The following is a 72,089-nucleotide window of genomic DNA, read 5'->3' on the forward strand; positions in this document are numbered from 1 at the left end:
GTTAGTAGCGTTTATAAAACTGGTAGGAAAGCTAACCAATTTCAAAGTGGCAGCATGTATGTCTTTCTGGCATCGCAGCGAGATAGAGAAGGTCACATGATGTCACATGAAGGTCATGAAAGTAAATAGTCAGTATTGGTACGTTATTATGTGCATATGAGTTAGCTTGATCCAACCGATGTGTCTACTTCTGTTAGAGCCCTGTTTGGTGAACTTTATGAGTTCAAGCACTCTGTCTATGGCAAGGCTATGACAATGAGATGGGAAAGTGGCTAGATGTTAGCCGCCAGAGTTGTGTTTTTTGTTGTATGTACGTGCCATATAACGAACATTCCACATTCGACTTCCACGTTATAATGAGAGAGGCCCATATATATCACACACCCGTTCGTGCTGATTACACAACATAGTAATGAAGTTTCCATGTGTGTTCAGTCCCCTTCCCAATGTTGTTAATGAACAAGTGGTAGAAACAAAACGGCTGGAGGCAGTGACTACATTGGATGAAACTTGTGTCCATACAATGTTCTTCATCGGATTTGCTGCATCTTGACAGCGGAGGTTTCTTTCTTGAGAAGCCAAAACACATATCCTTGACTGACGTGAACGTGAAGTCCGCAGTAGATCGATGTATCCTGGTTTCATGAACGTGTACTGCAAGAGAGGATGGGATATTTCGTACTGCAGCTGGTTCCTAGTCACTGCCAATCTCGTCGTGTCCACAACTTCGGAGAACCTATGATTCCTGATATATTCATGGGCTTTCGCACCATGTATTTTATCTGCAGTATGACCTGTACATTTCAAGGTTGAATTAAACCCATTGTTCCAGCTGGAATGGATTAGGTCTCCAAATCAGGCCATTTGTCGTACATTGAAGAGCGCTTCATGTTTGATGCCTCTTCTTTTATCACCAGTAAAGCTGTTTCCGTTTCGGCCACCAACGCTTCAAAGTACTTTTCAAAGAGAGAGCAGTAATCTTACCGCAAGAGTTACCCCGCAGGATGAGTTCTGGACACGCGGGTAATTTCGCAGGTACTTGAGGTCCGAATCCTTGTGGTGTATTGACTGCCTGGTTTGGAGAGGCTTTTGTTGTATGTTTGGCTGGTGTTTCATTAAACACAATCATAGCTGGTCCAACTAATCTGCCTGCAGTACTTACTGCCTGTTGGAATGTGACCGAGTGTTTGGTCTTACCTTCAGGTAATAAATGTCTTACCGTCTGGCAGTAAACATCTTTCATTCCTCGTGAAGTCAAATTTCCTGGCGTAATCATTTCATAATTAAATCCACTCTGATCAAGGTTGATAATTTGCTCCAGTGGATACTTCTTATCGTGAGTGGTTCAACGTATATCTCGAATGAAACTATCCGTTTCCATCGACCGATCAACCTGCTTCGCACGAGTAGCCATTATTACAAATTTGGTGATTTTCCATGACCGCAGGTTTAATTTCTTCTTGATTCGGAAAAGCCATTTCCGAGAAGCCATAAATCCAGCAATCCCAAGATCGCTTGCTAGATTCAGTGCATATATCCGAAGTTCCTCTTCAGTAGTCCAATGATAGAACCCAAGAATTTACAGATTCGCGAAGAGTGCTCAACTTGAGGTTCTTCGAATCCAGGTTCAATTGCCGTCTCATGCGCTGAATATCCTTGGCAATGACTGTAGTTCTTATGAGAGAATGAATGTCTTCTTATCGACATCTGCGTCTGACTCACCATCAAGAGAAAGCGGTTTATATGACAAGGTATCCATCTGTTCTTCGTTGTAGTCGACGAGTAAACAGTCTTCTATCCGGATGGTAACCTCTTCAAGATTACGGTTCGCAATCAATATTTTCATGATGGTATGTATCCTCTGCGCAATTGTTTTCTCCATTCGTGTGGGTGTAACTGTCGCATCAGGGACAGGTTGGAGCTCAGGGAGGGCTTTCATGACACCTATTGACGGTGCTATGACGAAAGTCCAATTTACGTTGGAAAACCACTTTGTCAGAATTAGCACAAGAATTCTTGAAAATCACGTAGAAAGCAACACGAGCTTTTCCCTGTTCAACTACCTATGAAACGAAAATATAAGACACAGTGCGCTTAGATAAGTTTACGTTTGATGGAAGTTTGTAATGCGCATAGTCAGGTACACCTCCAACTGTGAAAACACTAGGATTCAAAAGTATTCGTCTATAGTGCAGTCAAAATAAAGTTTGAGGTAGACATTTATAATAAAAAGATGGGACCTTCTGGAATTTGTTCGTGATCTCTTCCTCATTAGCTTCCAAAAAATAAAAAAAATCCAGTTGCGGGTTTTCTGCCATTTTGAATAAATAGTCTGCCATCTTGGATTTTTCACATGCACTTAGTTTATGTCTCATAACTTCTAAACTGATTTACGTAGAAGAATCATTCTTCCTTTATTATACTTCTAATATTATAGGCAATGTAACAAGTTATTATCACTTTTCTCCGAGTAACCATTTGTGCATAACTTTAGGATAAAGTGAAAAATTGGGATCTATATTAGGGGACATAATCTTTTCATTGCCTCCTACAACTTAACAGAGTAGAAATATGAAAAAAGAATGCTTGAATAAAAGTTGTTGGAAATTTCATAAGCTTTAATACGATTTATAGGCTATATTGCCACTATATGGAATGTCAGAGATGCGCAATGAAATTTCAAAAGACATCGAATTGCGCACAATTTCTGTTGAAACATATGAATGAATCATTTAACATAAAGGAAAAGAGAGACTATTCAGTGATTTGAGACGGCTTCTCATTGCAATTTCCGGTAAGTATCAACAGGTTTGAAAGTCCGGCTAGTTTAATAAATAGTTCGTAAACAGTGGCGTCGGCAGGAGGGTGCGCAAGAAGTCTGAAAGTAGACATTCGCACTATCTTTCTGTATGTAAGCCTATGTGTCCATTGAAATTAGTGTTTTAGACAATCGTTTCAAAAAGATGAAATCTATTGAAATATATTTTACTGATGTTGTTATCCTGCAAAAAAATCCAGTTGCTGGTTTTCACCTTTTTGAATAAATAACCCTAGTCCAGTGCAATTACGATAAAAATCGATCAATCTTAAATATATTTTTTAAAAGATTAAACCTGTTAGAATATGTTATATGTATTGATATTATACTAAAACAGTTCCAAAACTCTAGTTGCTGGTTTCATGCCATTTTAAATAAGCAGTACGCCATCTTGAAAATTTTCCCAGCACTTAGTTTTTGCCTTATGGGTTCTATGCCAATAAACGTAAATGTATCATTCTTTCTTTATTATACTTCTAATATTATAGGTTATATAATAAGTGATCACTTTTTCCGCGTTGGCGTTACCAAAAGTTCAGCGTACCTGAAAGTTTTATCTACTAATGCTTGAAAATATAAATTTAGGAAAAAACAAAAATTGTGATTGAAACAAGGGATTAATTATTAAAAATGAAGGAAAATATACTTACCGGAATTATTTGAGGTGCGTTTTGTATCCTATTTACAGCAAATACCACTATATCCTGTTTCATGATTTTCCCTATTTCACTAAGTAGCCGCCCATACGTACTAGCTTTTATAATTGTGCTTAGATTCTTCTGCGCATCTATTAAACTGCTGAACTTAAAAATCTTGTAGTTATAAAAAGGAAGACAATATACACTGATCACCAGTTGAATTATAGACACCCACCTAATAGCATGTAACACCACTTTCGCTTTGATAACGGAGGCTACCCGCCGCGGCATGGACTCCAGGAGGCGCCAGAAGTGTTGTTGTGGAATCTCAATCAATATCTGCTGCAAAGTCCCCCCACACGGCTTGCAGGTTAGTTGGAAGAGAGTCCACAGCCGAAGGCATCGTTCCATGGCGTCCCAGATGTGTTAGATCGGATTGAGGTCCGATGACCGTGTTGCCAGATCAGAGGAGTGCTCATAAAACCAGTTTGCTGCAATCCTAGAGCGGTGGGCCGGCTCATTGTCCTGCTACAAGATAAGGTCACCACCTGGATGTTGCAGCCGAGCAAATGACATGACATGGTCGTCCAGAATATCGCGGTAGTGTTTATCTGTGAAGGACTGTGTTACACGTGTTAGGGAAAACATTTCCCTCAACGTAAACATGCCCCAGATAAGAATACCACCACCACCGGCCTGCACAGTTCCCTGCTGTCACGATGGATCCATTTCCTCTTGCGGTTGGCGACACATCTTTATCGGCTCATAGGCATGTACCAATGTGAAACTGTCCAGGAAATCTTTTCCCACATTTCCACGGTCCAGAGGCAGTGTTTCTTTGCCCATGCTAGACATTGTTTCCTGTGTTGTGCTGTTAGAAAGGATACTCGCGTGGGTCGATGGCTTCTGTATCCCATGGCGGGCAGGTGGTTGTTAATTGCGTGGCTGCTGGCACAACGTTGTTGTCTTGCATTGAACCTTTCCGCGACTTGACGCACTGTGGCCCGTCTATCGGCGTTACGATGCGGGCCACTCAGCGTCTAACCCTTTGTCGACAGGTCAATGACCGCGGCAGTTTGCCCCTGTGGGTGCAGTTTTACCGAAAGCCAGGTACTCACGATACACCCTTGACACAGTTGTCTTTGAATATCCGAGTGTTACAGCCACTTCCGAAATCGAGCCACTCAGTCGTCTGACCCCTACTATTTGACCACGGTCAATTGCACTCAGGTCCTTCGGCTTGCCAATCACACACTGCACTGACACGGATACGAGAGAGGAAGTACACGGCAGCAGTACCTTCGCGATGCATTTCATACACATGCATGGTGGAGCATCTGCACGATGGTTTCTGCAAATTTCCTGCTGTCTCTAATTCAACTGCTGATCAGTGTATATGGCAAAGTAAAAAGCTTTGCGATGATAAATGAACTTAAACAAAAGTTCTAAATATACCAGTGTACTTTGAGATTTACTTTTCTCGATGGCGTTTTGCAGTTGAATGTCCACAGTTTTCGTTAACTTCCTTCTCAAAGAAGTTGGGTTTAGTGACAGCTTCATCATCTCTCCCTTCATCTGCATCTTCAGTTAAAGTGGCATCCGTGTCCTCTATTCTGTCCACAAAATGATGTACAATCTAGCTCTCTTCTTTTTCACTCACAATTGTCTCCGCAGTTCACCTGGCAGTTGCATGACATAAACTTTAACAAATATTCTGGAACAGTTTGTTTAAATGTTGTTACAGAAAGAAGGCAATCACCCCAAATTCTCCCGCCGCATTCTATTGGAATCATCTCTTGATTTTTCCACTGCTGAACTTGATAGAACACATTGAGATTATGGTGTTTTGTAGCAGCTGTTGTTGGAGATAGTACTGATAAGTTGAAAGTGCCACTAATGCGTTGTTTGGATACAATCTTTCTGTATATGCAGAATCTTGTACATTCCAGATTTTCTTTCTCTGCACATCTATATAACTCTAAGAACATTTCCCTCCAACAACTGAAATCACCAGCAGATGATGTTGGGTTGTTGAAAACATCCATTTTTTGACGCAGTTCCTAATTTTTTCCCAATATTTTGTACGTAACTGTCTTCCCTTTGCTGTGTGGAGCAGAAGTTGTATCACAACAGTGAAGGCATGCAGAAATAAAATGCAGTTCACCATATCGCCCAATGCTCTCCGAAGATTGGTACTGCTGTATATCTTATGTTGTGGCTTTGAGCTAGGAATAAACATATAAGTCCCAGCTGTTGTGAGTGCTACCATCAGAACCAATATCTGAATCTTCTCCCACTATTGCTAAAGAGCCAGACTTTGTAAGATTTGTTGCGATTAACACTGCTAATGTGTGTGCAGCTCCAGGTAATTGATGTACAGTACAACCAGATTTCTCGAGATATTTCGTCAGAAGTGATATCAATTCGGATTTGTTATTTGAGTTACAACGAAATTCCTGTTGAGATAAACGTACAACGTGGATGTTATCCTCAAGGATTACGCGTATTCATGATTTCTTTGTTCATGTCCACTGTTTTATATCCTTTACGCTAGATCGACCACCATAACCATCAAATACAATAATTTATATATCAAAGTATTTTGTAATAAACCTCACATATTGTTCATATAATTGGCTGGAAAAAATATGGAAAACCAACAACTAGACTTTTGGGACTCTTTTAGTATAATATCAACACATATAACATATTCTAACAGGTTTAATCTTTTTTAAAACAAAATCTTTAAGTTTGATTGATTGATGTAAGTGCACTGGACTAGGGCTATTTATTCAAAAAGGCGGAAAACCTGCAACTGGATTATTTTCTGCAGGATAACAACATTAGCAAAACATATTTCAATATATATTTCATCTTCTTTTTGAAACGTTTATCTCAAATACTGATTTCAAAGGACATATAGCTTGATACTTACCATAAATTGCAACGAAAAGTCGTCTCAAATCACTAAATAGTCTTTCTTTTTCTTCATGTTAAATGATTCATTCATATGTTTCAACAGAAATTGTGCGCATTTCGATGACGTTTGAAGCTTCATTACGCATCTCTGACATTCTATATAGTGACAATATAGCTATAAATTGTCTTGAAGCTTATGAAATTTCCAACAGCTTTTATTCAAGCATTTTTCTCATATTTCTAGTCTGTTAAGTTGCATGAGGCAATGAAAAGATTACGTTCCCTAATACAGATCCCAATTTTTCACTTTATCTTAAAGTTATGCAAAAATGGTTACTCGGAGAAAAGTGATAATAACTTGTTACATTGCCTATAATATTAGAAGAGTATTAAAGAAAGAATGATCCTTCTATGTTAGTTTAGAAGTTATGTGGCATAAACTAAGTGCATGTGAAAAATCTAAGATGGCAGACTTTATTCAAAATTGCGGAAACCCACAACTGGATTTTTTGGATTTTCTGGAGGCTAATGAGGGAGAGATCACAAACAAATTCCAGAAGGTCCCAACATTTTATGCTAAATGTCTAGGTTTGGCCCGTTTTTGATGTAATTTGACTGGACTACTGCTGCATGAACGCACCTGGGGAGAATCATTTTCGTAACTGTTTTCTTCTTACTATCTATTGACCCACCTTGCTGATTACCTACACTCACAATGTTCTGCTGATTGTATGGTGGAATGTGTTGTCAACATTATTGGACCCTGAATGCGTATGGCCCAAACTTAGCATGTTGATTATCACATAATTTGGTATGATGAACAAACTGTAAAGACAAATTGTGGTCTTTCTCCATAATTGATTTCTTTATGTCACAAAGTCCCTATGACCAGATACATGCATGACTCATCTAACCTTTTCTTTCTATACGAGCTCTTAATCTGTCCCGTTCGTTGTTACGTGGTGAACAGTCATGTCCCATGATGTATATGTTCAGCCGCATGTTCATATCATTATACAAATAAAAATACCACCAAGCTAGTATACTGCTATTTGAAGAACTTCCTTCTCCTATTTGGAGAACTTTATGTTCATATCTCATATACCCTAGGTGTTGACATTTTTATAATACTTCGTGGTTATATGATTATTGTATGTACTTTTACCTCTGTCATTTAGAGACACAGGGTTCGAATCCTAGTGGAAGCTTTCTAGTTCTGACCCTTCATTAATCTAAAAATCCATATCTCCTATAGTTTTGGTGTTGAAAGGCACATAAAACTTTAAATCAAACATTAGTTAAAAAATAATAGTATCCCTCAAATAAAACGTTTAAAGAGAACTTACACTTTGATAGAAGTCGGTAATAACATTTTGGTCTTATATATGTTTAAGCATGTTAATCGATATAAGGTGATATCGGTTCATAATTATGTGATTGTTGGAGATATAGAACATCTTAATTGAGGGATAGCTGTACAAAGTAGTCACGAAGAAAACTATTTAAAGAAAATAAAACTATTCTGTACACGAATGAAGAATGGCCAACCAAAAATTTCAGCTTTTAAAACACAAAATCTGCAACTTTAACTGATTTGTAGTTTAGCGTCCCTTTCAGCAGACCTAGAAAGACGTGGACCTACTGATTAACGTGGAATCCGAAACACATGAGCTCCCGCCGGGAATCGAACCCGTGCTTCCCACGCCAAAGGCGCGTACGCTAACCGCTTAGCCACGGAGGAGCTCACAACTTTAACTGATATCCACGAGAAATTTGGCCACCTAGCGTAAGTCACGATGCTAGTCTCTGTTCACATGTTGTTGCTTGGCTGTTTCTTAACATTCGCTCACCTCACAGAAAAATCAACTGAAACCCTGTCTTTATGTACAATGTAATCACGTTTTTACTGTGACTGAATAAACTTGTTTAACACGTATCTCTGTGCGACGGGAGAGCAGGAAATAAGGTGGAGCTTCGAAAGTTTTGCACTGATTAGCATTGTATGTATTCAGCCACACGCATACACAAATTATCATGAAGAAAAATAAAATACTTTCTCAATGGATTTAACAATTTCCGAGTTTAATAACTCGTTATGTATCTGTCTTTACCTTCTCTCTCTCTCTCTCTCTCTCTTTTTTTTCTGCCGCTTGGAGAAAAAATTAAACTTCAAAACTACATTTTTAATTGATTTACTTTTAAAATGTTACTGTGAAAGTCAACATACGAAGCTACAGACAAATATTCAAGTGTTATACTCGTAATCTATATATATAAAAGAGAACGCACAAAATCCTTTGTCCGCTCATCACGCTAATACGGCTGAACCGATTTCTTTCATTTTTGGGGGGTTGTTAGGATTTGGACCCTAGATGGTTTTTATCATATCACTTTAATTTTCAATTACCAGTGTCTTGAGATAATTGACCAATCAGGTGTCCATACGTACAAAAAATCCTTTGTCCGCTCATCACGCTAATACGGCTGAACCGATTTCTTTCATTTTTGGGGGGTTGTTAGGATGTGGACCCTAGATGGTTTTTATCATATCACTTTAATTTTCAATTACCAGTGTCTTGAGATAATTGACCATTCAGGTGTCCATACGTACAAATCCTTTGTTATTAGTTCATCATAGGTATAAAAATAAACGTATTTATATGCAACCCGCATGACCCTGTGACTCGGCGGGTTAACATAACTGACAGGCGCTATAAATCACTTGAAAGCGAAAAAGTAAAAATTATCTAAGTAACAAAGTTTATTGCGTTCCGGGATGACCGCAGCGAAGCGGGGTGAACGCTGCTAGTTTAAATAAATAATTATAAAATTCAAATAAGTAGTGAATTTTAAATCATGTAGGGTAAGTTTATGGCGGGAAACACTCGTGGATTTTCATTAAATTTGGTCAGCGGTAGACTTAACGCAACTTCATGCATACTTTGGAGCTTCCTTGTAGATGTATGAGTAACAAATGCGTATTCAGTTTTCAGCATGGGATACCAGGCTTCGACTCCCGGTAGGGGCACTTGTTATTTAGTTTCTACAATGAAAAGTTGTTCAAGTAGTGCTCATATTGATTGTTCATTTGCTTTATCGTTGATTTGTACTGAAATCTACAAGTATATATATATATTGGGAGTTCAGAGATAAGGAATTCAAGTCACATTTCCTAAAGTTTTGAAAAAAAAGATACATAGTTTGTACAGTACGCTTAAGTGCATGGAAAACTGAACACGTTTTTTTCTCTAAATTATAAAAGATATTTATAATATCTAAACTCTGAGAGGAGCTTCAGATCGAGATCTTAAACGTGAAATATAGGGTATATCAAAAGGTACTTTACAACTTTCAAAATTCATATTGAATTATTTATTTGGCTTACAGACGTGGTTTTGATGTCATTTTGTAGAAAATACTTTTTTTATTATTTTTTCACGTTACATAAAGTAGTTTAATATATCTTCCATTGGTGATGCGGCACACGTCCATCTGAAATCGATTTCTTGCCATTCTATTTGTGACTTGTTCAATTGCAAACGTCCATCTGAAGTCGATTTCTTACCATGCCATTTGTGACTTGTTCAATTGCGAACGTCCATCTGAAGTCGATTTCTTGCCATGCCATTTGTGACTTGTTCAATTGCGAACGTCCATCTGAAGTCGATTTCTTACCATGCCATTTGTGACTTGTTCAATTGCGAACGTCCATCTGAAGTCGATTTCTTACCATGCCATTTGTGACTTGTTCAATTACGAAATCCATCTGAAGTCGATTTCTTGCCATGCCATTTGTGACTTGTTCAATTGCGAACGTCCATCTGAAGTCGATTTCTTATTATGCCATTTGTGACTTGCTTAATTGCGAACGTCCATCTGAAGTCGATTTCTTACCACGTCAGGTGTGACTTGTTCAGTTGCGAGGTAGAAAAAAAATGAAATGAAATCTTTAAGTTTTACGTCCCACGGTTATGCCGGTTAGGCTAAAGGAGACAGTGATGATGAGAGATGAGTGAAATGGTGGAATGAAGAAAGTGGGAGGAAACGGGAGAACCCCGAGAAAACCCACGAGCATGGTGTTTGTCCACCACAAAGTTCACTTGGCGGGGGCTGGGATCGAACCCGGGACCCCAAGCACCAGAGGTGAACGCTCTACCACTGAGCCACCGCGCCCCCCAGTTGCGAGGTAGAGAAGCCGGTGAGGGTGGAACAAACACGGTAGGTATCCTTGATGAACCCCTAAAAGAAGAAATCAAGAGGTGCCAAGTCTAGTGAACGTGGGAGCCATGCAATTGGCCTACCTCGGCCGATCCATTTACCTGTACCAGTAAAGGAGCCATTTTTGCGCCAACTGCCGCTAGCGCTTGCGGTGACTTGTTTCTGAACTAGTATACTACGTGAGTCAAAACTTGATGTATTTTGCTACAAAATGACATCAAAATCATGTCTGTAAGATAAATGAATAAATCAAGTCCTTTCTGATACACCCTGTATGTCTAAATTGAACCAAGCAGTAGACTTGACTCCTTTGTGTGCTGAACGCACTATATATATATATATATATATATATATATATATATATATATATATATATATATATATATATATATATATATATATATATATATCAGTAAACATGTTTGAGGTGAATGAAGGAAGAGAGAGAGAGAATTGAAGTAGGGCTATTTGAAGTCGTCCATGCAACGAGACGAGACAGAATTCTTTCAATTGAAACAGATACGTTTTTCCCGAGACGAGATGAGATAACTTCAACTCTGGTTTCGTAGGTAGGCATCCATAGAAATACTGATTAAATTAGCTTTTAGAGACAGAAAGAATCCGGCCGGGATTTATGTGTTTGGATGTAATAATGTTGAGAACTCCTACTCACTGAAAGTAACACGACTCTATGAGAGCACATTAATAAAAATTCGGTAAGATATGTATATCCAAAGGGTAAGTTTCATAAAATAATAATAATTTAGAAGTTTTTCAGCATTCAATACACATACACGAATTCATATATGAAGGAATTGTATAATTCTAGACAGGGGCGGATCCAGGACCGACTTCTGGGGGGGGGGGCGGTGGGTTGTCATATTGCTACTTTTAAGGGCTCCAAACTTTGGGATGGGTTTTATTTGTATATATAAAATAAGAAAGTTTCTTCATGGAACAAAAGAATGAGCATCGAAACAATCATGTATTTTTTAAAAAATTATGTTCTGTTGTCACCACACTAAATTTTGTCGCTCTCACTTCATCAATTGGATCATATTATGTTGTAGTTACCACGGAAACGTTCATTTACCAAATATGAACATACAGTAATTATAATAAGCGCTTTCGAAAAAATCTATGGACGAAAACACCAACAACAGCCAACTGCTCCTTGTGGACAGTATTCGTAGTTTGAGGTACATTTTCCTAATCTAGGGAAATTCATAGGTAAATTTAGCAACAAGTAAAAAAGGGAATTTTTCGATCAAAGGTGAAAATCTAGGGAAATTCTCGCAATGACTGATTGACCAATATAAATGCTTTACATTTTTCTTTGTTGTTCAGAAATAAACTAATACAATAATTTGCACCCATTATTGGCTCTGCACATTTTTCTATAGTTTTTTTTTTGTTTCAAAAGGTGCAGGAAAAGTAAAAGAAAAAAAAAGAAGAAGAAGTAGAAAGCAAATGAATAAAACAAGTGTGGTTGGCACTTCCTTTAATGTACTGTAACTAAATTAATCTTATCACATAACTTCTCTCATAGAAATTGGACACTCGATAAAGTAGGGAATATTTCATAAGAAAAGGGAAAATTTTGCCAGTCGAGGGAAATTTTTAAAGGAATCTACACTGCTCGTGGATTCTTTCATGAGAACGTACAAGTAGTAAGTACGTCATTGTGAGGACAAATCAAAAACAATAGATACAATCTACTATTGAACGGTTAATGTATTCTTATACAGTGCATAGAGTAATAATGAAAAAGAAAACTTTTCCAGCAGGATAAAAACTATCACATGAATCAGACTAACAACGAATGAGCGTGCATTTTAACGCCACAAAAATCCTTTAACACGAATTTATTTTTGTGTGAAAAACTACAAAAATAATTCACCTTCAAACATGTCAGTTAAAGTTTAAAAGTAGATCATAATTTTGTGCTATATCTCATAACCCATATTATATAGGTAAATTCAGTAGAGATATACTTCTTGGGTAAGACGAACCAGGGCCATAATTCGTAAACTATCTACCAGGGTGCAGCGTGAGGATTGGTGCAGTATCATGAAGGATGTATGTTAGACACTGTGTGTTTTCCTGAAGCAGAAGTCCACGTACAGAACAGTAGTCTTTCTGCTGTAGACGAGATTTTTGATTTTAGGTAGGTCAGAACGTTTTGGAACACAGTTCATTGGAAGCAATATCCAACGTTTCTGATGCAGATTTCTTCGGTTCTGTTTTTTAGTAGTGCATTTTATGATAAAAGCATGTGTTAATGAAAACAATGAAGTTTCCCGCGTTCAAAAACAACAGCAAGTAAACTACCTTTCTTACCTCTTCTTCTTGGGATAGATAACCACTGATATTGTGGGAGAGAGGACCACATAGGAACACATCAGCTTACAGAGAAACTGGAAGAGGAATGTTAAGGCACCAAATAGAACACAGAAAAAAAAAAACGAAATAAGAAGAAGATAATTCCGATCATATCTTCATCTTCATCCAGTGCTATGATCAATCGATGATGTATGCTGACACAGATGATATGGAGGAGTATGATGAAAACGAATGTGTTGGATACAGCGAAAATTATAATGAAACAAAAAGACGACTGAATACAGTGTATTCTGTGTGAACACTGGTTACATGATCGCTGTTTGAAGTATGAGAATGTTTGTGATTTGTGGCAAAGTTTTCAAATACACAAAGAAGATGCTATGTACGGTACAATGTAATTACTGGCACTCATTTTCCTTCTTAAAAACATGAAACTCGTGTTTTCTTGCCATTTGCAAATGATTTTTTTCTACATTCCATGTTAAAAAGTAAGTCCATTTTTAGATTTTCTATATTTCTATTTCAGTTTAATCAATATTAAATTATATGATATCAATATTAGATTTAAGTAAACTTGGTAGCTATAACATCTACTTTATTAATATAGCTTATTTAAAGACGAAACTATTCCAATTTATTTATTTATTTATTTATTTATTTATTTATTATTTAGTTTCGGTATATGGTCCATCAGTCTTACAGTGCACGGTCCATCTAACTCATAACATGGGATGGATGGACCAGTCAGCCATTTTTTTTTCAAGTTTAAATTTCGAGTAGAAATATATCTTTTTTGATCACGAAAACCTTTAGTTATGGTTACAGAAAGTCCTTTATTAGATTTCGTGCAGAGAACATACTCTATGTGCACAATTATTCGAGTTATTGGAGGCAAACAAAAAAGTGGTCCACCTGTACTGGATTTACTATACTGTTGACTTGCTATTGTCAAGATGAAAAGTTTGATTACTGTATACTCTAGCATCATTTTCAGCTTATCGTAGAATTCACCGTTCAGCTCGAGAACTCCTTCGTGGCTAAGCTGTTAGAGTACGCACCTACGGCGTGGGAGACCCGGGTTCGGTTCCCGGCGGGAGCTCATGTGGATCGGGTTCCACGTTAATCAGTAGGTCCACGTCTCATATAGCCTTGCTGCTGAACGGGACGTTAATACTCAACAACAACAACAACCGTTCAGGTCGATGAAATCTATCGATTGTTATAGTTTCATCTTTGGACATTTACTCCCGATAATATAATAATACTGTAGGATATCCAGTATTTGATTGTTTCATAAACATGGAATTTTCCTCTACTTTTAAACACACCAAACACTTAAGAGCCTTAGGCAGTGGCGGATTTTAGGCATCTTGCACCCCTAGGTCATTTATGTGCGGAGGCCCCTACGCCACCCTGTAGTCATCTTTTCACTAATGAAATTCTTCCAAGTGTTTTTTTTTTCTTTTGCAGTCCCTCTGAGTTGTGCAGCCCTAGGCAGTTAGCTTTGTTTGCCCAGTCGGAAATCCAACGCTGATATTAAGCTGCGATTTATTTTCCAGAAAATACGTTGGCATCTTCGATCACTTTCATCATGAACTTACCTCGTGAATCAGTGTCTAAAAACAAAATCATATTCCTGCAGTTAAACTCAGAAATTATAATAATTTGAGAAAAACACAATGTAAAACATCTAATTTCTTATACCTCTTAAAATCTACAACACAAGGAGTGGCTATTAGTTGCTTTCGTCTGGTAACCTTCTACAGCCAAAAGTATTGTTTGGTCTATTTATTCTTAATCGTTATTGTATATACAAGGAGGTGAAATCTATGGAACTTCGGAGCAAACTGGGGTATTACGATGGCAGTAGAGAATAAGAATAGGAAGGTGGCCACCGAGGGAAGTGAAGTCTTAGGAGGATGGAAAAATATATATCGAAGATATATCAGAGCAGGGATAGACCGCATGGCCTAGACATTGAAGTAGAAAATTGACAGGAAAGAGAGGGTGGGGGCAAATTAGGCATACAATTAATGGACGGTATCAAAATAGAGAAATTGTATGTGAAGAAAAGGAGGTTAATTGAAGACTGTGGAGCATGAAAACTTCTCAGTTGTGGCAAGTGGTCTGCCAATAATGGCAGAATACCTATGCTGATGACGATTCTTTTAGGCTCTCTATGATGATCAGGAGGATATTGTTGCCTCCACATCAGGAATGTAGTTGCCTGAAAATCATATACTTTGTCCAATACTCCTAAAGAGAAGACAGCACATCTTTTGGCAGTTCAAAGGGTTGATGAATTGTAATTTAAATGCGTCAAACATTAGTATGAGCCTGAGGAAGTAGACTACAAAATTAAAAATATTCCTCAAAGTTACGACACATCATACATCGATACTCCTACCTAGTAAATCTGGAACATATAACCTACCACAAAAAGAAAACATCCTGGATGATTTACTAGCTAGCTCGTGTGTCTTCGGTGCACGGGTACCGGGGTTTGATTCTCGGTGAGATAACACAAAAAATTAAATTTTACAACCATTCACTTTCATTAATTATCTGCCTGTTTTAGCTTAAAGTGAATACCTGTGGGACGTTAAACTAAGTGTTTTTTATACGCTGAGGATAAAATTGTGTTTTAATCTAGTGTTGCCTGATTTCTCGCTTGATTAAACAGAAGAGTGAAACATACTTCAGTAGATGAAATTTAGATTAGCTGTAGCTGAAACACTGTGCAATGCATGTATTATGAACACAATTGATGAATCAAGTTCTGAAGAAGACGACGACAATATTTCGTGCAGTCGGAATATTGTGACACTCATTCCAGGCATGGATAAAGGAACAACGAAATGAAAGGAAATCTTTCCGTTATGCCTGTTAGGCTAAAGGAGACAGTGATGATGAGAAATGAATGAAATGGTGGAATGAAGAGTGGGATGAGAAAACCCATGAATACGGTGTTTGTCCACCACAAGGTCCACACGGCGCGAGCTGGCATCGAACCAGGGACCTCAAGCACCGCAGGTGAAGGCTCTACCACTGAGTCTCTACCAAGTCAGTACATATTTCAACTGCGCAATGAAACGTTACATACTTTAAATATTGTGCTATAAGATAAAGTTATGTTTCAGCTACAATACAAGACACTGATTCATTTGGTTCTGTCTTCTGATATCGAAAAAGGTAACAAATAAAAAAAATATTTGATTCGTTTTACAATGAGCACACAAGATGGCACTTGCTGTTAGATCTTACTAGAAGTACTCAATTTTATGAAATGTTTATTTGCATGTATAAAGTACTTTAAAATAACGATCTTATTACAAAATATATATATATTTGACCATTTTTCGTGTTACGTTTCACATTTTATTTAAATATTAATTTACATTTAAGGAAATAGATTTTGAGAAGAAACTTGCGCAGAATGCCATAATGCGTTGTTGCCAAATTTGTACGTTTAATTCCTGGATTCTAGTGTTGCAGTTCGGGAAGCGGAACTTAGCTGTGATTTCTGGTAAGGGTCAAAAACTAATTTCTCCAGTAAGAATCTAAGCAGAATCCCATGATTACTTCCAGTGCGGCGTTGCCAGGTAGTGTCGAGTGTTTACTGGTGCCAGTAATTTACTGGCACCAGTAAACACTCGACACTACCTGGCAACGCCGCACTATTCAAGAAGTTTTTGTCATAGCACCGAGGACATCTAGTGATCCACAGTTTCTCTCCAGGCGAGTGCTTTCTCCCCAACTTCCCTTGTAAGCTGGTAGTTCAGTCATACGACTCCATGCTTCATTCCCTGCGATTTAAAGCGTACATGTAAAACTAAAACTTAGGGAGCATGTTAAGATGGAAGAACTGAGAGTTAGGTAAATAGGATGAAAATCATACCAATTTTCTATAGCATAATTTAATTTATTATTATATAAAATTTACAAAATTTGTTGTAGATTGGGATTCGGTCGTTGTAATGAGTGATGGAACAAAATATGGTGTATTTCTTTTTCCTATTAAAAATTATTCGTCTTTTTTTGGCTCCAACCAGATCTGAAAAATGTAGAAAAATATGACTTATTTAATTTTGAACTATCCACAATTTTACAAGTAAATATAACATGTAGAAAATTAGAGATAGAAAATTTTCTTTATTTGGAATCCTGCATTTTGATCGTTGATTTCATAAATTTAAATTCAGAAAATTTATTCATATAAATTTCTTTCCTAATTATTGTGTATTAAGATAGCACTACAGTTCACTGGGAATTGAAGATCGGACCAAGTGTTGGTGAATCAATTCTCTAAGAATATGTTTTTGTATTTATGAACAGCAACTTACAAAACTGGTAAAATAAAGTACATTGGAAACAGTACCTAACCAGTGTCATTTCTACTGATACTGTTTCATAACTGAGTATGTAAAAATACAGCCTAAAACTCCCGAAAGGTTTTATGCAGACCAAGTGACAATCTAAAATTCGGATAGGTGTGTAATCACGAGTGCCATTGCTTGATTGATTGACTTTCGGTTTAATTTTCCTTCCAGCACTGAAGAGTACCGGTACCATTACATGATTGACTGACTTACAGTTTAACGTTCCTTCTAGCACCCGAGGAGAACCATTGGTAGATTGATTGACTTGGAGTTTAACGTTCCCTCTGGTATCGAGAAGTACCATTCCTTGATTGATTGATTTGAAGTTTAACGTTCCTTCCAGCATCGAGAAGTACCATTCTTTGATTGATTGACTTGAAGTTTAACGTTCCTTCCAGCACCGAAGAATACCATTGCTTGATTGTATTGACTTGGAGTTTAATTTTCTTTCCAGCACCGAGGAGTACCATTACTTGATTGATTGACTTGGAGTTTAACGTTCCTTCTAGCACCGAAAAGCACCATTGGTTGAGTGATTGACTTGGAGTTTAACGTTCCTTCTAGCATCGAGAAGTACCTTTCCTTGATTAATTGATTTGAACTTTAACGTTCCTTCCAGCATCGAGAAGTATCATTCCTTGATTGATTGACTTCAAGTTTAACTTTCCTTCTAGCACCGAAGAATACCATTGATTGATTGTATTGACTTGGAGTTTAATGTTCCTTACAGCACAAAGACTATGTAAGACGTAGCCCTACAGCTTAAAGCTAGGATAAGCTCCTGCTGGGAATTGAATCCGAGTTTCTGACGCCAAAAGTCCATACAGTAACTATAGAGCCATGAGAAAGCTCCCTCGAATTATTGCTGTTGTTGCTTTTCTTGCCTTCAAACCCGAAACCTCTTAATTTTAGATAATTGTACAAGTGTTCTCATGGCTCTTATGACAATAATTAATGTTTTTTCTCTCAACAATAGAGGGACAGATCGTTGGATTTCGATAATACTTGACTAGAAGAGCACGGCGGAATCAAATTGTTTAAAAGCTGAACAATGGAATACGTATGTAGCTTTTCATTATTAAAAGTCATTGATAAAGATAGTACAATTAATAAAAGAATAGATGAATAGAAGCTAAGCTAAGTAATACAAAATAAAGATAGCCTAAGGTCATTTCATCTGAGCTAAGCTAACCAGAATTAACCTAAGAAACAAAGCGAAAAGCAAATTCGACAGGTTGATTCAAAAAGTATATAATTTGTTAGGTAATCTGCGTTGTGGAACGCAAATTGAAACAATCCAATTTATCGCGGTGGTGGGAACTGACCTAAAGTAACCTAAGCTAACCTTATTTATGTTCAACTAGCGTAATGTAAAGTACTCGTAGCTTTAGTGTCGTAAGTTTACTTCAGTCAAGCTTAGGATAACTTAGGTAAATTAGTTTTAGTTTAGTTTACATTAGTGTGACTTTGGTTAGCTTAACTTCTGCCGTTCTTTCAAGTTATTTGATTTCTAGCTGTTAGCTATGTCCACACACAATAGTGACAATTTTTAACGTTCGGTGATCACATTTTTTAAAATATTAGTATCATTCTCCTTTCTTTCATTGGGTAGTACAAAACCTATAAAAATTAGTATCTAGTTTCCTTATCCGTAACCAAGTTTTATTTTTATTTCTAATGCAATGCTGAGCAAACTCTTATAGTAGTTTGTTCGTTAGTGTCACCGTTACTCTATTGTTAAATTTTCTTAACGTATATAGTACATTATGGAATAAGCAATTTTTCTCAACAGGACAAAAACTATAAAGTACAGGGTGCGGCACGTAAAACCGGCCCGTAAAGTGAACACATAAAATGAAATGTAATGTATTGAATATGATTAACTACAACACATACCGGTAAATGAAATGTAATGTATTGAATATGATTAACTACAACACATACCGGTAAATGAAATGTAATGTATTGAATATGACTACTCACCTTCACAGCAGGTGCTGAAAGTGTCCTCCGCCCACTTCAACACACATGTGAGCACGATTGAGGAGATTCATATATACCCTTGTCAGTTCTTGTGTTGTAATGCTATTGGTGACATCCTGGATCCTGGTCTTGAGTTCTTCAATTGTGTGTGGATTTGTTTCGTATACTCTTCCCTTTAACAGTCCCCATAAGTAAAAGTCACACGTGGACAAGTCTGGTGACCGAGGAGGCCACAAGCCTTTGCTAATTGTCCTCTCTGGTGTAAACATCTCATGCACAAGGGACAATGATGCAGCTGATGTGTGGCATGTTGCACCGTCCTGCTGAAAGTAACATAACTGACGCTCCTCTTCGGTCAAGTGAGTATAAAACTCCTCCAGGATTCCCATATACACGTCACTGTTCACTGTCGTCTGAAAGAATATGGGCCCAATAACGCGTGTGGCGGAAATGGCACACCAAACACCAATCTTCTCATCATGCAAGGGTACCTGGTGGATTGCGTGTGGATTTTCTGTCGACCAATACCGGTTGTTTTGGGAATTTACGTACCCAGACAGGTGGAACCACGCCTCGTCACTCATGATGAGCATTAGTGGATCCAAGAAATCACTGGCAACATTGCTCAACAGCCATGAACAGAAATGCACCCTCTTCTGCAGGTCAGGCTCCTTCAGTTCTTGCACAGCACTTATCCGGTACGGTTTTAACTTCAGTCCCCTTAAAACACGTCTGCAACTTCTCTCACTCGCATGAACCTGTTGACTCAATCTCCTGGTTGACTTTCGAGGACTTCTTGTCATTATCTCCTCTACCTGCATCTTTAATTCAGGTGTGCAGACAGATGGTCGTCTGTTCCTGGGAGCATTTTGAACCGATCCTGTACGCCGCCATTTTTCAATCAATTCCTGAATGGTGCTTTTTGCTGGCACAGAACGTCCTGGAAATTTCTCCCGAAACAAATTCTTTGTTTTCACAAAAGATCCAGTGAGAATGAGCCCTTCAACAATGGCAACACGCTCGGGTATCAAATACGGCATTATCACACACTGACACTCACCCGGCTTAACACAACGAGGCCTTTTCTCAACTGGTTTCGACAAGTTTCACTGTCTGCGGCTGCACGTGACTGCTGCAGGAAAATTACAAGTCGACCCGACCTCGACACGCCATCTCTTGGTAGGAAGGTAGATTATTTAAGTGTTGCCAAAAACACAATATACCAGAATATTACGACGGGCCGGTTTTACGTGCCGCACCCTGTATTATTGCTGACAAAAGATATACTTTTTAAACCCATAAAATCTAATAACTAACTGATTCATACTACCTTTGCTACCTTGAATAACTTACATGAAAATTACAAATCGCTGAGCGAAGAAACGTATATTTATAAAATAACAAATGTATGGCAATTTCGCCAACTAATCGAACATATTGGGTTCATCAGACACTGTGAAAACAAGGTAGAGTTTCTTCTATATATAACAGAATCCCTGAAAATGGTTCCGAACGCTGATTGGCTGATCAAAACAGAATCGGCCAACCATAACAAAAGTTGACAAGAATGAAACTAAACACTGTAGATCCATTTCCCTCCCTGGTCCAGTGGAAAACTAAGCTAAAAATTAAGTCTTTCTAATAACTTGCCCCATAGTTCGTCAATGTTAAATCCTGTATTCCAATTCATAACAAAGCTATTCTCTTTTTCAATAATCTCGAGTCCTTCCACTTTCTTATTAACGTCCTTTGTTCCCGTGCTAACACTTCAATCTCGCAACAATTAATGTTATGGCCCGTGTCCCTTACGTGTTTAAAAATGGCATTTCTTTCTCTTTCCATCTCAGATCATCTTGGTGTTGTTTTAACCAAGGATGTTATAAAATAGAGGATCTGCCCATACCACAAAATCCTGAAGCCATACGTCACTGCTTCGCCACACCTACTCTGCCCACTCCGCACCACTAAGATCACAATGTTTCGAGCCAACAATCATGGCGGAAACGAGAGTAGCCAATCAGACGTGCCGGCTCAGACGATGCTCGGTTGTTTTTTGGCTTCACTGAGTTCATATGATGAAGATACGTATGGGCACATCCTCTATTTTGTAACATCCTAGGTTTTAACCGTTCTTTTAGTTTTTTCCCCGTTTCACCAATATAACAATTATTACAATCATTGCACCTTATCTTATAAACCACTCCTCTTCTTTCCATCAGTTCCTCTCTGCTTTCCTCCTCCTCTTCTTTCTTCTTTTTCTTCATACGTAACACGTCCAACATTCCCCTAGTTCCTTTCCTATATGTTGAAATGTTCCCTATTTTCTTTAGAGCTCTCTTGATTAACTCGGTATCTTCCCCTATACTTCTATCCTCCATCATGGCTTCTTTTCTTCCCCTCTGGTTTCTTCTTTCTTATAGTCCTTCTTCTTACAATTTTGGTCGTTTGTTCTTATCTTTTCCATCCTTAGCCTTCTTTTATCATATCCGTTGGTCTCCAATTGGCTGTGAAATTTATCTATGTATTTCTCTGCCTTCCTTTTGATTACTAATCCACATGATCCTCTCCTCCATATTTCTATGAAATTTCTCTTTGTTGATCGATCAACATCATTCCTTTTATGACAGAAGTTACCTGACACTTCTTCTGGAACCATAGGATAGGTGTAAAAATAAAAACACGGATATGTCATTATTTCAAAAGTATAATGATTCAAACTAAGAAAATCTTCCAGGGTCCCTCGCAAGATCCCAGATGGGGTCCAACTCAAAATGTTGAAATGCAAGAAGGAGTTCAAGTTGAGTATCGTATGAAAGCTGATGTTAAGTGAAAGATGAAACAAGTCTCGACTCTTGATGATAAGCCTGTTCAAAATGGCGGTAGGTCAAAATGTCAACACAAGCGTCTTGATACGTTCTAGTTTTTTTTTTTTTAAACACATGTCTCGCCGTTTTAGATTAATAGGTGTGGCCATAGACTTTTCAATGACGCTTGTGTTGACATTTTCATCCACCTCCACTTTGCACAGGCCTATCGTAGAGAGTCGAGACTTGATTTATCTTCTTTCATTTAACACCACCTTTCATACGATATGCAAATTGCCCCCTTTCCATTTAAGCATTTTGAGTTGGACCCGTCCGGGACCCTGCGGAGGACCCTGGGACAATTTATTTTACTTTGATACGTTGTACTTTTAAAATGATAATAGATACGTTTTTCTGCTTTTATATCTCTCTCACCGTTTCAGATTTTTCGAGGTTGCAACGGACTTTATGGACACGTTTAAAGATTTTAATAGAAATTAGTAAAGTGCTGCCCCCAAGCGGAATGCATGAGACCTCCCCAATTTTGGTAACCGGTTTTGATCTTACCTTGACCCAAGTTTTCAGGAAATATATACATCATCCCCACTTTGTGGGTTCAGGTTGAAGTACACTCCAGGTTAGTTTGTTCCTAATGTATTTTACTTATACAGGGTGGTAGGTAACTCCACCGACAAACTTTGGGAGGCGATTCCTTATACGAAATGAAAGAAAAAAGTTCTAATAAACATGGGCCGAAAAATGCCTCCTTTCAGAGTTATGATCCATTGTACATTCGAAAAATCATTTTTCAAAACTCCCTAACTTATAAACTATAGGGCCTATCCTAAGCGGTTTAAGGAATTACACAGGAACTAGCATGTTCTCTATCTAAATATCCATGTTTTTCCATCTTCCATTATCGATGAAAGGAACTGTGAAAAGGAAGTTGAAGTATAGGGATACTCCTTTAAGTACTAATGGTGCGTTCGTTTCGCTGGTGCCGGTGAATTCTGAAACATGGATATGTAGATAGAGCGTATACCAGTTCCTGTGTAATTCCTTAAGAGCCTACCTTACTAAAAATAATACAAAATTTACCATTTTTCTTTTGCTTGTTTATTCATCAGTGAAAGGAGATAATGAAATGCAAGTTACCACAATCATAGATAATGCTATTCTACAATAGAAAATACGAACCTGAAGAATGTTCAGTGTTGCCATCCATAGAAATTACAGTGTTGCCAGAAAAAAACAATTTCCCTCAAATCTAAGTTAAGACACTGAGTAGAGGAATGAACTCAACTGCATTTGATTACGTATCATGTTGTTTTGGTTTCTTGTGAACTACTTTTTAATTAACATTATTATTTAGTTTTAATAACTGTATGTTAAAACTATTTTGTTTATTACAAACTAAATACAACTATTATTTAAAAAGTAGTTCACAGGAAACCAAAACAATATGATACGTAACCAAATGCAGTTAAGTTTGTTCCTCTACTCGCTGCCTTAACTTAGATTTGAGGGAAATTGTTTTTCTGGCAACACTGTAATTTCTATGGATGGCAACACTGAACATTCTTCAGGTTCATATTTTCTGTTGTAGAATAGCATTATCTATGATTGTGGTAACTTGCATTTCATTATCTTCTTTCACTGATGAATAAACAAGCAATAGAAAAATGGTAAATTTTGCATTATTTTTAGTAAGGCAGGCTCTTAAACCGCTTGGGATAGGCCCTATAGTTTCTAAGCCAGGATGTTTTGAAACGTAAAATTTCGAATTTTCGGTAGTTCATAACTCTGAAAGGAGACGTTTTTCTACCCATGTTTATTAGAACTTTTTTCTTTCATTTCGTATAAGGAACCGCCTCCAAAAGTTTTTCGATGGAGTTACCTACCACCCTGTATATTAAGCTCGGAACAGCCGAAGCAAATAAACATATAAGCTAGAATGTTATACTTGATCGTTGCAGGGGTGTATATCTATTTTTGGACCACCCTGTATATGGAACATGTGGTAGTGATAATGCATTGCATTGTGTTGCCATCTGGCGGCGATCTCTTGGAACTCTGCAGTTAACCACGAATTAATACGAAAGCTTTGAGTAATTCTGTTGTGGTGTGTTTGCGGGTTTGAGGTTAACTAACTACAACAGGAAAAAATACCGGACAACAGTAAGACAATCAACGACAGTCAGATAGCTGTATGGTCATGTATAGATTTGATGTATTTCAAATAGAACATTTTAGCGCTAATGTTACATAATAATATATAATTTTGCACTTTGTCGAACATTCACAACATATGTATATATTGGAAAATACAATGACTGATGCGATATGAAAAATTCATTTTTTGCCTGCTTAATTGCTCCTTTTTCAGGAATCACCCAAAAATTTAATTCCGCAGCGACTTTCATGATAATTAACTAAACGTGTACCATTTTCCCGAACGTCTGATATCGTAAAATAACTACATAGCCTACTTGTGTTATAAAAAAAAAAAAAATGTAAGCAGCAACTACTTACTTGCACGCTATACTTCAGTCCTGCCCAAGATGATTTGTGAAAGAGAAGTTCTAGATATGATGCACCTACACCGCCATCTGCCATATCGACTCTTCCAGATCCAGTCCTGTATACAATGCTAATAGCTTTAATTTTATTGAGTGGTCCACCACTTTTTGATGGGAACCTGAGTCGCGCTCTGTCACCAACAACTTCATAGGGTATTTCCACTTCAAAGTCTATATTAGGATCAGTAGAGGCAATAACACCGGCTGGATCAATAATAATGTTATTCTTTCTGTCTTTCACATTGGCAATTTCCAAAGCAGATGCAGCGCTTACGGTTACCAGGAGACAAACTAAGTAAAGGGACTTCATTCTTTGTTAGTTCTCTTCTCAATGCAGGTTTACCCCAAGAAATCTTGTTGTATCATTTCCTTGTAATATCATCGGTTATTTATACTTGTGCACTGAACTAGAAAGCAAGAGTTCCAAGATTGTTGCAACCTATTTATTTTATCTAACTTTTGAGTGAAACATAAGATTCATGTTTGTTACTGATAAATAGTTTATCAGGTTATGGTTACGATGCAATGCGGCCTTCTTCACGTAGTTGAGAAGGAAAAAGTTAAAGATGCACTCCATTGTAGATTACTGTTTGTGATTAGGGAAAGTGTCCAAAGTAGGTAAATGTGAGCGGCCGGCAATTTAAACTGTCTGTCCACCCGTATGTGAATAAACTATAACTTTAAATTGTTTCATAAATGTTTCTCTCATTATTTTATACTCGTTGATTTAAGCCTGATGCACTCGAACTTGTTGGCTCTTCAAACCATATACCAGCGACGCAACTAGGGTAGTTGTAGCCCGGGACAAGAACTCGTCTTAATGCTCCCTTCCCTGACCAACCAAACCACACTCCCTGACTACACCTAATATTGACATCACACAGTAATTCTCGTATTCCATTTTTTCTTCAAGTGGTAAAACTTGATTTCAAAATTGTTGTAGGCCTACATAATATAATTTCTAGTACAAGATAAAACACCAAACTAATTAATATTAGATTGCCAAATAATCTGAGAGTAGCTGCTTTCCATATTCTTATACTATTATCATAATAACTGCAAATCACGTTTTTGGAATTACACCGCGATGTGTGCATATGTGTAGAATGAATATACAGTCTGTTACTTTAGAATATAATATTTAATTATGACAAACAGTCAAGCTATTGTCTCGAGTATTATACTCGGACATTTTACATATCTCTTAAATCGATGTAAGTTAAATGAAAACACAAAAAAAAAAAAAGCTGGAAGTAAAATTTAACTTCGCGGGCTCTTTTGGCTGCAAATAATAATGTCCTCAAGAAAATAGCTTTGAAGCTACCTTATGCTTATGGATATGTTCTTAAGGTTGGTGAGTCATTGTTGTCCTGTTAAGATTCTGAGGTAATTTTTTTTTAATGATCTTTAGTTTGCTAAAACTCCTTTTCTTGCCTTATAATGAAAACAAATATTTGTCCAGTTTTGTGCCCCTCCAATCTGGCGCCCGGGACACAAGCTCCGTTTGCCTCCCCTTAATTACGTCACGGTTAATATCTAGTACACAGGAGTGATGTTATGAAATTCTATGTTATCAGGACTAATATGTACAAAATTCTAATGAATCATATTTAAATTAGTGCCTTTTATACGTTTGTGCTTTACAAATTGTCAGTTTTACCGGGAAAACAGAATGTTATGTATCTTCTTAATAAAGAGACGTTAGGTATCTTTTTATCTTTTTATAAGAACGTATGTAACGTTCTTTATTAATTGAAACGTTCAGTGATCCGCTTAATACAGATGTATAAAACGAAAAATATGAGTTGAAATATTTCATATTGCATGAGGACAAGAATTATATCGTACAAATTATATGAGGACAATAATTATATCGTACAAATGTATAAAATGTACAAATGTACAAATTATATCGTACAAATGTACAAATGTACAAATTATATCGTACAAATGTACAAGAATTATATCGTACAAATATTTCATATTGCATGAGGACAAGAATTATATCGTACAAATGTATAAAATGTACAAATATACAAATTATATCGTAAAAATGTACAAGAATTGTGTCGTACAAATGTTTCATACTGCATGAGGACAAGAATTATATCGTACAAATGTACAACTGTACAAATTATATTGCACAAATGTACAAATGTGCAAAAATTGTATCGTACAAATATTTCATATTGCATGAAGACAAGAATTATATCGTACAAATGTATAAAACGAAAAATATAAGTTGAAATATTTCATATTGCATGAGGACAATAATTATATCGTACAAATTTTCAAAATGTAGTTACTCTATGAAGATCAGTCTCCACCAACGACATTGTAATTTCCACTCCAACGAGAACTACGTTGGAGCCCAATCATATACAGAAGCAAGTTACTGCAATGTTGTAGAGGTTGTTTTAACAGTCAAAATTCGCAGAAACCCATTCAGATGGTGTCAGAGTCTTTTGACAGGAATGTCAGATAAGAAAAAGACACAGATTACCATTTCGTGCTTTATATCATGATAAAACTAAAAGGTGGGGGTAAATACGTTATCCATGTGGATTTGCACCTTGTTTTTAAGGTTCCATATAAAAGTAACTTTTTGATTTATGGGATCATGATGGAATCTTGGTAGTAAACGGCATTTATCTTCAAATTTTTGTCCACTTTATATATACCTCATATATGCACTCATAACCGTACCCGGTGATGATCACGATTCTCTCTGAGAAAGTTTCTGTCCATTGGTGATAAAATTTTTTACAATTCTTGCTAGGAGTGTCACGGTACCGAAATGATCGCATGCTATCACTACGTTTGAGATAAATGTAGGTCTCATCCAACGTGACAATCCTTTTCCATTTCATCCATCGATGCAAGTATCTTTCGTACAGTTTGAAGCACTTTGCCTTACTTTCAATACTGTAGTCCTAGAGAGTGGTAAGTATAAAGAACTCCCAGAGACCAGTCGTCCTAGAGAGTGGAAGCGATGGTCAATCGGTGGAGATGGATGCCTACTGCCGTGCTCCTTTTATCCAGAAATGTTGCTGACTTGATTAATCTTCGTCACTTGCCAATCGTTAGGGACAGTTGTCGACGTTTTTTTTTTTGTAATTGCCATTTGAAGTAGGTTTACAGCCAGCATGTGGTATTCGGAGCATGTGTAGAACCTTGCAATATAAACCAATTGATCCTTTGTATAATTCAGACATTGAATGTAGAAAGAATATAGGAAGACAGGCGAGGAATAAACTATTTGAATCTGTAATCAGACATTTGAGACTTGAGAACAGCCAGGATATTTCAGAAGAGACAGTAATGATTTCATTGGCGAAGAAATCGAAACCAGGAAGATGTCAGCGTTGCATAATTTCTGTATTATCATAATGGATGCTGAAAAAAAAAATCAAAAAATGAGCAGAATTCTGAACTGGAGAACTAATAATAAAGAACAGAAGCAGCTTGGGTTGAAGATAGGAAAGAGCAGCTGTTAAGTGTAATCAATACAAGATTTACAGGAAAATGAAATAAAATATATGTAGTATTAGTTGATTTAAGACAACCATCTCCAACTGAAAGATTAGTGAGTCACCACCTTCTTAATGAGAGTGAAAATAGCAGACAGATAGAAGTCAGTGGTGTCAGGCAAACGACAAAATTGATGGGGTAGTCAATGATTTTGCAGCCATATTATTCTTGGATCCATGGTTGTATGTACACTTTCAACACTTGCTCTCTCTTACATCATCCCCTCTCCTCATTTCCTCAGTATATTTCTCTCTGCTTTTCTCAGATTGTAAAACTGTGTTTCTATGTCATACAATTGCCAGTAACAAAATATGTGTCATTTACAAACGAATATTTGTTCTGATTCTACGGGGGAGGATCAGAAACTAAGGGTATAAGGCCAATCAATATTCCTGGGGTTTCGTTTGTTATAGAGGAATAAGGCATGTGTGGTAATTTTAATACATGAAGTTGGTAACTGTGCAGTTTCAGCGAACCGCCACCTACGGCACTAGTTGTATGTAAACACAAATGGCGACTCGTTTGGCAACCTGCTCTCGCGAAGAAGGCCGCTCAGTTATTAGATTTCTGTGGGCGAAACATGTAACCGCGGCTGAAATTCACCGGCAGCTGGTAGAGGTTTACGGAGAGACTGTAATGCCTCGTCAGCATGTCGCAGAATGGTGTCGAAAATTTGCGACTGGTAGAGAAAACGTCACCAACGAGGAACGCAGTGGCCGACTCAGCACGGCATCAACAGATTTGAACACAGGTCTCGTGGAGGAGCTGATTCAGGATAACAGAAGCAGTGTTCCTTTCAGACATGTTTTTTGGGAGGCACTGCTCCTCCGGAGCTCTGAGAGTGCCCCCGGACGAGGCTGAATTAATACATCTATAATATAATAATAAATAAAATAGTAGCAGAAGTGTCTCCCGTAATACTACGTGTGCCCTCCCGGAACATTTTTTTCTGAAAGAACGACTGAACAGGAGGATAACATTACCTCACTCCAAATGACTTTCACCTGTTCCCGCACTTGAAGGAGTATCTAGGAGACTGTGAGTTCGCTTCAGACAAGAGGGTGAAACATTTCGTGACAATGTGGCTGCACACGTTAGGACAGGATTTTTACCAGGAGGAAATCTCCAAACTCATCCCACGATGCGACAAGTGTCTCAACCGATATGGAGTCTGTGTCGAAAAATAATCTATATGAACAGAAACACCAGAGGTGCAAAAAGTGCAGCCAAGTTCGTCAGCCTCAAAAAGTGTTGAGATGAGGATGGAAGAGCCAAGTTCCTTGGCCACTGCATCTGAAATGAACACTGGAACTTGGCGCGAGGTGTCTAACATATTCGAATACATTAAGATGTCTGTTCCTAGTTTCACGGCCGGGACATTTAAGCCCTAAGGCTAGTGGTGACTCCCAAATCCACCACGCTTTGACACCATCCCTAAGGCTCGTTAACATCATTTACCTTGACACTTCGTGGAGGAATATGTTTTCCTTGTCTGCGTTTCGAACCACCAATCTTACTGCAGTATACTGTATATGTGCCTTAGCGCCTTAGCAAAGTTGATATTCCTAAGGTTGGTGGTGGTCTCAAACCCACCACGCCCACCACCACTATCCCTAAAGTTCCTTAACATCATTTTCCTTGACACCTCGCGCCAAGTTCCAGTGTTCGTTTCAGATGCAGTGGCCAACGAACTTGGCTCATCCATCCTCATTTCAACACTTTTTGAGGCTGACGAACTTGGCAGCACTTTTTGCACATCTGGTGTTTTTGTTCATATTTCACTTCTTTTTGTAGTTCACCATGTCAATATCGTATATTGGAATTCTCAATTGTGGCATATTGTTGGATTTAAATTTAGAATTGTACATTTTTAAAGAAGTCATAATGTGTCACATGCAACATTAGTTCCCAAGGGCTCTCCCACCAGGAAGCGAAACCAGGACCCTGTACAAGAAATGTGCACATGCTGGCCACTAGAACAGCGGGGAGGATCTATTCTATAAAATATCTGTCAGAGAGTTATGTCCAAACGAGATTCTAATTCATTTACCCGAGCTACAAAATCATGATCGCTAACATCTCATTTTTCATTACCTAAATACGAAGAGTATCAACAGGGCCCCAAAATCCCTGAATTCTCGCTGCTACATCACTAGACATGGCTGGTGTTTCAATATACTTAGTTGTTCTCTACCTTTCCACATTGAGAAATTATGGAGTTCATTACATGACGCGCATGTTGCGCAGTTTCATACTGCCTCGGGTTTTTTTCCAATAATATAGTACACCTTTCAAATAGCTTATAATCTTAATTATATTTGCCACCAACATATCCTAACTGTATATAAAAGTACATGAACTGGCATAAATTAAAGGGGTGCTTCCGGTTGGTTGGAAAGTTGAAATGATGAAGGGGGATGGAGAATTTCCCCATGTCATTTAAATGGGTCTTTTTTTAACCTTAATCTCACGTTTGAGGAACTTGAAATTGGAATAAAAAATTGAAATTAGGTATGCTTGTACGTTTGCGTTAGTATTACCTAAGCAAATCAGTAAAAATAAACAGTTCCAACTTTAGAGTGGTTTTATGGGGAACTAAAAAATTTTTCCCATGGTATGGGACACCTTTTACACCCCAAAATTATAGAGCACTTCCTGTAGGGCTATAATGATTAAAATTTGACATGATTGTAGCTTTTCGGAACTAACCGACAGAAAAATTGCCAAAAGTGAATATTTTTAATTTTTAGGGAGTCTAAATGGGAGATGAAGAAATTCCCCATGGTATTTAAATGGACCTTTTTTGGACTTATAATCTCATATTTTGGGTACTTGAAATTGGAATACAAACGTGAAATTCGGTGTGCTTCAACGGTTTCGTTAGTATTACCAAAGTAAGTCAATAAAAATAAAAATTTCCTACTGTAGAGTGGTTTTATGGCGAACAGAAAAACCTTTTTCATGTTATTTATATTGGATGTCTTCTACACCCCAAAATGTTTAGGCACTTCCGGCAGGATTAGAATGATGAAATTTGGCACCATTGTAGCCTCCCGGGACTAACCTACAGGAAAATTGCTAAAGTGAATATTTTTAATTTTTAAGGAGTCTAAAGGGAGATGATGAAATTCCCATGTTATTTAATTAGGCGTTTTCCTGGAATAAAAATCTTATCTTTTAGATACTTGAAATAGGAAAAGAAACTTGAAATTTGGGAATTGTGAGCTTAAGAGGTGTGAGAAAATAGGCCGAGCAAAGGCGAGGGTGTGGGGCGAATCCCCAGGTGGGCAAATTCAGGAAATATGAAGAGCAAATGCACGAAATTCACTGTTGATGAAAAGGCTGATACGTAAGAGATTCGCACACTGTTCACAGATAGAGATACGAAGCATCAAGAACATTTTTACATAACGACTGTGGTAACCATAATATAACTCGTGGTACCAATATATTTACGAAATCGGTTACATTTTGCTGCTAGTCTCAAATAAATTAGAACAATTGGATTTCTAATTTCTTCGAAAACTTCATTAATTTTAAATATTCTCACCTATACATTATCTTACTTATCAAATTAATTTCAATATCTATTTAATACCAATTACTACAATAAAGCAAAAACCATCACCCAAAAAAGAAAAAAAAATTTTGGCTTTCCTTGTTTGGGTTTCCAACCACGAAATTTACTTCAGTATGTACGTGTCTTAGCCCACGTTTTTAAAAGGTAACTGATTCACAGAACGTGCCTCATTAACTTGCTTAACTACTTATAACTAGCTTTCACATATTTTACTTGCACAATTAGAAAAAATGTATGTGGAGTACGTAAAAACGTACGTTACATGTGTAAATCTTGTAGTTTTTGGACTTAACGTACACTAAACGTATAACTGGAAAAGTATATTTTAAACATACTTTCAGTATAAGTGTTCCGAATAAACGTACTTTCCGCACGAACGAAAGAACTGCATGTAAGCGATCAGGATACAGATGGCCGTATGTAACTTATAGCTGACGTACGTAATGTACGGAAAACTGTTAGATGTCAGACATCCTGCAACGACATTGTGTAACATCTAAGCGGGCAGTACGTATGTGGCATATGCATAACGTATGTTAAGTATTGGTTTCTGTAGTAAACATAAGGATCCCGTATATTTGTACACCATACCACTGTCCGGATAACGGATTTTTCTCAGTGACCTTAGCTCGTTTTTCTACTAAACTAGAACGACAGGGACACAAACACAGAAACATCGAGGAGAGTTAAGATTCCAAAGGCTCTTCCACCGGGAATCGAACCCAGGACCCCATACACTAAAGGCGCACGTGGTAGCCAATAGACGAGCAAGAAGGGCACCAACTCGACCACTCGGACGATTGACATTATCAGTATGCACATGATGTGTTCAATAATGGAATCGTTCCCGATTTCTAATTGTAAGGACAGTTTTCTTTGCCGATGAAAAATTTTCCATACGAAATTCCTCGAATTTCATTGTCAAGCCGTTATAGGGCACCTTCATGGAGTCGCATCTTTATCACATTCAGAAGTACATAATGGCTATGGACAGTTTTTCGCCCATAAAAATTCCCATAGTACATTCCTTAAATTTAGAACCTTTTACTTACACAAGTCATTACGCAAGGTAGGTACCATTATGCAGAGTTTCAATTCTCTATCTCATTTGGAAGCACCGAATTAATGATGAGTGAGTAAATGAACCGATTTCTGTTTGAGTAAGGAAAGTTTTTCGCCCATAGAAAGTTCCATAGCACATTCCTTCAATTTCGGATATTTTTCATATTCAAGCCATTATAAGCTACCTTCGTGTAGACATTCACATCTTCATCTCAGTGGGAAGTACCTAATGGCTACGGACAATTTTTCGCCTATAAAAAATTTCCCATAGCACATTCGTAACATTTCGGACTTTTTCCATACTCAGGTCATTATAAGATACCTTTATGCAGAGTTTCAAGTCTTATCTCATTGGGAAGTGCCTAATCAATGCTATGAGTGAACTGATTTCTGCTTGGCTAAGGACAGTTTTTTTGCCTATAAAACTTTCCCATAGGACATTCCTAAAATTTCGGACTTTTTCCATACTCAAGTCATTATAGGGTACCTTTATGCAAAGTTTCACGTTTCTGTCTCATTGGGAAGTACCTAATCAATTTGATGAGTCAGTGAGTGAAACGATTTTTTTCCTGACTAAGGACAGTTTTTTGCCCATAAAAATTTCCCATAGCACATTTCTCAGGTTTCGGACTTTTTCCATACTCAAGTCATTATAGGGTACCTTTACGCAAACTTGAACGTTTCTATCTCATTGCGAAGTACCTAATCAATATGATGAGTGAGTGAGTGAATCGATTTCTTGCTTGGCTAAGGACAATTTTTTGCCTATAAAAACTTTCCCATAGAACAGTGTTTCTCAAAAGAACAGTGTGGGTCGCGACCCATTGGTGTGTCGCGAACCCTTTTTTTAGTGGGTCACGAAAAGTTTTTTCCTTTTAATTGTGAAAATGTGTGACTCAAGACATTATAAAGTACCTTTGTACAGAGTTTCACGTCTCTGTCTCATTGGGAAGTACCTAATCAACTTGATGAGTGAGTGAGTGAAACGATCCTTTTCTTAGCAAAGGACAATTTTTTGTCTATAAAAAATTTCCCATAGCACATTCCTCAAATTTCGGACTATTTTCCATACTTAAGTTATTATAGGGTACCTTTATGCAAAGTTTCAAGTTTCTATCTTATTGGGAAGTACCTAATCAACTTGATGAGTGAGTGAGTGAATTCATTTTCTTGCTTGGCTAGGGACAATTTTTTGCTATAAAAACTTTCCCATAGGACATTCAAATTTCGGATTTTTCCATACTGAAGTCATTAGGGGGTACCTTTGTGCAAAGTTTCACGTTTCTGTCTCATTGGGAAGTACCTAATCAATTTGATGAGTGAGTGAGTGAAACGATTTTTTTTTCCTGACTAAGGACAGTTTTTTTGCCCATAAAAATTTCCCATAGCACATTTCTCAGGTTTCGGACTTTTTCCATACTCAAGTCATTATAGGGTACCTTTACGCAAACTTGAACGTTTCTATCTCATTGTGAAGTACCTAATCAATATAATGAGTGAGAGAGTGAATCGATTACTTGCTTGGCTAAGGACAGTTTTTTTTAATATAAAAACTTTCCCATAGGACATTCCTTAAATTTCGGACTTTTTCCATACTCAAGTCATTAGGGGTACCATTATGCAAAGTTTCACGTTTCTGTCTCATTGGAAAGTACCTAATCAATTTGATGAGTGAGTGAGTGAAACGACTTTTTTCTTAGCAAAGGACAATTTTTTGCTATAAAAATTTCCCCATAGGACATTCCTTAAATTTCGGACTTTTTCCATACTGAAGTCATTAGGGGGTACCTTTATGCAAAGTTTCACGTTTCTATCTCATTGGGATGTACCTAATCAATTTGATGAGTGAGTGAGTGAATCGATTTCTTGCTTGGCTAGGGACAATTTTTTGCTATAAAAACTTTCCCATAGGACATTCAAATTTCGGATTTTTCCATACTCAAGTCATTATAAGGTATCTTTGTGCAGAGTTACACGTGTGTATCTCATTGGGAAGTACTTAATCAATTTGATGAGGGGTGATTGAAACGATTTTTTGTCCTGGCTAAGGACAGTTTTTTGCCCATAAAAAATTCCCATAGCACATTCCTCAGATTTCGGACTTTTTCCATACTCAAGTTATTAAAGGGCACCTTTACTCAAAGTTTCGCGTCTCTATCTTATTGGGAAGTACCTAATCAACTTGATGAGTGAGTTAGTGAATCGATGCCTTGCTTGGCTAAGGACAGTTTTTTTTAATATAAAAACTTTCCCATAGAACATTCCTCAAATTTCGGACTTTTTCCATACGCAAGTCATTATAAGATACCTTTCTGCAGAGTTTCACATCTCGGTCTTATTGGGAAGTACCTAATCAATTTGATGAGTGAGTGAGTAAAACGATGTTTTTCCTGGCTAAGGACAGTTTTTTGCCCATAAAAAAATGTCTCATAGCACATTCCTCAGATTTCGGACTTTTTCCATACTCAAGTCGTTATAGAGTACCTTTATGCAAAGTTTCACGTCTCTATCTCATTAGAAAGTATCTAATCAATTTGATGAGTGAGTCAGTGAGTCAGTGAGCTTGAAAACTGCATACTTTAGGGGCCCAGTACTCGAATATGGTTGAAGGTGGGAATGTGAAATTTGGTATATGAGTACATCTCTCTGATATCTCCTTAAATTCTAAATTTCATGTTTCTACCCTTAATAGAATCGTTTTTACAAAGCCACGAAATCGGCGATTTTACCCAAAACTCTTGTTCGTGTATAATATGCTTACGGCAGTGCAGGTCAGTTTTCATTTTCTTCGCGGAACTTGGCTGCCATATACTGCCGTACATGTTGATGATTAATGAATAAATACACTGTTAAAATACAATAATAAGTTTCAAATTGACTCCACTTCTGCAAAATGCATAGAGGATGAAGGGACAATAAAAATCCCACGTGGAGCTCCTCCGTGGCTAAGCGGTTAGCGTACGCGCCTTTGGCGTGGGAGTCCCGGGTTCGATTCCCGGCGGGAGCTCATGTGGTTCGGATTCCACGTTAATCAGTAGGTCCACGTCTCATATAGCCTCGCTGCTGAAAGGGACGCTAAACTAAAATCAACTCAACTCAACTCAAAAATCCCACGTGCTGGTCAATCCCTGAAAAACAGGAATCTGTGCCAGGAAAGAAAGTCAGAGTTAGAAGTTGTAAGTGTTAGTGTTGCCTTTTTGTGTTTGGACAGTTGAATGATGTCATCGAATGCGCCAGCAATCTAACAAGTTTCCGTCTTTGAAGAATTATGAATTATTACGTCTGCGAATAATTCTTTTATTCACTGGATCCGTGTTGAACGGAATATAGCCACAGTGATGACATTATAGGGTGTCCCAAAAGGAACTAGACGATTTGTAAAGACAATAACTTTTTAAAGAAATTTATTCTATAAGAAAGGTTGACACAGAAAGCATGGGTTTTCTCTATTATGGCAAGGTAAGACATATTCATGATAATTTGGAATAAAGTCTATGTAGATACTAAAGGTAAAAATCTAAGAAAAAAGGCAAGGCTACGTACAGATAGTGCGTACATTGTTTTATACTATTCTGTTTTAATATTTGTTTTGTATAAAGTTTTCGGTGTATATAAAGTGATTTTATAAAACGCATTAATGTACAGGTAATTTCGTAATTGGTATTGTAACGTAAGTACGTGATAGTAGATTGGTATATTTGTGATAACACGATAATTGTTAAAAATAAAGGATATAAATACAAAAGGAAACGTATTATTATTGAACGGAAGAACCAAATACCAATATTTGAAGTCAATAATTGAAGTATCTGAATTTCAAATAAATTGTTGACTTACCTGAAATAGTAGTCACTGCCCTTTGAGGCAATCCCCGTTGATTGTAGTTCACTTTTGGGAACAGCTGTATGAGTCCTGGAAACTCCTGGCGTACTCGTCTTTAAGGATGACCTTCAGCTGATTCATAACATTAAGTTGGATGTCGGAAATGTCCGAAAATCTCTGACCCGTCAGGGCTGATTTCAACTTGGGAAACAAGAAAATGTCCGGAAGAGATAAGTCTGGTGATCAGAGTGGGTGATTGACAACTCCCTTGTTGGAAAAGAACTATGGCACCAGAAATGCAAGTGTGGCCGGATATTGTCGTGGAGCAGTGTCCAGTCGCCTTGCTAGGTGTACTGCGGGCATATCCGGTTGATCCGTTACAGCATACGCTTCAGTATGTCCACATACGTAGCGACATCGTCCCCTGAGGGAAGATTCTTTATGGATGAGACCTTCAGAGTTGAATACCAAGAGTTATTGTCTTGATGTAGGATCTCTAGCTTCATGCCTTCTTGCTTTTCGGGATGCGGCGGTAGCGCACTTTCACGAACGTGAGCAGTATGATGCCATTCATCGAACTTTCTGAACTAAGGTTGTATATTTCATGGTACGAACACACACACGCTCGTCTGTACTCATAATCCCATGCACTCACCAAGCGCGCCGATCCTGGGGGAGGGGAGCGAGGGGGCCCAGTCCCCCCCAAAGCTCATGTGGCTCCCATGTATTTTTATGAATATATATTTTTATACGTATTTTTATTCTTATATATATATTGTTATGTATATTTTTTTTAACGAATGGGCCTCCTCAAAGTTACAGAGAAATCGGCGCCCTTGGCACTCAGTAGTACTGTTATGTATTTCCTAAACCATTCTGTACTAATCAGAATGATGTGTTCAAAAACTTTTCTTTTCTTATTTTTTTTTTCAACTTTGTGTTTGTTTAGTTCTCATCATATTGCGTAAGACAGGAGAAAAGTGATAGTAACAATAAGAAACCAAAGTTTATTATTGTGGATGTGAAAGAGGAAATCATAACAACAAAGCTAAACGTTATATATTTGCGTAATATATAAACTTTTTTCTGGTTAGAATGGTTTACTTATATTCACATTAATTTTAACGGCGAAACTAATTTCTGTTCGCAAATAGCATTACGGAACAGATTACGTTCGTAACCCAAGAATCCACTGTACTTCTCCTGGTCTTAATATTGATCCTCATGGATGAAAAATGGTAAGGAAAATTCCAGAAACTTTCTTTTATTTTTTTAAATATATGGATGCAGCACCAAATCACTGCCTTAATTCCTCTACTAAAGTTGAAACTGGTACTTCGTATTTTATTAATATTGTAAAATTTTTAATTCTAGTCAGGGGTGCACCCACGCAGGAATGGGGCTACCGGGTCCGGACCCCCCCAACAAAAAAGTTTGTAACTCAACATACATAATTGTTAAACATGGAAATGATTGATGTAGCATGAAAATTTGACCTTAACATTCATCTGTACTTTTTCTCTAATGAAAACAATCTAGTCGTATCATTTTTTTTCTGAAAATAAAGGTGGACGTATTTTTCAATTACTTATCGTCTTTTCGGGTGCAGAATAATACCTGTTCAATACTACACATACGTAGGCTTGTAGTATTGAACCGTGGACCCCTCCCAACAAAAATCTCTGCATGTGCTCCTGATTCTAATACCTAGTTTTACAGGGCCTTATGCAGAGTCGTTCCGACGCGTGATTAGTGTCATGCTAAAGAGCGACTAACATATGTTTCCTGCTGTATTCAGGCCTTTAGTATGTCGCTAATCATACATCAAAACGACTCTGCATAAGGCGGACAATGTTTATGTAATCTTTTGTTTGTTGTTGATGATCCATGAATTGCCTCTTTTAGTACTTTAACGAGAGCATTTAATATAAATATATCCGAATTTTATCAAAGAAATCAGGTCTGTTGATAGATAAGTGACACTTTTTCACACAAGAGATAAAATGTTCTTCAATTTTTAAGTAAACTCACACAAAAAATCAAGTTGGTTATTGAGGACACAATTGATACATGAACAGAAGGTGTTGATCAAACAGAACTGTGATACAAGTTCCGTGTAAACTTCTTACAACAAAAATCATGAACAAGATCACAACATCTATTTTCCTTGTTTCAGTCGTTTTACTGTCATTTTGTTCCACGTCTTCTGTTCCTAATATTCGACCTTCATTAAGACAATCTAATTTGGACCAAGGAACACACGCTGATACTGATACCAAAATTGTTGATGAAAATGTGCATACTGAGGGAGGAATATGCAGGCCTACAATTCATCTGAGATACCCAAGAAAGGATAGTTTTTTGCCTACGATTATTAAGCACATTAGTCTTACCACCAGAGAAGAGGATGGAGCTTATACTATTTTGAGTGGAGGAGTCGGACAAACACATGTTGAATTACAATTACACGCTGGGATAGGAAAGCGTGTGGAATACACGGTAGAGGTAAGTAAATTAAATAGGTAGTAAATTATAGTACTATTTAAAAGTAAGGGGACATGGTAGCCCAGCGGTAGAGTGCTTACCTCTAGTGCATGGGGTCCCTGGTTCGATCCCTGGCAAGTAAGTTTGCCGTGGACGTCATCGTGACCATTGGTTTTCTCGGAGTATTTCCGTTTCCTCCCACATTGTCATTCCATCAATTCTTCCATCATCATTCCCTTGCCTTAATAATTTGTTTCCTTTAGCATAAAGGACATAATCATGGGACATATTTCATTTTATTTATTTAACCCATTGCGTTCCAGGCTGATGCCATAAAATACTCTGTTGCAATATACCAGTGACATCCATGTGGATATCATAAAATACTCTCTTGCAAAGTACCAGTGACATCCATGGGGATATCGTAAAATACTCTGTAGCAAAATACCAGTGACATCCATGGGGATGTCATGAAAACTTATCCTTCATTAAGAATCGTATTAATCCTGGAGGTGATGAAATTTTTCAGTGGTTGAAAAGCACGAGTTAGTTCTAGTGTTTCTCCTTAGCTGACAGCACCTTACTCACAGAAAAAAATGTTTTGTCTCAGTAGATGGCAGGCCTAAGGGAAGCATTAAATTACGACACACACTTGTTTATCTTGACGATAAACAATTTGCAACTTCGAGATCGGAAATAATTATATAGATTAAAGCTTTGTCTTTGATCTCCGGTCACTGTTGCCAAACTGAAGCAACATAAAAAGCCTTCAGAACACCAAAATTTTCGTTTTTCATCCTATATGTTTTAAAATGCATTTTTTAAATCAGTAATGTGAATGCTCTCCTCGCGCACGCGTGTGTGTGCGCGATTGTACAAACATTATATTCATTGAACCAGTGTTGGGTAAGTTACTTGTAAAAATGTAACGCGTTACAAGTTACTTTACTTTGTCTTAAAATGTAACGCGTTACTTGCCTCAAAAAAGTAACTGTTACTTTACTTCGAAAGTAACGCGTTACTAACGCGTTACTTTTAGGTCTGAAACTTTGAATACGTGAAAAAAATCTTATTACTTCAGTTTTCCGTACTGCTATTACTACCGCTATTATTATTATTATTATTATTATTATTATTATTATTATTATTATTATTATTATTATTATTATTATTATTATTATTACACTGTATAAACATGAAAGATAGGCGGTTTACATATGAATACTCAAAAAGTAGTTGATTGCCAACCTCGGTAGTCGTGAAGTCTAAAAGTAAAGGACATTGTTCACGAGCTTCTGAATTTGGGTTGAGGGTCTAGGTTGAGTATTCGGGCTCGAGCCAAACGTTGTTAAAAGTTATAGGGCACTGGCCAAATATCTTCAAATCGCTCGGCCCGGGTTTAGAATTGTCAACGACTCGAGCAGATCGGCTCACAGCTCATTCACTATCGACTCAAACCGAGAAGTGAGCTGAGCCAACAACTCACCCAACCGAGTCGATTAGAGCCTTTCGCTCAGTTGAGTCGAACCGAGCAGATGGCTTATCCCAACCAAGCAAGCTCGACCGATGGTTCACCCCAAGCGAGCCGGCTCGAGCCATTGGCTTAGTTAAGCCGAGCCGAGCTAAGCTTGTTATAAAAAAAACTTTTGTAGTCTCGCTGTCGATACGAGACGAGATGCGAGCAGTGTCCCCTCTCGGGAGCAACACTAAAATTATTCCATATTACTGCTTAGCTTACATTTCTCATGGCTTTCGCTTTCCAGTGTAATCAGGCCATGATTTCAAAACGAATTAAAACGAGCGAGCCATTTATCAACTCGACTCGAGAATATTACTTTTGACTCGACTCGAAACTTGACTTGGATTCGAGTCGAGTTTTAGCTTGACTCGCGCCCATCCCTATGCGTTAGAAAAAATGGTTACTTATTATTATTCTGCTAACTAATTATATAATAATAACAATGTTGCTATGTAAAATTAAAAATACAGAATTTAGAGAAACATTACACTACAAGTGATAAAATAAGAACACATGAACTGGGGGTGAATCAAAATTTGCCGATAACTCTAAAATCTATACATGTTTTTAAAGATAGTTGTTCCAAACTCTATAATCAACGGGACTTTAGGATATGCAAAGTGATCTAAAAGAACCCTAATATTACATACCATCAATATTACATCAATAAAGTAGGCCTGCTCATCAGAACACAGTTTATTCATATTAAACCCTTACTGAATGTCGCTAATTATGGCACCCTAGTTGTTGATAAATATTTCCAGCCGGGGCACCACTTTACTTTAAATTCTGTTCACCAGTGGCGTATTTACGATTTTGTTTCGGGGGCCTTTGCTAACTTTCGGGAAGGGGGGCTTTGCCTGAAAATGTGAAAATTCTGCATGATATTTTATATACTTTTCTATAGTAAGAAAGATTTCGGGGGGGCTTAAGCCCGGAAGCCCCACCCTAAATACGCCACTGCTGTTCACCATCATCTTCAGCTTTTAAGAGAAAGTATTCTTTCAAATGTTCGAACGATAAAATATTTCCGTTCTCCATCTTTATAAAAACAACACCATTCAAAGTAAAATAGACTACCAGTACCATTGCACTCGTAGTTCACTCACTGAATGTATTGATTTGGAGCTGCCAAAATCTAAGACAAAATCTTCCAGGTGTTTGCAATCAGTACATGTGATTTCCCTGAGGCTGTCCTTATCTTCCAAAAACAGCATGCGGCACTATATTTTATGTAAATAAACAAATCAAATTGTATCTATGAAAGCCTACCAACGTAAAGTTCGTAAAGCGAAACGGGAAAATGCACATCGAAATTTCCCGTTCCGCCTTGCATTAAGATGAAAAGTGACAACAGGTTTTACATTCAAATTTCATTGCTAGAGGTCATAAGGAGAAACCGGAAAAGGCGAACAGTGCAGGAATCGTCGGTCACTGACATCGTTCATGCTCCATTGTTCCATTCTGAGAAATTCACTTACAGGAAAGAAACATTTGTTTCCGAAAAAAAAAATATATATACATAAATTGTAGTTAATCATCCGAAATGTAACGCGAAAAAAGTAACGCAAACTAGGTACGTTACTTAAAAATTTGTAACGCGTTACCGTTACAGTTACTTTGGAAAAAATGTAACGCGTTACTAGGAAGCGTTACTTAAAAAGTAACGCGTTACAAGTAACGCGTTACTTGCGTTACGTTACTTCCCAAGACTGCATTGAACTAATAACTATACCAATATAACTGTCTAGTCAGTATTTTTAACGGTAAATGAAAACCTGATATTACCGCACGCATATAGGAAAATGACATCTGGAACGCAAGGAATTATAATTAGAACTTAATAGTAAATAATGGTTCAATTTAAAAGTAGAACTTGCTTGTTAGGAATTTGAACGTTTCTTTTCAGTTTTGATACTGAATAAGACTTTGACTTACAGCTTAGTGTAAGATCCGAACCGTATGCACTAATGCGTGAGATCGAAACCAGGTTTTTCACATCGAATGCTTGAATCCTAGTATCTTTAGCAAAGGTGGTGCACAGAGTTCTGGGTTTGATTTCCGGGAGAGGAGTCTTGAAATTTGGATGCATTACGGCGGTTCGGATTCCACCTGTATATTCACGCAGCATACAGAGTTAATACTGAGAGTGACACTAAATTCTAATCCAACTTTTTTTTTTTTGCTAAGAAAGAGCTCGGAAAACAGAAGTGGAAGTGGGAGGTAACCTGGTGGTAGGAAGATTGGTTGATTTGGAGTTTCTGTCCCTTTTCAGTATCGAGGCTGTATGAGACGGCTTTATTAGTTAATCCAAAGAAGTAAGAAAGTGGCTGCGCAAGAGTTCGGCATACTTTCGACGGGTCAATCCAGGGAAATTAAAAAAAAAAAAAAACAGTTTGTAAAGAAAGTACTAAGCTGTCACCGTCCTACAGCTCATTTTTTGCAATTTAAAAGAAACCTTGAGAAAATTGATTTATTTTGAACTTTATTAACCAACCCTCGTATAAACCTAAGTGTTCTAGAAACTCTTTGTCAACGCTTTGGAATGTTTGTTCATCTGTGTTAGTAGACTTCCGTTCGATTTCATAACCATGTATGGACATACGACGCAGAAACAACGACTCTCTTTGTGAACGTTCTCTAACTCCGGAAAATCGGGAAAGTCGCAAAAACATTTTACTTCTCTTCATTGCTCAACGCTGATTTGATTATTTAAAATGGCCGCACTTCTTCGGCCAAGGAGTGTGAACTTGGTAGTATACGTCATCATCGGGGCGCTCGAGCACCTAGAACTTATACACAATAGCTGACTGAACAAAGGGGCAGTTGCTCTGCACCTAATCGACGACACAATCGTCGACGTTCGTTCCAACGCGCTTCTGAGAGCAGCAGTTAGGCTGCCTATACTCACTTTTACTAATAGTCAATGACGTGCACGTAAACGTTCTATAGTAAAACTCAAAGTGACAAAGTTTTTTATCTATATGTGGAAATGATAGTTTGTTGTTCTTCACATCAAAATTTTTATATAAGTGTACTCGTCTAATAATACGGCGACAACTTGGAATTCTCATCGAGGAAGTAGCAGTTAACATTTCAACGTTGGACTTCAACTTCAACAACTACGCATATATTTGAATACAGGACAGAGGGGATGCAACGTCAACAGGCTAGCCGAAGAAACACGTGAGTTATCTATTATATTAAGCCACCACATTATCTGCTATTCAAGCCACCACACCGTTGTGTTACTGATATTGAGTTGTTAACAGTAGATGCATTTGAAACATACATGCTTGTAATATTTGTGCTTATATAGTAACATTACACTCGTTTTACCAAAAGGTTATTTTGTCATTTGTTGTAATATCATATGTGTAACTTAACCAATATTTTATTTACGTTGCTTATGCTTTCATCCGCCATGTTCCCAGTCATCGTGAGTTGAAACCGTAAGCATGGGCAAGTGATCGTATACGTCATGGTGTAACTGGGAATCACAATTAAGAAAAGGGGATATATGAGAAATAAAAGTTGTTCCGAACCACGACGTAAATCACGATTACAAAGCATTAGCGTCCCAATTACCGCTTCGCTGGGTTAAAATAACAAAAATTAGTTATATGTTCCGTTAGTCAGTCACTTTCTACTATTACTGAAGTGCTCTCTTATATGAGTCAGTTTCGATCATTCTTATGTCTTCCCTCCCATCGCCCAAGTTGCGGAACTGAATCGGGATTTAAATGGCATCGGAAGTGTCACTCTTCATCTCAGCGACTTTGAAAACTAAGATTGGATTCGACACTAATATTGGTCATTTTGGATTATTTGTATGTATCTCCCAACTAACCCTCCCCAAAGTTGTGGGGCTGAATTTGGATTTAAACAGCATCAGAAGTGTCACTGTTCTCAGCGACCCCGAAAACTATGGATCCGACACTAATATCGGTCATTTTTGATCGTTTTTGAATATCTTCCTCCCTCCACGCCTCTTAAGTTGCACTGTCAAAGTGATATAATAAAAAAAACATCCCAGTTCCCAAGTCATGTATCTTGAAAATTTAATCGAGATCGAGGTTTGACGGTTTAAGAGTTATTAAGTCACAAAAGACAGTCACTTTCATTTTCATTTTTTAATATATATGTCTCCCCCTTCTCCCTTCCCTACGTTGCACCGTGAAAGTGAAATTATGAAAACCATTTCAAGCTCGAACTTCATCTATGTCGAAAATTTGATCGAGATCGTTCGGGTGGTTCAAGAGTTACTAAGTTTTATTTTCCCCTCCCCTAAGTTCTACCATTAAAGTGAAATTATGAAAACCATTTCAAGCTCGAACTTCATCTATGTCGAAAATTTGATCGAGATCGTTCGGGTGGTTCAAGAGTTACTAAGTTTTATTTTCCCCTCCCCTAAGTTCTACCATTAAAGTGAAATTATGAAAACCATTTCAAGCTCGAACTTCATCTATGTCGAAAATTTGATCGAGATCGATCATGTGGCTCAAAGGACGCCCATGTTGTGGTTTCCAAGGGGGGGGGGAAGCAAGTATAAGCAACGTTTCAAATATAGTTTAAAATTTTGCTGTAACTAATGTAAAAATTCTATTGGGTTTTCGATATTCCGAAGTACAATTTCCTTTTAGGCGGGCGAGCGCCCCACCTTGCCCCCCCTGATGGGCGCCCTTACTCAAGAGTATTTTTTATTTTTATTTATTTTCTATATCGCCTCACTTCCTCCCTCCCCTAAGTTCTACCATCAAACTGAATAAATAATACACTGCCAGGCCCGAAACTCGTCTATATTAAAAATTTAATAAAGATCGGTCGGGTGGTTCAAGAGATTAGAATCACAAATAGTGACTTCAATTTTATAATATAAATAATATCTCATTTACTGTTAGACACCGAAGTGAAATTAATCATTTAATTTAGGTTAAAAAATGCTGGAATAGTGGAAGCATTGGAGAAACCCTTAGATATGATGTTGCAATAATGAATTTAGTTATAAACAACGTTTTCTTATGGCCATCATGCCACAATAACCGATGGACTCTTACGAAAGCACAAATAAATCACAGCAAGGTAGAATCGGAAATTTGGGTCAACAGGAGACAAAACAAATAAATTGCTGACATATCGTTTGATACTTTAAATCATGGGTCAAGCACCACATTTGGCAATAATTCTAAATTACAAGAAAGGAATAAACAAGATAAGAAAGAGATAAGATGTCCTAAATATTTTATTCAAAGTATTATTGAGTATACAGCGTCATTTGACACTGTAGAATCTAGCATATCACAATGTTAAAGTTGCTCCTTGTACTAAGTTTGGTCATTGCAGAACTGCAAGCTACCTTCTTGCGATATGATGGGGATGTAGATATCGGCAGTCACAAAGACAAGGATATAAAGGTCGTTGACAAGGAAATCAGAGGAGGTGGTCATTTGTGTCAGACGTCCGTAACTGCTGAGTACCCAAGTGAAGGTTTACAATACCCTACAAAGATCGTACATCTGAGAATTACAAGAAGGACGAATACCGGGGATTATATTTTGCAAGGAGGTGTAGAAAAGCGAAACGCCACTATTGAATTTTATAGTGGCATGGGAAATGCTTTCGAATACAGTGTAGAAGTAAGTGAATCTCAAATAGTATTAAAAATGTTTATGTTTATACGTTGCTTATTGTGTTACTATATATACAGAGTTAGTCAAAATGTTATACACGCTTTACTGAAAAACAACTTTATACCTAGATTTAATTATACATCATAAGTTTAATAAACATATACGTTATGATAAAGCACAATAAAATTTACTGTACCTGAGTGTTCAGTTACTGAGGGTGCTCAAAGTCGCTTGAAAATTTTCTAAAACCATAGCCGAAGAAAAAGGACAAGTAGCTGAACGAGGTCTTCCGAATATCTCCTTGAACACACAACAAATAACACCATGAGTCTCTAATCTGTCACAAAATCTTGTAATTGTCAAATATGTAGAAGCGTTTGTTTCACACTAACGCCTCTACTAACGTTGAACTTTAGCGACATTTCAAACTTCAGATACCACGTCAAAACTGACTTCCGTTCCTCGATTGCCATTTTGTTCTGGCCATTTTGTTCACTTCACACGTCACAGGCGTTGTAATTGGCCGTACATCCTTCACAGACTAAGACAGTTCGGAATTCAGTTTGTACGATCTACGTTTAATATTCATTGAATTAACAACAGTTCAGCTTGCTTTCTGTCACGCACTTCACTTTCAGCGTGGTCGTGTGCTTATTTGCAGTGATTAACAGAGCGTTTTATGAATGCATAATGTCTTTAGTAAACATCTCCTAGTATAAAACTTCTTAATAGATGTCATCAGCTTCAGTAACAGAATTGTGTTCTCTTCATCTGCTGGTTGCCAGGACACGCTTGCATTTGGGCAAATGAGCGTGCTGATACAACAACCAAGAACACCGCATTGGTGGGTGTTGCACTGAACCACATTCTCCCGTGTTCTGATCTCAGTATCTATTTTCTTCGTTAGATGTGCTCTCACTGGCAAGTGGACTGGAGCCAGGACAATGAAAATTAACTACATTCAGTGAATTTCTTTTGGTAACTGGCAGATGTCACGTTATAATAGCCGAGATTAAATGATCCTGACAGTTTTGCGTATCGAACATTTATCTTACAGATTTGTAATTAGTGTGTAACGGTAATAATCCAAATCGCGATGACCGTATCGTTTTACTGAGTATTGGGCACATTCTTGCAGAACATTTAAGGTATTCGGACCTCAGAGAACGTTTAGGATTATGAGTGCCTAATAACGTTAATCATGTTTTAGGGAATAACCTGGTCTTTAGTGTCTCTATTCTTACCTTTGTTCGTGTGATTGAAATAGTTAAGTGCTCTGAGTGATATTCTTTTTCAGTTTTCACATTATAATTTTCTGTTATTACTATTTTAAGTTATTTTCTTTTGCAATATAATGTATGCCCACCTTACTACTTTCTAATTAGAATAATTTATAAAGGTCACCAAGAAAATTCTGTCGGATTTTTCACCCACCACCTTCGAACATCGATATGTCACGTAAGACGTACCTGGAAGATCAAAAATAGTCTCCATCAGCATCGACGACCTTCTGCCAACGTTCTGGAAGGTTATGGATTCCATCGCGGTAGAACTTAATGGGCCGTGAAGCGAAGAAATTATCAATTGCCTGTTACACCTCTACTTGAGATTTAAACTGGCGTCCTCTAAGGTGATTGTCCAAGGAATGGAACAAGTGATAATCAGACGGTGCAATGTTCGGGGAGTATGGCGGATACAATAGTGTTTCCCATCCATGGCGTAGATGGTGGCCCGGATCATCCTATTCGCGTAGGGCTTAGCGTTGTCCTGTAACAGGAGGACTCCTTTGCGATTCTGAAGTGGTGGCTCCAGAGATTTGAATTTTTTTGAACACGGCTAACTGCTGACAGTACACAGTTGAATTGATACTCTGACCAGTTGGTAGGAGTTCCCGATGCACGATGTCGTGAGAAATCCACCAAACACACAGGAGGACCTTCTTCTGGTGCAGTGCTGGTTTCGGCTGTTTTGGAACCGGTTCCGGGGATGCTAACCAATGGTAACGGCGCCGTGAAGCTTCGTACAGGATCCACGTCTCATCACATGTCAACACCGTGTCAAGAAATGGCTCCTTTCTCAGACGAGACAGCAAAGTAACACAGGTGTCTGCTCACGTTGCTATCTGACCAGGAGTCAAATCATGTGGGACCCAACGACCTAATCTGTAATGCTTCCCAAGTTGATGGAGGTGCTGCCGATTGACTTCCCCACTCACAATGAATTTTAGTGCCAGTTCCTCACATGTCTGGCCACTGTTCACCTCAATTGTTCCCTGAAGATCTTCATTTTGTATAATGGTACAACGGAAGTGTTCAAGCGGGCAGTCGAGGGTGATGCAAAATGTAAGAGGTCTCTGAGGTTTAAAAGAGGCCAAATTTTGAAGCTCGGTTGTAGTTGGTGCAAGCGTATCTAAAATGGACATTGTATAAATTGTATTGTGAGAGAAAGAGAGAGTCCAGGATAAATGGCTTCAGAATTCATGGTGAAACGACATCGGGAAAGATAAATAATGAGCGAAAAGGAAGCCTCAGTGTCAGGGATTGCGGAACATTGAAGATATTTGTCATGATGAACTATACAGCGAAAGTGACTGCGGAACGTATTGTGCACCTGGAACAACCTATTGTGATAATGATAGTCCAGCATCAGTTGAATAAATTTCCAAATCGCTGGTCAGTGTCAACAACACTTTAGCGGAATGTTATTGTTGCTGGAGAATACTCAAGGTGGATTAGTGATTAATGGATACAGGTAATATGGTTTGATGGGTTTTATTTCACTTTTATTCTAACAACAGGTTGTGTTTCTGTATGGTGGGCGCCCAATGAAGTTTATGTTACGAACTGTCTCCTCCCTACCATCAAAAATGGCGGCGATTCTTGGAAACTATGCATCGAATTATCCTGGTATTCCCTAAGTTCTATGATTACCCTAATAAAATGCATTACTGCCTGTGATTACTTGACCTTTTTTGTACTACATGCATATACTGTCCGGATGTTTGTGTCTAATGTCGCAATTTCCTAAGATGCGCCAAGTAACACTTATGGAGCTTTTGAAACGTGGTTTCATGAACATCTGTATGAACTACACTTCATTCTTTTGGCAGTCTAACACTGAGATCTGAACATTATTGAACACGTGCGGTCAGTTCTCGAGTTCAGAATTTGAATATAGAGTAATAAGGGGGGAAGTGAACATACTAAGCATGAAAGTGAAAAAAATGTTATACAGAAATGGTAGCACAGCTGATTGATAGTTATATACTCGTATGAATAAGACAAATCTTCTGCATTCTCAGAAACAAGTATGGTTTATATCGTGTCATATGGTGGAGTAACGTCTACAGAAAGAGATGAATCATACAAGGTAAATTATTCACTTCACCCCACACGAGGGTGTGAAGTGAATATACATATGGGGTGAAGTGGTGAGGAAAAGTGTCATCAACATAATGTAAATTACAAAATATAGACTGCTCTGTAATGAGTATACAGCTAACGAAGAAAACAGACTTGATGTAAAGGTACATCAACTATTGTTATAGAAATGTTTATGAAGCAAATAGACATACCAACCCGAGATCGTCTCCAAAGTACCGTCTCAGGGGTATTTAGTTGTCTGACCTTACAGAAAAGAGTACAATATCTGAGTTCCCGATAGGTCTTGAACCCAAGTTTCTCCTATACAATACTGTGGTTTGAAGCAGTGTTTCTTTGAGAAAAAATGTTCCGGGGGTCAGTGTTTGGTATGTGTTAATATTCGGAGGGGCATACATACACATAATATGAAATTAACAGGACTATTCACATCATCCCAAAATACTGTATGTTAGTCATTCACCCCACCTCGTCGTCTTTTATCAAAACATGTTTTGTAACTCTACGTTCGCAATGTGTGGAGGCACATCTATATTCATGCGTACGTAATAATCGCCTCATACTGCTGTGGAAATATTGGGCACAACACGATTACTTCAGGAAAGAACTGTCCTAGTTTCTTACTGTTCCATATTAAAAGAGTAACAAAAAAGCTTCAAATCTACTCACTTTCCCTGCTGTCCGTGCTCACTGCATTCAATAGTTCGCCCATTTCCTCCGTACACTACATTCTTCGTCAGCCCCAAACTCAATACAGCACACACTGGGCTTTGCAAGGTCAGCACCGATCATGCTTTATTGCCAAATACCATTAACTTTAACTCTATTTACTTCATCCCTATGGCCACTTTCCCCCAAATTACTCTATAGCCTCTCTCATTTTCGCTGAAGGAACAGAGTGCTGAAATGCATAAACAAATACTACAATATCGCTCTGGAAGCTATTCTTAATGATATGCCTCCATTCTGGGACGATTCTTAGCTGTTCTTCAGGCTAGCGGAGTTTCACGTAGGCGTAGCTACAAGGTGTGGCAAATATTTCTGTGCACACTCCCATAAAATGATTTCTTTTTCAGCTGTCATACGTTTTAAAAGTTTGTTATTCATACTGTATTTCTCCAGTTTATTACAATAACATTTAATCTTATTTCTAATACACTTAAAATCCAATGAAATGAGCACGTGAGAATGTTATAGTGAGCGGTGGATGGGTTTGAATTACCTTTGTGCATACCTATTGAAAAAGTTCTGATTAAATGATGTAAACAAGTGTTTCCATTATTTAGACAATTGTTGTATATACCTAGATATAAGAGGGAAATGTGGCTCAATCTCTGATGTAATAATTTGAAATCTTCCGGGTTTTTTAACCACCTGACCAACCTCTGGGTTCATCATTGATACTTTTCTATTTAGTTTGTGAAGATATTTATTGATTTAAATTAAATTAAGAACTGTATCTACGTATTTGTGAATTATCATGTTTTATGTTTGGTGTATTGCAGAGATCGAGTGGGTCAAGTGGGTTAAGATTCATGACTGAGTCAGTGGGTCGTGTGTCAACAGGACGAGACCCACTGCGACCCACCACCCACGTAACCCATTCTCATCCACCGACCCACTCTGAGCCATCAACCCACTCTGCTCAGTGCATTGTAGAAAAAATCTTCTGAACACTGATGGATTTGTCTACGTTTTACTTTCAAGGCCTCCATTTTCCTTTCTTTTTCATTTGAATTTTTTACTTACCTAAGTGGTAAAAGAACTTCAGGTACTTTGGATATTTATATTTGTAATTATCATAATTGCAATAGGACTTACTTCTTGCCTTTCGAAACATAGTCGAATTTTCCATTTTTTTGCCTTTACTTTGGTCTACTTTACTTTGATTTGTGACTTTCAAATTTTATTCTATTTTCCAATGAAAAGAATCAGAAATTCAACAATGAAATAATTATATAGAATAGTTATATATGATAATTAAATTGAAATTCATCGGACTATGGCCCATGTCAAACACTTTACCATTTTATATCGTGAAGGTCAGATCCACTTTATTATAACAGGGCTGTGTTTGAACGATTAAAAGTAGAAATTCAAACTCTGATTAGTGATAATTTCACAGTCTTGTTTTATTACAAGTGTAAACTTTTTAGCAAGTGGAGAGGAGAACATGGATCATGGTTCAAAGTTGATGACGAGTGGGCCAGAGTGGCTCCTGGTAGGTTTTGAGTTGTGGGTCAGTGGGTCATGGGTCACATTTTCACTGATCCACGCCATGTCTAGTGTATTGAATGACTTTATGATATTCTCGATGTAGCTGTGCCGAAATGAAAAAAAAAAAAAAAAAAAAAACAGTAAAAGCTCCTTATTCGCGCTTCCTTCATTCGCGTTTTCACTATTCGCGGATTAAAAAAATGCGACCCAATTCCTATATTCGCGGCTAAAGATTTCTTTATTCGCGGATCTAATCAGAACGTACATACATACATACATAATAAAAAGGATTCCAATAGGTATCCAACCCAATATCCTTTGTAAACGCCGTCAAATGAACTAATAAAATGTAAAATAGACCTTATTACAACTTTGCCTAAAGTATGTTGTTAAATGATATCGCCGCTGTATTGGTTCGGACTTTGACATAAGGCGCCTTCGCCGCGATCGGTGTTTTTGAGAATGTAAACAAACCGAATGAAAGCAACCTTATTAGTCAATGAATAAAATATATTTTTAAATGCCGCCACATTATTAGACGTTCCGTTCTTTGGTAAGAGCCGCTTTGCGTGTTTTATTGTTTCGTCTTTCCATTTGTTACAAAAATTATGATCGAGTAACACGTCTCTACTTCTGTCTTCCTAATTTATACAGTAATGCCAACTAAAAAAAATGAGAAACGAGTTTCGACACGAAAAAAATCTGTGTTACCGCTTAAAGTGAAAATAGAAATGCTTGATTGTTTACGCCTTAAAGACTCGTTTGCATCCATATCACACTCATTCAATGTCAACGAATCAACTGTACGATCGATAAAAAAATCCGAAGATAAAATAAGGTCGTCTGTAGCTTCAACTTCACTGTCAGCGAAAATTGTTCGTGATCCAGCAATAGAAAAAAATGGAAGTGGCGTTATGGATCGAAGATCGCAACCAAAAAAGGGTGCCCCTGAGTAGTCCAATGGTCCGGGAGAAGGCAAAGCGTCTTTACGCTCATTTTAAAGAACCTGATGGTAGTTGTAGTGGTGAATGTACAGATGGAGGATTTCAAGCAACGGAAGGTTGGTTCAATAAATTTAAGGTGAGACAATCATTGCATAACATTAAGATTGTTGGAGAAGCTGCATCTGCAGACACTGCTGCAGCAGAACGATATCCAGAAGAATTTGCAAACTTAGTAGCTGATGGAGGATACAAACCTGAGCAAGTATTTAATGCAGACGAAACTGCACTGTTTTGGAAGAGAATGCCAAACAAAACATTCATTTCTAAAAGCGAAAAGTCTGCTCCTGGATTTAAGGCAGCAAAGAATAGAGTTACACTGCTGCTATGTTCTAATGCATCTGGAGATTGTGTCATTAAACCACTGATGCTTTACAGATCGTCAAATCCTCGGGCTTTAAAAAATCAAAACAAGGACGACCTGCCAGTGTTTTCACGTGCTAATAAGAAAGCGTGGGTTAGAAGCGCTATTTTTTGTGACTGGTTCTGGAATTGTTTCGTTTCTGAAGTTGAAACTTATTTAAAAAAAAAAAAAAAAAAAAAACAGAATTTAGACTTTAAAGCAGTTCTAGTTTTGGACAATGCACCAGGTCATCCTCGCGAACTTGAAATTATGCATCCAAATATAAAAGTGATGTTTTTACCTCCCAACACGACGGCTTTGCTTCAACCTATGGACCAAGGAATAATCCAGGCCTTTAAGCTCTATTACATTAGACGAACCTTCAAAATCGTATTGGATAATATGGAATGTAATCCTGATATGAATGTTATGGAGTGCTGGAAGAAATTTGACATAGCAAAATGCATCGTAAACATAAAAGAATCATTGGAAGAACTGAAGCCACACACATTGAAGTCATGCTGGAAAAAACTGTGGCCTGCTCTGACTGTAGAAAATGACGAAGAATGTGTGCAAATTCAACCTTTGACTGCAAACATAGCCGAAATTGCGAATGGAATAGGACGAGATGGGTTCGAATCCAGTGACATTCAGGAATTGCTTGAATCGCAAGATGAAGATTTGACTGAAACCGACTTGGAGGAAATGTTCAATTCACAACCCATTGAAGAAGAGGCTTCAACAAGCACTGGAAACGTGACATTTAATTTGAAAAATCTTAGTGAAGGTTTAAGAATGGCAAATGAGCTTTGTGATTTCTTTATGAAAATTGATTCGTCTATGGAACGAAGTCTTATTTTTAAGAGGCAAATTGTTAATGCCACTGCTGAGTATCAGTCTGAATTGAAGGAGCTTTTAAAAACTGCCAAGCAAGAAAAAATTACAAAATTCTTCAAACCATTGCCTAAGCCTGAAGATAATAATTAATCAATATGGTCAAAACCTTCAATTACAGTAAATTGATTTTTTTATATATGTATTTGTTTTTTTTTATTTTGTCACCTAGGAACGTATCCCCTATAATTAAATATAAATTACCATTCCCTATTCACGGTTTCTGTATTCGCGGCATATTTATGGAACATATACCCCGCGAATAAAGAGCTTTTACTGTATTGTTATTATTTAGTACTTTTCCGAATAAGGAAATTTTCCGAAATTTTTGAAGAATGAACTCTATATTTTAATGTTGCTGAATAATATCATTGCAACACATCTTATATACGAGTTATGTTTTAGAATGCATTTCTTTGACTAAATTTACGTTTTTTTTTTTCAGATATGGAGAGAAGGCTGATAATAAAGAATCTTTCCGACTGTCAAAATCTTGAGTTAAAGCACTGCACAGATCATTAAATATAATTATAGCCATGTTATTCTGTGTTATTATTTTTATTATTATTGATATTATATGAGTGATCTAAAATAAAATTCTTGACATTTTAGTGTTGTGTACTTCTTTGAATTAATAGAAATTACAACAAGAAGATATTAACTCGTTAGAAGTGAGATATTTGAGTTTCAATATTAGTTTTATTTTTTGCACCATTTACAATTAAGTGATAGTGCTCATTACTGGGTTGAGAATCTAGGGTTGAGAGGGAGAGTAGATCATTTCCAGCAGCTATTTCCAACTGAATGTTCTGTGACATCACATATTATTGCCCCTATTCTCAGAAAACCATACAGAGAGAACAAGGAATAGAGTGGAGTCCAGCGTTGATAAAAACAGGCGTGACAGGCGTAGACAATGATTTTAATATATGCTACTGGTGAGTTCACACTCGCTAGTGCACTACCAACCTATAATAAAACTCTATTCTCTTACACATTCCTTCCCCTCTTTTGCTCTATCTATCCTCTTTCTTACTGTAAAAGCGTGTTCCTACGTCATACATCAGAAAGTTGGAAAGGACGCATGTGCTATTTTGAAAGAGTGTATTGGGTTGGTACGATTGAAATATCCAATGACGTGTCTCATTTCCAAAAGTAAAAGGAAAAAAAGTACATTTAGTTGTACAGTCGGCGACAGAAGTTCTTTCCGCTTGATAAAATTTATTTTGTGAATAATGGTGGTATGGATGAAATGTCCTAAAAATTACATTTCTTTTAATTTACTGAAAACTGTTCTAAAATTGTCCTTCCAGTATGAAGTTATTTACGAAACTAATTTCATCAAACGGACAGAACTTAGTCACTGACTGTAGAAACGAAGAACAACAAAATAGCCTCCGCCTTATAGGCGGGTAAAAATAAGGTTGAACCGCAAACAAATTGCAACAGGAAGTCTGACAGTTGTTTCTTACTTTTAAAAAAATGTGTTAAAACGATTAAATAAAGTTGACCAACGCCACTGGTGTCATAAGGTCGCCATATTGGAAAGTGGCCGATAATGGAATTTAACGACTTTCATAAAGTATATGCTTTTTCTGACCATCACGTGTGATTTAAATGAGAAATTTTACCTCATGATGATTGAAAGATAATAAAAATCATACAGAAATGAACAAAGGGCTGGACACCGTCGTACGGGAAATGAAAATTCATAATGGCTGAATCCTGGTACGGAAGAAAACTATCGTACTAATTATAATATTTCACTATTATTTGTCCTATCACATGTGTAAAAGGTAATTAACTTAATCACATACGACTGGTAATACTAAATAACGTATGAGGAAGAAAAAAATCTCAGAAAAGGAACAAAACAACTAACATAAGCTACGGCACACGTAAGTTAATTATTAATGGCACACTTCTATTTTAGCTAGTCAACAAATCAATCATTATCTGTAACATTCTGTTTTTTAATCTTGATGTGAACTGAAACCTATTCGTAAACAAATGGCTACATGTCTACAAACTTAGCAAATTGTTAACGTACGTATACATCTACATATCCGATTTACTTGAGCTGCTAATATGCATATATGCTGCTAATACTACATCACACGCAGAAATGAAATTTAAATCTCAAACAAATTATCATTATATAGCATTAATCATAAATTCCACTTGCACATAACACTATCACACATATCACTCCATGCACTAAAAATCTACACATATGATTACAAGTTACATACTTATTAATATAAACAGAAACCTACGCATTTGTACTAAATATGAAGGAAAATTCCAGAAATACGTCACTTAAACTGACTCTAGTGAGAGAGGGAGGGAGCAAAAAACTAACCAATCTTTGCACTACAAACTTTTACATTTTTGATACTGAATAAAACAAAACTAAAGCAAAAGAGGGTTGAGAAGGTCCCTTTCTGAAGGAATGGGACAATCGGTTTCATCCTTTAACCGATCTTACTGAAGTGAACAAGTAGGCAAGACAAAGTATGGAGTAGTTTCCTACGATAAATTTACTCTTGCATTTCTAAAACTAAATCAAAACCAATAAAAATAATATAAACAGCCATGTCCTAAAACAAAATACAAAGATACTACATGAAAAGCTAAACTATACAGAGGACAGATTATCGACTTACTACACTATCGAGGTAAGTGAAACATCTGGAAGGGCCTCGAATTTCCAACTTTCTGTTTTAATAGACTACTAAAAGAAAAAATCAGTTTCACTCTTCACTTGGCACCTGCCCTGAGATGTTTATTATCCTAATCAAGGCGAACATTGCATAAGCTTCTATTTCTACGTTACTCCTGCTCGAATTTACGATATTTCTCAAGTAGTCCTGTCTTATTCCGGTTTAATATTTGTTCCTATCACATATTTTGGACAAGTATTACCTTATTTCTTCATATTTCCGTCGATTCTAGGAAATCATTTTCCCAGCTAATCTCCGGCGTGTTGTTTCCTCAGAAGGTTCTTGGTAAAAAGCTATGTAAATGCACCAAAGCATTGAGGTCTGGGGCAACTACCCACCACGACACAGAATTTTCTCGCGGCGCTGTACAAAATCAAATAAAAATTTGTTAAAACCGGATAAAATTGGTTCTGACCAGAACATGGATATCTCATCGGGCTGAGGGGGGTCTTAAGGGTCCTATCTGACTTGGGATTGGCAAATATTTGGAAGAAATTTTATCTGCCTTGAAGTAATAATTTATGCTTTATAACTGCACGTATATGGGAAAGTGTTATAAAGAAATGATGAATAAACAAAAAGAAATTATTTCCTATAAACCTACCACCTAATACTCCTAAAACTTCCGAATTAATATTATTTAGATCGAAAGGTGGATTTTATATTTGGGTTAAAGAAAATGTATACTGTAAAACACTAATTATATCTTCCAATATTATATAGTACGTTCCAAAAGTTATCAGCATAGGGACCAGGGTTAAAAAATATAACGGTAGATACACTGCAACAGGTTGGTTACAAGCAATTGGACACCACGAAGAAAGGATTCCGGAATTTGCGATGCAAAGAAATCACCAACTTCATGTTGCGCTCTCCCGGTCACCAGGGGACTGTTTCTCAAACCTACTAGTCTTACAAGTTACTAGTCTGAATTTCACAGGTTCTTGTAATTCTTGTATCTCAAAAGTATTACAAGAACTTCTGAACAGGATAGGTTTTTCACTAGTCACGTATAAAATCTACGAGTTAACTGAGCAAAGCAAATACTATATAAGACTATCGGTTTGGCTATTTTCTGTGGTGCTAGTTAATTCAATCGAAAATAATACCAACAGAATTGAAATTAAACATTTTGAATATAATAAGAAAGTCAGAAGATACGTAAGTTTGGAACAATGAGACACAGAAAGATACAGTAAATGAATGTTCGAAAATATTGCTGGCTCACGGATTCGTTGGAGTACTAACTAACTAACTAACTAACTCTATGGCCTATGGAACCCGGAGGTTCAGTGCCGCGTTCACAAAAGCTCTCCACTGACTTCTATCCTTAGCTAATTGGATCCAGTTTCTACTTTGTATTCCTATCTCTGCGAGATCCATCTTAATATTATCCTCCCATCTGCGCCTAGGTCTTCCTAATGGTCGTTTTCCTATGGGTCTACCAGTCAAGACTTTGAAAGCGTTTCTACTTTCTTCCATTCTAGCTACATGACCTGCCCACCTAAGCCTCCTAGACTTGACGACCCTAACAATGTTGGGTATAACAATGTTGGGGTATTCGTTGGAGTACACAAAGATTATTCATATGTTTGGGACATATATGAGCCTAACATAAATAAACCTACATTAATAAAGATTAATACTATTATCTAGTACACGCTATATACAGTAATTTATCCTAGCATGCAAATAATAAATACCTAGGTAAGATAATATTTTAGCTAACCTTCTTAGATTGAATTTTAAGTATTTCACCACATCATCTAGTGAAAGTCTCTAAAATACATAGATAGACTTCAAACACAAATAAAATGTTCAAAAACAAAAGTGTTGCCTAAACAGTTTTCTTGGGATGTATACTTTAATTTTTGCTTAGAATCAACCGAAGCCTTTTTTTTTTTTTTACTTTATCGACAGTATTAGAATGAATGGGTTTATTTTTTGGTTCAGTCGCTTGACCACAGTTTGCACTTACTCTGTTTCTTAATTACAGTAAAGCTACGATTATCTGCGGAATTGGATTTGTTTGTACTGCTCGGGCCATCAAGGTCAGTGACCAGAGAATGTGAAAGCCATGACCAAACAAAAAGAGCAAGGGTTATGTCACTCATCCACAAATTCCCAGGAGCCCTATAGGATTACAATGCACATTAAACCTGTCAGTAATTTTCGACCTTTGTTCTCTAGAGCCTATTGTAGTTTCCTGGTTGTTGGCTTGGATTATTATTATTATTATTATTATTATTATTATTATTATTATTATTATTATTATTATTATTATTGGAATTAATCCTCCAGTGATCGTCCGTGAACTCTCACTCGCCAGTGAACAATGAATGTAATTTAATACCACCCAAATCACTCCTCAATTCCTGTTTTTCATATCTTACAACAATCGCCTTCTGCTTACCAGACTAGAGTTGCACTTCGAAACCTGCACTATTGCGGATAATCCGTACCGCAAATCATCCGCTCGCAGATAATCCTGGCTCTACTGTATTTAAACAGGAGAACACTGAACTATCTATACTTGTGAAGTTAGACAAACGCGGTAGAAGTCTCCAATCTCTTGTGGATATCTACTAGTAAATTACAAGCAAACTGTGCTACTGTAGTATTTTGTGAAACAAAATCACTGATAAAGGTAGCCACGTGCTCTTGTGAACGTAGTCCATAGACTTGTAGCTAATATTTTACTAGTGTAGATTCGACAAACACATACGAGAGTATCACGAGTGTAAAAAATAAATATTACTAGTCTAGTAGCTTTGAGAAATAGACCTAGAGAAGTTCTTCTCTGCCAAGAAGTGATCGAGATGTTGAAAGAAATAGTAGTCAGAGGGAGGGACGTCAGAAGAATTTAGCAGATGAGGAAGGCTTTATACTGGAATTCAGGGAGAAAATGTACTAAATGACATGTGAGCGTACAGTGTGAGGGCACCATTTCTGTTGATCATTCTAAATGGTTGCGAACAAATTAGCAGTGCATTTAATTAGGTACAGCACTCTATAACGATTTACAGTAATGGTTTTGATTCAATGGAGGAAGCAATCATGGATCACCATAGACAATATACCAGCAACACATTGTTTGGAAACAGTTCTCGAGGTTGATCACGACTCAGTCATAGTAGATTAGCTTTTCATCAGAAGTGGCAAATCCGATGATAAAAACCTTCCCGGTTACTCCTTATACTCCAAGAACTGCACACTTCCAGGCGATGATCATTGTGTTTGGTTTTTGAACTTCGACATCCCTTTCCACTGCCGAGGCTATATGAGACGGGGACCTATAATTCAAGATGGAATTCGAATCATAAAATGTTCATAGTTCTTTAAATACCCTCCCACTGGGAATAGCACTTGGTACTACGTGTACCGAAGGCACACGCCCTAGAAACTAGGCCAACAAGAACAGCGGCGATTCATGTGAATCGGTTTCAACTCGTGTAACACTCATGAGTCCAATCTTTTCGCCTTACCGAGGCTACTGAATGAAGTGATGTGATGTCTGCTTAACTCGTTTGCAAGGGTATGAACATTTTTCGGAGGGTCTGCTTCCACAATATTCCCGACAAGCTCGTCGGAACATGTTATTTGCTAGGTGGCTACGAGCAACCACATTTCAATGGTTTGTCACAGGCACGAAATATAGGGTGACCAAATTCTGACAAGCGAAAAGTAAGACATAAATATAATAATATATGATAATTTAATGCGTCGGCAATACGTATGTGTTTACTTCATTTAACGTTAACCTTAAGTGAATCATTAATTTTTGTTAAAAAGAAAAGCCATGAACAAAAGTACTGAAGGAATTCGACACAGCTCCAAATGCTTTGACGAATGACAAAGTGATTTATTTTTATGAACGTACATGAAACTTCGTGCAGGGCTAAAGATTTTTTTTATCGATTTTCGGAGCGTGGGATTATTTTAAGGGATGAGCGAAAATTTAGACCGGCAGGAGGGAATTTCTACTTAACTTGATTAGTATCACTGCCATAAGTTGAAGTAGAAATATTTCCTACCTAACAAAATATCTAAACACGCGCTTCTCAGTAAAAACAACATATAGCAAAACAGAGGTTAGTTGATTGTTCTTTCCTAATCTTTTGAGGAGTGTTACAAAACATAGCGGTCCATCATCCAGGCGAACAATGCATGCAATTCCAAATGCTATGAATAAGGAATGAAACATTAAAATATTGCAAATAAGTTAACTCAGGACATTTCGCAGGACATTTTAGAAAAGAAGGACATTTCTTGATTTTTTACGTCCTTCGCAATACGCAGGATAGATCTTTAAAAAGCAGTACTGTACTGCAACAATCATTACGTCTGGTCACCCTACGAAATATCAAAGCAACAACAGTGTAATGTGGTTTAATTCAGCACTCCTAGTCTGAATACACTGTTGACATATTTTGTGGTTAGATGTGCAGACTGCAGAGGCATAGGAACCGGTGATGCAGCAGAGGCAGTTGCCCCTCCATGATTTCTAATGGGGGAAAGAGTATGTTTTACCCCCATGATTTTCTAACAAAACATCCTTCTCGTTCAAGATCATTGAGAATAATTTGAGCTATATTGTGTTTGAAATTATGTAATAGTATTTGCAGAAGAGCTATAACTTAAATATATTTGGGTGACACAAGCGACTTCCTCTTAATAAGTGAGATCTGCAAATCTAAACGAGTTACGAAAGAATTTGGTAACAAAATAGAAATCGAAAAGAGGCTATTTCCTAAAATCTTCCTTTACTAAACACATAATATAAATACTTTAAGACAATATTAACTTATAAGTTATGACTTCATGAATTGTAGCAGCAGTGAGTTTGGTGCTTCTTTCTGTTAACCTTCGTAGCACACGCACCCCAGCTTTAATTTTTTATGCACTGTTTTCATACTTTTTGTGCATAAATTTATACAATGTAAAAGCTCCTAAATACAATAAAAAATTGGCTAAAATACGTTAAGTACATTTATTTGTTAATTTCAAGCGTAATTATAAAGCATAAGCACAGTGTTACATAAGTATTAAACTATTTCCATATGGGGTGCACTTGCACCCCTTCTTGGTGCTTAATGTAACTTGAAATCCTTGGTTTACGAGGGTTAATTCATTTTAACAGTATTGTCAACGTGTCTTAACAACTTAATACTATTTTTAAGCAATAATAATACTATTAAAAACGTTTTAAATGTTAATTCTCAGTTTTAAAAAAATACAATAATTTTTATTTTGATATTCAATTTCACAAAAGCAGTGTATAAATGTTGTAAATGTTGTAAGTTTGTCTAAAATAATTTCTGTCAATGTAAACATTTTTGTAATTGTATATTTTGTTGTTAACAAATGCACATTGCATCAGACAGCGTAATGTAAGTTATATTAAGTTCTAACAGTAAGTGTTGACATGATACTCAAAAAATAATAATAGTTAACCTTAAAAAAATAATAGTTAACTCAAATTTCTTAAAAAAAAAAAGTCATACGCACCCGTAATGATTTCAGCCCAAATTTTAAAATCCAGAAGCTGCACCTGCAGTATAAGTACCTTTTGTTGTATAAATACTTCAGTTTATTTCGTGGTTGTCTGTCATAATTAAAGTCTTGTAAAGAGAGTCAATAAACAGTTATTAATACTTAATAACTTAGTAAATTCTAAAAGCCAACAACTACAGTCATCAACATTCAAAAACAAACATTCAAAAAAAAATATTCAAATAAACTAGTAATGCATAGAACAAAGGCAACTTCACTCAACTAGTAAACTTCCTAATTTTAGTCAACATCAACTATGTCAAGTACAATCCAACTCACTTATTCTCTTTTAACCTAAAAATTGTCAAATATTAAAGTAGCGTAACAAACATTTGATACACAAACAAAATTATATAACAATATAAAACAAATACAATATAATATAAACAATTACAATGTAAAACGAAATACATGTTAAACCAGTTGAGAATGCACCAGGAACATTGCCAGAACGAACTTAAAAAGAATGGAGAGATGGAGTGGGAAAGATAACCGTGATTTTTCCTACTTGTAAAATTAAATCTTTTTATCCAAATTTTCTTCCGTTTCTCGCAACAATTTGCAAAATATCATCTCACTATGTTTTACGGTTCACGAATCACGGACTATATGGCTCCTTAAAACTCCCGAAATTCGAACTTTTTGGGTCAATACTTAGGGAACAGTGGCCTGTGGCAACCGGTTACTATTTGGTACCAAAATATTCAACACCTTTTTAGGTATTGATCAACGCCAATATCATCTCTCTATATCTTATGGTTCCCGAGATATAGCTCCTTAAATCTCCCGAAATTGGACATTTTTTGGCCAATATATCGGGAACAGTAAGAGTGACGCGAAAAATTCCATAATTTTCTCAGATAGTTCTAGATGCTCTATCGAATGAAGGGCTCAAAATTGAAAAATTGACAAATAACACACACACACACACACACATACATACACCTACACAACACACACACACACACACACACACATACACACAGAAAGACAGACAGACATAGAAAATTCATAATGAACTTTCTAAGTTCGTTGAAAATACTTTAATTGTATTTCTCTTTTATACATGGTTCTATTTTGCCATCTGAAAGCAGTAGTAAAAGTCCCCAAAATACCTCATAGAACATTATAGGTGCGTTCTTTGAGCATTAACAATATAAATAATGTAAAATGTACCTTAAACTAATGCTACCAAATCTAAAACTATCCAAGTATTCTGTAATTTAAAAAAATGCACATTCCAAATTCAATTTTTTTTAAAAAAAATAAACGAAACCCTTAAGTTTTACGTTTCACAGTTATGCTGACTAGGCTAAAGGAGACTGTTGTGATGACAAATGAATGAAATGGTGGGATAAAAGAAAGTGGGAAGAAACAAGAGAACCCTAGGAAAACCACGCACATGGGTTTTGTCCACCACGAAGTTCACTTGGTGCGAGCTGGAATCGAATCAAGGACCCCATGCAACAGAGGTAACGCTCTCCACTGAGCCCCTCATTTTTTTTAAAATGTTACAACCCAAGTTGACATGATGGAAGTGTTAAAAGTATTTTAAACCCGTATGACTAAAGAAAACTGAAAAGAATGTGACTTGTTTGTTATGTGTCTACACTGCAATTCGACTCACCTCTATATATTGAAATAAAATACACATCCTGAGTCACAAGAGCACATCGAAGTCTGTCCGACTATGTAGCGAACATTACAACCGATGACTGTCCGGCCATGCGGCGAACATTCTGATTTAAAACGTTCGTACACGAATGTCTTATTAAATTTGATTCGGTTCAGCATATCCTTTTAATTTTCTTGAACACATGCGTGTGAAAGAAATCTCAAGTAAAAACTAGTATATCTGACAAACCTTGTCACGAGGCTGATGTTATTGCCACATTCACATATAAATAAAACAAGTTATACGTAAACTGTCACAAGTTACACTGATTACCAGGCCTACTGTTATCATCAAATTATTTTCGTAAATTTAATTGGTTTTTATAAAAAATAGCTCGTCACGTTTCTTAGCAGTACAGACAATAATTGTTTTTTTTATCAATATTTGTGAAATCATGTTAATTTACGAAATTTTACTTAAAAATAACCATTTTTTTGTTGCTGACTGCTTCTGAATTGTTTTTGAGGTAGATACGGTAATCCAAAAAGCCAATGAACTTGGCTGTTTCTTTTTCAGTTGAAGGATGTGTTGATAACCAAGTTTTTTTCCCCTTTCTTTCTTGTGTAAACCGGTCTGATTATTGACATTTTGACAAACATAATATAAACGACAGATAAAGCATGACTGAGTGACCGCATTCGTACCTTTGTTTCGTGCCAAAACAACGAATTCCAAGAATAAATATCCGAGCATTATCTAGGTATACATGTAGCAATTAACATTGAAATAGATAATCATATAATCGGAGGTTATTAGTGGAACTTGCTCTCAATTACCTCTCGCTCTTTGTATCGAGGAAACCACATCAAAGATTATATTGAACTAGATCTCAATACTATCTTCATAATCATTATTCTGCAATCACTGATCGGTAGATTATTGCCACAAATTGAGTACCTTCGATGAACTATGCCCAACAACCAATTTCCTTTCCTTAGTAAATGCGTTATCAAATTTAATCCTTTACGGGTGGCTATGTCTTCCTTCAGATACAAAAGAATGGACCTTCTAAAAGCCATCCAAGCATTTGACTAGCTATTAAGTGATTTATTTGATAAATTAACGCAAACGAAGTTTATAAATGACATCTGTCGTTTTCGTCCAAACGTGTTTTTATACCACACCCGTCTTCAACAGAACGATCAACTATGTTTATATATGCCACACCCGTCTTTAAAAGGGTTGCGGACAGCTATCAGTTTCTTCTCAGAGACTCAAAAAATGGACCCCCTAAAAGCCAACCAAGTCTATGACTAAGTATTAAATGATTTATTTGACAAATTAAATGTAAGTGAGGCTTATAAACTGCACACATTAACTCCGCCCCGATGATGTGTTTATATACCACATCCACTCTGAACGGAAAGATCGGCTTTGTTAATATGCCACACAAGACTCTAAGAGTTCAATATCATTCATTGATTGATTTTTTTTACTGCTTTCCTACGTTTCACTTCTTTCTTTTGTAGCTATTTAAAAAAAAAAACTACAACACGTCCATACGACGTGCCGTTTCCGGACTTCTGGATTTTAACACAGGATATCCAGGTAGTTTATTCTTTGGATGTTTTCTTTCAGACGATTTTTCTGGAAAATGACTCACGCGATTTTGTTTAAATTTTATAAATAAATATTTGAATAATAACGCTATAAAATTATGTAAATTATTCCTCACGAAAAAAAAAAAAAAAGAATCACAAGGAGGTAGTTTTCTCTTGGGGGTGAGTTTATTACTTTCTCAAAAACGACACAGGCGAATTTAGTCACATTTCATAATATTTCAGAAATATTTCATTATTATTTTTATAACGTTCGATGGGGTAGTTTACTCTTGAGGTATTTTTTTTTTTTGACAGATTTGTAAAATTACCATTCAAGTGATGTTGTTATCTATATATATAAAAGAGAACGTACAATTTTTTGTCCGCTCATCACGCTAATACGGCTGAACCAATTTCTTTCATTTTTGGGGGGTTATTAGGATTTGGACCCTAGATGGTTTTTATCATATCACTTTAATTTTTAATTACCAGTGTCTTGAGATAATTGACCATTCAGGTGTCCACAAATCCTTTGTTATTAGTTCATCATAGGTAAAAATAAACGTATTTATATGCAACCCGCATGACCGTGTCACTCGGCGGGTTAACATAAATGACAGGCGATATACAGCGGAAAATAGCTTGAATCTTCTGTTTAAAATTTTTTAATTGATTTGCTTATTTTTACAGACACTTTTACAATATGCCAGCACCGGGATGACCGCAGCGAAGCGGGGCGGGTTAACATAAATGACAGGCGATATAATGTTAAGATTTACTGCAATCTTCTATGGTTTTTATCATATCACTTGAAAGCGAAAAAGTAAAAATTATCTAAGTAACAAAGTTTATTGCGTTCCGGGGTGACCGCAGCGAAGCGGGGTGAACGCTGCTAGTTATTATATAAACAAATATTTCATTAATAATCTTAACGTATGGTTAAAGTTATTTCTTATGGAAAAATCTGCAAAGGCTAGTACAGTGTCTTTTTACAGTGAAGAGTTTCGAAAACGCTTTATAATTTTGTTCGTATTTCACAAGAAAATATTTCATTACTAACTGCAGCACAACCTAGTTAGTTTAAGAAATTGGAGCGATAAAGTTTAGTGCGGTATCCCGTACCTTTTATTTCAGATCAAATAAGATGTACCATATATTCAGGTTATTAATGTAATATTTATTTATGAAATATGAACAAAATTGCCTGAGTCGTTTTTGAGAAAATTGTCCGAAAGAAAACTCACCCTCAAGAATAAATTCTCTCTTCTCGATCTTTCCCACAGAAATGACTTATACAACAATATGGGGTTTGTTTTTAGAAAATTGATTTATGAAGTATAAAATAAATCGTTGGAGCCGTTTTTGTGAAAATTGCAATTTTTGGTTTTAACCGTTAAGTAAACTACCCTTGTTTTTAGAGGTAGGAAGAACATTCGAAAAATACCCCTGAAAGATCACATAAAAACCTTAAATTTAAAATTTGGTTGAGATACGCTATGGCTTCTAGTTGAGTCCCTATATATCAGGACGAAGGACGAATAGACTATCAATTTCGAAGTTGAAAAAAAAAAAACTTTTTCGGAATCGTTGAATTCAATTTTTATTACAATCATCAAACTTTCTCCTCTCCTTTCGTTCCTCGAAAGTTAAAATCGTTCAAGATTTTACAGCTGACTAAATCAATCAAAAGATTGATGACCTGAGAAGAAAAAGAAGAAAAGTACAAAAGTAACACTTCAAAATTTTTTATCACATTCTTACGAAATACATATTGTTGGTCATTCAGTTATCTTGATGTAACCGTTGTATATAAAGACCATCTAGGAACTGAATTTTTATCAGAACTAACATTTGCTCTTAGTACATTACATTACACCGAAGCTATTTCAAGTCAGCAACACAAAATGAAATATCTTGCTTCCTTCTTTTTCATCTTGCTAGCAGTGTTTGCAGATTCGCTTCCTCAGCCTCGAGCTGATTTAGAAGTTGGAGACACCAGTGGTACCAGAATAATTTACGAGGAAGTTAAGACTTCCTTGACAGGAGAACAACAGACAGTAACGTTGACATTCCCACCGAATCCAGAGCAGCTTGAGAACCCAATTACTGGAATTAGAATTCTTGATAAAGAGGCCAGAGGCACTCCGATGATAGTTAGTGGTGGTGTTGGCTCAAAGCATGTGACAATTCAGCTCAAAGGTGCAGCAATTCTCAGTGACGTAAATTTCACAATCGAAGTAAGTAAATTTCTTTATTTAATATACTAGCCAATGAACTTTGTGTTTTAAAGTTAGAATTTTGCCAATGTATATACAAAACCCATGTAGAATATTTGAAAAGTCCATGTTCAAAAACGAACTATAAGAAACTAAGTCAAATTTCTTGCCGTTATAATTGACAAAGGATTTGTCCAGCCAAAGAGATATTAGTTAAGTGATGTGTGTCGATATACCTGCTTCTAACGCCTTTACTGTTGACGTGCTAGGAGTTCTAGTATCGTAGTTTAGTTTCTTGAGTAATCGCATTCTTATGTTGAGTCAAAACGACTCGAAAGAACTCGAATCAATAGGCATGACATCTCCGCCTTACACTACAAAACTAGCGAGGAAAACAAACATAATTGAGAATCGTTATAGATATAAGTTTTCACAATCGAAACAGAAATGGCCTGAATTCATAACAAACCAGTTGAGAATGCTCCAAGAGCATTGCCAGCTTTAAAAAGAATTATTTTTTTCTTATTAACTTCTACAGGCTTTATACCAATTGTTCTATGTACTTTATTATTATACTCATTAAACAATTCTTGTAATATATCTATCCATTTATAATTTCCTTGAGTACTAACTTTTTTCACGTGTTTTGCTTAAGGGTTCTGTTAAAATGTCCTGCGATATGTTGTTTTATGAAGATACATGCTCAGGATGGTGGGCTGAAAATTGGAAAAGTCCCAAAATATCGTCTCTATATAACTTACAGTTCCCGAGATATGACGTTTTAAATCTCCCGAAATCCGGACTTTTTTTGGCCAGTTAGACAGTGGCTACCGGTTACTACTTGGTACCAAAATGTTTACCAGCCTCTTAGGTATTGATAAACACTAATATTATCTCTCTGCGACTTACGGTTCCTGAGATATGGCTCCTTAAATCTCCCGAAATCGGATTTTTTTTGGGGGCCAATATCTCAGGAATGATAAGAGAGATGCGAATGCTCTACCGAATGGAAGGCTCAAAATTGAAAAAATCACAAATAACGGACACATACACAAACATAGTGAATTTAATAAGGAACTTTTTATGCTCGTTAAAAATATCGTAGTGAACTTATCAGAAAAAAAAAAAAACAAGAATTTTACGAATGATCCAAAGAAAGAAAAATGTATTAAAAGATTGTGATCTTGACCAAGAATTTTAGGAATGATAAAAAAAATCCATCAAAAGATTGCGATCTTGGATTAGGGGCCACAAAATTTTAAACGGTCCGGAAATTTTTTGAAGTCCAGTTTTCGCATTTTTAACGGAATAAGCACATCATACTGAGTTACGTGATAGTTTGGCTTTGGCTACACTTTCTCAAGATATAAGACCTGCAAGGAATTTTGAATGAAATATATTTGATCTTTTGATTTAAAAAAAAAAAAAAAAAAAAAAAAAAGAGAGAGAGAGAGAGAGAAATGACACAAAGAAAGGTGTCTTGTAATGTTTTGTAGGAACTGTTGCTACTATTAGATTTTTTTCACAGACTTTCCTGCAGTTTCCTGAAGTCTAAGCGTAAATATACAGTATCGCTAACCTAACTATCCTGCGATAGTATTAAAGACGTTTGTTTTAGGTCCAGTACCTTTTGAGTTATAGAATATTACATACTTGATATGCCACTTGCAGTGGCGTATTTACGATTTTGTTTCGGGGGGGCTTTGCTAACTTTCGGGGGTCTTTGCCTGGACATGCCTAAATTCTGCAAGATATTTCATTTACTTTACTATAGTAAGATTTCGGGGGGTCTTAAGCCCGGAAACACCCCTAAATACGCCACTGGCCACTTGTTATCTTTAATGAAAGTGACTGTGTTTGTGACTTAATAGCTCTTGAACCGCCCGACCATTCTCGATCAAATTTTCAACATAGATAAGGTACGGCCCTGGGATGGTTTTTATCGTTTCACTTTGACGTTGCAACTTAGGTGAAGGGTAGTAGTGATATATATATATATATATATATATATATATATATATATATATATATATATATATATATATATATAAAGGATCGAAAATGACCGATATTAGTGTCGAATTCATAGCTTCCGGGGTCGCTGAGATGAACTGTGACACTTCCGATGTCGTTTAAATCCAAATTCAGTCCACAATAGTAATATTTATTTTTTATTTGTATTGATTAACCCTTATCCGGGCAACCGGGGCCTCCCAGGCCCAGTAGCTTCATTTTTCTAAAATTTCTCAATAACCATACATATTTCGAAGACATAAAATACTGAATTCTTCTATCTTTCGTCGAAGTTAAAATCATGAACATATCGAGTTGGTAAAGCTTTTTTTTTTTTTAATTTGAAAATCTTTTCCTGACGTAACCGGGCAACCGGGGCCTAGGAGGCCCCGTATAACTTTAGTGAAATTCCTGTCAAATATTAGATCAAATTGTCACATAATTATATATTGAACACGTGACTATTGTAACCTTTAGTCGGAACAGTATGCGGCAACAGACATTGAATTTTGAGTGTTCTGCACTTAAAATATATACCGGGCCTGACAGGCCCCGGTTGCCCGTTTACGTTACAAAAATGTCTGGATCGGATTTGCTATTCTGCTTGGTCGGCTTACAAAAGCGTGACACGAAGTTTCGCTACTTGACAAAAATATATACCGGTACATTCTAGACTAGTCTAAACAGTAAGTGACAATAGGCATTGATTTTGTGTATTCTGCACTTAAAATATATACTGGGCCTCACAGGCCCCGGTTGCCCGTTTACGTTACAAAAATGTCTTGCCCGGATAAGGGTTAATTATTATCTATTTTCTGATTTTTCATTATATTATTACTAATATTTCTTGATTTAACCTAGCGAATCGGGAAATTGTCACTAGCAGTTTGATAAGAATAAATAATTTAGCATCACTTAATTCAGAGCAATAATTGATCAAATCACGAAAAGACCAGGGATGATATAACCAGTTTTGTCCGATATTAACACAATAATTTTCTTCGTTATTGCAATATACAATTTGGTAAAATTCTAATAATGCAGGATGTTTACCTTAGAGTTACATTAGGCCATATGTTAAGGGTGCTGGTTTATAAATTCATTGTGAATTTTCCCCCCTGAAAATGTACAACGAATAAAGTAGAATGAAATTTTGTTTCTTGAGTTTAACGCCCCACGTTATGCACCGAGACTAAACTTGACGGCATGGACGCCCGAAGAGGGGGTAAGAATGGGGCCCGGTCCCCCTGGTTCACGAAGATACATAAAAAATATATCAAACCACGTATATTAAATACCAGGCATAATATAGCAACCATGGAGATGGCCCCCTGGTTCCAGAAAATTTTCCTCGAGCGCCCCTGTTTGATGGTGATGATGATAATGAAGGGGATGGTGGAATGAAGAAATTGCGAGCAAACGGAAGAACCCTTTGAAAATCCTCGCATACGGTGTTTGTATACCACAAATCTTACTTGGTGCAAGCTTGGACCAAACGTTGACCCCCACACACGAGAAGCAAGCGCGCTACTATTGAATCACCGCGGAATCTTGGATTGAGATATCGCAAACTCTACGTTATATTGTCGACTAATGTCAATTAATATCAATTTTTGAAATTATTCATTCATTTTAGAAATGAATATTTTAATGTGGATATCTTAAAATGTATCAAAGTCAAGCAATTTTCACCAAACCTTTCTACAGCAATGTCACACCCAATATTTGAAAATATTTTTTCTTTTGCATGTTTAAAATGACAATCTTAATCAAAATGAACTTTTTAAATATAGGCCTAACATATACTATAAATATGAGACACACATATCGTCACAGGAGAACCAGAGGGACGTAACTCCATTTTCGTAGGTTTACTGACAACAGGACAAAAATATTATTTTCTTAGAACGATGTGTCTTTAATAAAATGGTAATTGAGCTACATTACAACAGATGATCGACAAGGAGAACAGATGGCGTTACGTTCCATTTGCACCAAGTGAGGCTCTTAAAATTATGTCTAAACATGAAGAAAACAAAAAACGCATTTTTGGAGTTACGTTTCTCTGGTGCTCATGCGACGATATGTATATTTAAAAAAAAGCCTTGGTACAATTACTCTCATAGTTTAGTTAGATCCGAACTCATCAGGACGTCGTTCCGGAAAATATTTGTCTGATTTATTTTGTGGTTCAGTAATAAATTGGCGCCTGACTCGCGTGCAT

At 36.8% G+C, this 72,089-nt stretch overlaps 2 protein-coding genes across 3 annotated transcripts in view; both read left to right on the top strand.

Moving 5' to 3' along the window:
• Positions 1–38,763: 38,763 nt before the first annotated feature.
• LOC145693952 (uncharacterized) lies at positions 38,764–54,741 on the top strand. 2 transcript variants are annotated; one of them, XM_081770110.1, is made up of 2 exons: positions 38,764–39,181; positions 54,590–54,741. In XM_081770110.1, the coding sequence occupies exons 1-2, from the start codon at positions 38,816–38,818 to the stop codon at positions 54,605–54,607; spliced, it is 384 nt and encodes a 127-aa protein (XP_081626236.1). In that variant the 5' UTR covers positions 38,764–38,815; the 3' UTR covers positions 54,608–54,741. The 2 variants fall into 2 exon arrangements, with proteins under 2 accessions (XP_081626236.1, XP_081626238.1); XM_081770112.1 differs by lacking the exon at positions 38,764–39,181 and adding an exon at positions 45,976–46,315.
• A 12,711-nt stretch (positions 54,742–67,452) lies between these two features.
• Positions 67,453–72,089, top strand: part of LOC145693953 (uncharacterized) — a 6,535-nt gene continuing 1,898 nt past the window's right edge. The window contains exon 1 of the mRNA XM_081770113.1: positions 67,453–67,873. Coding sequence (XP_081626239.1) covers positions 67,541–67,873 — 333 coding nt within the window. The 5' untranslated portion in view covers positions 67,453–67,540. The remainder of the gene's footprint in view (positions 67,874–72,089) is intronic.

The sequence above is a fragment of the Thermobia domestica genome, chromosome 9, assembly GCF_964235325.1.
Source record: "Thermobia domestica chromosome 9, izTheDome1.hap1.1, whole genome shotgun sequence".
Classification (NCBI taxonomy): domain Eukaryota; kingdom Metazoa; phylum Arthropoda; class Insecta; order Zygentoma; family Lepismatidae; genus Thermobia; species Thermobia domestica.

Coding starts and splice junctions, on each gene's coding strand:
- LOC145693952 (XM_081770110.1), top strand. CDS start 38,816: ATGAACAAGATCACAACATCTATTTTCCTTGTTTCAGTCGTTTTACTG.